General features: G+C 49.8%; 3 protein-coding genes across 3 annotated transcripts in view; 2 read left to right on the top strand and 1 right to left on the bottom strand.

Moving 5' to 3' along the window:
- The window catches only part of HDHD5 (haloacid dehalogenase like hydrolase domain containing 5), an 8,392-nt gene extending 2,932 nt beyond the window's left edge, over nucleotides 1-5,460 (top strand). The window contains exons 6-8 of the mRNA XM_064155716.1: nucleotides 134-308; nucleotides 1,079-1,267; nucleotides 1,795-5,460. Coding sequence (XP_064011786.1) covers nucleotides 134-308; nucleotides 1,079-1,267; nucleotides 1,795-2,152 — 722 coding nt within the window. The 3' untranslated portion in view covers nucleotides 2,153-5,460. The remainder of the gene's footprint in view (nucleotides 1-133; nucleotides 309-1,078; nucleotides 1,268-1,794) is intronic.
- An 8,383-nt stretch (nucleotides 5,461-13,843) lies between these two features.
- TMEM121B (transmembrane protein 121B) lies at nucleotides 13,844-15,508 on the top strand. The gene has a single exon (XM_064155715.1). It carries the CDS (start codon nucleotides 13,887-13,889, stop codon nucleotides 15,405-15,407), a length of 1,521 nt encoding a protein of 506 aa, XP_064011785.1. The 5' UTR covers nucleotides 13,844-13,886; the 3' UTR covers nucleotides 15,408-15,508.
- Nucleotides 15,509-22,859: 7,351 nt separating this feature from the next.
- IL17RA (interleukin 17 receptor A) lies at nucleotides 22,860-44,521 on the bottom strand. The gene is made up of 11 exons (XM_064155717.1): nucleotides 44,384-44,521; nucleotides 42,304-42,428; nucleotides 41,002-41,128; nucleotides 37,300-37,347; nucleotides 37,041-37,198; nucleotides 35,586-35,663; nucleotides 34,193-34,268; nucleotides 34,094-34,108; nucleotides 30,443-30,544; nucleotides 29,383-29,424; nucleotides 22,860-26,970 (listed from the first exon to the last, which is right to left on the bottom strand). Exons 1-11 carry the CDS (start codon nucleotides 44,514-44,516, stop codon nucleotides 25,478-25,480), a joined length of 2,397 nt encoding a protein of 798 aa, XP_064011787.1. The 5' UTR covers nucleotides 44,517-44,521; the 3' UTR covers nucleotides 22,860-25,477.
- Nucleotides 44,522-70,044: the final 25,523 nt, after the last annotated feature.

Raw genomic sequence — 70,044 nt, 5'->3', positions numbered from 1 at the left:
GGTGGCTGCATTAGCCAGGCATCCTAGCAGAGTGGTGGGTTTGCTAGTGGGTGGCTTTTGCTGGTGGGTCTTGTGCTGTGCTGTCTTATACTTTGATCTTACGAGTTTCTAAGCATCTCTTGGACTCTTCCAGGGGTGATTCTCTTTGGTGAGCCAGTGAGGTGGGAAACAAGCTTGCAGCTTATTATTGATGTACTCCTGAGTAATGGGAACCCTGGAGCAGAGCTGCAAGACATACCATACCCCCATCTGCCTGTCCTTGCCTGTAACATGGATCTCCTGTGGATGGCTGAAGCAAAGATGCCCAGGTGAAGAGCATGTGTGGTGTCTGTTTTAGGCTACTTCATATACAGCTCTCCTGCAGATGATGTCTTCTTGCTACATTTTTAGTGTTAAGAGTTTGACTGTATGGCACAATTGGCACAGTAGCACAGTTTACATATCTGTATATGTAAACTGCATGGCTAAACTTGGAAGAAGACTAAAGACTGCAAGACAAAAACTTGGAAGAAGCAAAACCCAGACCGCTGCCTGTGGGTGGGTAGATACTGTGGGTGGGTAGATACTGTGGGTAGATCACCCTCACAGTAAAAAAGTTTCTCCTCGTGTTGAAGTGGAACCTCCAGTGTTCTAGCTTATATCCACTATTCCATCTGGGTGCCACTGAAAAGAGCCTCTCCCCTTCCTCTTAACACTCACCTCTTAGATATTTGTAGACATTACAGACTCCTTTCAGCCTTCTCCAGACTGAACAGCCCCAGGGCTCTCAGTCTTTCTTCATAGCAGAGATCACAGTATCATCAAGGTTGGAATGTTCAAGTCCCTTAGTTATCCACATAGCTCTTCATTGGACTCTCTCTAGTAGATCTCTGTAGATCCTAAGAAAAATTGGAGAGCTCAAAACTGGATGCAGTATTCCAATGTGCCACAGATAAAAGCTGGCTACCACACATACCAGCTCCATGATGTGTTTGATCTAGGTAGTACCCTGGTTACAGCAGGTGGTCCTCCTCACTGAGGAGTGTTTGCTACTTAAGAGGTGTGTTTGGGGGTACTAATGACCTCTTTCCTGGAGCAGGTTTGGCCATGGCACTTTCCTTCTGTGCTTGGAAAGCATCTACAAGAAAGTGACAGGCCGGGAGCTGAAGTATGAGGCTTTGGTTGGCAAACCCAGCACAGTCACCTACCGCTATGCTGAGTACTTGATAAAAGAGCAAGCCCAGAAACAGGGCTGGGATGTTCCCATCCGCCGCCTCTATGCTGTTGGGTAAGAAGCTCTTTCCTGCTGATTTCCTTAAGACAAGTCAGTCTGCAACTCCTTAAGCATTTGGGTGGAGTGTTTCTAGAATGAGTACTGAAATCCCCATAGCATCTCTGGAGCTTCACATGTTGCGACAGAGGTTTACCAGATTTTTGCACCTTGCCCTTTTATTACTCTGAAAGGCCCTATCAAGCCTAGCAGAGCTGTTACTGTAGGATGCAGAGTGCATGTAGCATGTCTGGGTTAAAGAAATGTTAAGAGATCCAGATGCAGTGCCATCAACCCAGCTACACCAAACACTTGGGGGTTGTAGGGAATGCATTCACAGTAACGTTCTAAACTGCTTTAGCCGCTTTGAATCTTGTCCCCTTTAAAACCTGTGAGGCAGACAACTGAACAGGACACACCTGTCTTAGTCTGGGTGTTAGCAAATATCTTTCACCCCTTCCTCCCTTAAATCTCAGTCTGCCAGAGGCAGAAGCTGCTGCACAGGCTAGTTCCTCATGTCTGTCTCATGCTGTGCCCTTATGCAGGGATAACCCTATGTCTGATGTCTATGGGGCAAACCTCTACAACAGCTACCTCAGGTCAGCTCAGCAGAAGCAGGTGGAGGCTGGGATGAAGAGGAACCCACCGGCAGCCGGTCCCCAGAGTGAGCTGAGGGAGAACTGCGAGGGTTCAGTGGAGAGCTGCGAGTCTATCCTGGTCTGCACTGGGGTGTACCGCCACGCCGCAGCCGCTCCCGGCGCGCAGCAGGGGCACGCAGCAGGGACGGTGTTCCACGGCCATCGGGACTGCGGCTGGGAGCCCAGCCTCGGGGAGGCGGCTTACATAGTGCCGGACGTGAACGATGCTGTGCAGCTTGCTTTCAAGAAGGAGGGCTGGAGCTAGGGCTAAGACAGGTGTGCCTAAAGTTCTGCCATCAGGGATTCTATGGACTGGAAAGGGAGGAAGGAAAGAACAGAGAGAGACCTGGAGCGATCTTCTGATCTCGCCAGCGCAGCCTCGGCACTGGAGCCCCTTGCTTTGGTACTCCTCTGCAATCTTGGCGACTGCCAGCAGGCTTTCAACTGTGAGCACACACTGCTGCCATCAATAACTGAGCCACAATGAAAACAGGGTATAAGGAGGAGGCCTGTCCCAGCAATCCTAGTTTTGTTCAGACATCAGAGTTCTTTCTTCTCCACCTTTCATGCATGAAGATTAGGAAAATCCACCCTCCAGATCCTCACAATGTCCTAGAGGGTGAAGCTCTTCCCTGCACAAGGAGCCCCTGTCAGCCAGTGCACCATTCATACACTGAACTATTTGTCCAGTCTGTGATGGGAGCGCACCAGAAGCTGTGTTCTCAGGTGGTGCTGTGCTAAAGGATGGCTTTAAGTCTTAACATGCTCCTTAAGAAGAGTAAGTGCCTATAGAATGCAACAAAGTCTGTTTGTTTGGTGGTTTGCCACTGTGTCATCGTTACTCTGAAACAAAGTCCCATTTTGCAGTCCTCCAGCAGCTATGGAGAGGGAGTGCCCCTCAAAGGAAGCTGCAGTAGCCAGAGCCATTAGCTACAGGGCCAAGGGGAAAGTGACATTATTCCCTGCCCCCCTAGTTAGCATTCTGAGAGTGCCTCTGCCTTTTCACATCCCACTAGGGAGCCAGCAGCCTGATCTCAGTTGCAGAGGAAACCATGACTGAGTCTGAATTTCTATAGCTGGCTTTACCCAAACAAAAATGCTGCAGCAAGAGGCTGTTTCAGCACACAGTCTGAACCCAAACGTTTGAAAGGAACATCCTCCTGCTTCAGATGGTGCAGGTTTCAAAGAAGGACTCTGCTTTGGAACAAGGACCAACTAGGAGGAATCATGGCCCTTTGCTCCTTCCTTCCTTGCAGGCAGGATTGAAAGAGTTCATCAAGCCAGGATGAAACCTGAGCCCCAAATCCTCAATTTCATCTTTTAAGAATGCAAACTTATCCATCCTTCACTTCCTTGGGTTTTTTTATTCTCTTGTGTGATTTGCAGCTCAGGGATATCCTATATGTTCTCATCCCTGTTCTCTCCTCTTCCTTTGCTGTGCTGGCAGAGTCTTGCCTGCCCAGGAACATTTCTGTGTCCCTAATGACATGTCTTCTGTTGCCTCTGTTCTCCTAGTTTGGTCTATCCAGAGAGACTGAGACCTGTGTCTCCTCAGGCAGCCCAAAGCAGCTAAGCAAGCACTGCCTGAGAAACACCACGTGAAAGACTGGCTCAAATTGTGTCTTATTCTAGAGAAGCACTGTGATTTTAGAAGCATAAACCAGTCTGTGATGAAAAGCCTTTGGAGCCAACACAACTGAGCTGGTGTTCCTAGTTAGCTCACACTGCAGTGAGGGATCAGAAATAGGTCTGCTCTGCCTGCCTCTTCCTTCCTGCTTTACCAGGCAGCTTCATATACAGGGTACAGACAAGATGTTCTGCACAGAAGTTTGAGCTGTTCTTAATTCAAATCTCAGCATCCATGTGCACTGGCATTCTGCTTCAGGAGCTCTGCCATCTTCTCCATACTGATGGGAGGTACTTACTGGCAGAAGTACTAAGGTCTGTCCATCTGTGTGTGCAGCAACCTCTGGCAGAGCTCTTTCTCATGGAGGCTGTGATGCCAGTTACTGAAAGACAAGGTGCTGCTGAACCAGTGTTCCCTGAGGGGTGCAGTGCTGCTGAATCAGGGCTCCCAAAGGGAGCCAGGTGCACTGCCTGCTGCTCTGATGATGGCAGTGGCTTTGTGGAAGGAAGAGGCAGGGGAATTTTGAGACATCACAAGTGGTTTGTAATTTCCTATCAGCATGCATGGCACATCTTGGCCAGGAGCGAGGGAGGTAGCAAGGCAAAGGAGGTAGCACCTCCTTCAAGAGAGGAAGAGGTTTGCATTTGCATGAAGGGTGAGCCAAGCATCTCTGTCTTTGGAATAGCAGTGGAGGTGAGCTGACTGATGTGAATCTCCTCAGAGTCCAATCCTGCCTTTAGCTCCAGATTTGGTTTTTTCCATGTTAGTGCTGAAACAGTGCTCTGGGAGTCTTAAAAATGTGTAGGAGGAACTTCAGTGATAAGGAATTTAAGAAATCCTTTGCTTGTGAGTTGAAATTGGACAGAAGGGAGGAGAAAATCTAGAATAGTCTTGAACCTTCTCCCCAGTTCTTGCCAAGTAAGGTTGCATAAAAGGCTCTGCTTGTTGGTCTGTGCGTTAATGAGTCAGGCTGTCCTTCATCTGAACAACAGAGACCTTTCCTGTCTTCCCCTGCTCAGCTTTTTGATACAGTCCACTTTGTCCAAGTCACTGCCTAGGAACTGCATAGACACAGCAGACAGAATAGGAATTCTTGGCTCTCCAGCAGCTGCTGGGCACTGACTTGATTCTGGAAGGTTTCTACAGACAAAAGTGTTTGCCAGGTCTCCACAAGTTGGGTGCTAGAGTGCTGTGTGGGCTTCTAGCTCATCTGCAGCTCGTTTGTGGACATCTGTCAGTGCTAGAATTCAGTGAAAGCCTTTTTCCTTGTAATTGCAGCTTCCTGGAATAAGTTTCAAGTGTGACTGTAACAAAACTTCATCTCATGTATTACACAGAAGTGGTATTTCTGAAGCCCTATTTCTCCCATTTGCAGCAAGCATCGTTCTGGGCAGATTATGGGACCAGGCAGGAGAAGGACTTCACTTGATGAGCCAATACCTTACTATTGGTATGGTGCACTGCCCTACACAGCAAACATGGGGAAGACCTGATCCTAACAAAGCCATCCTTCATATGTTGTGTTTCAGTCAAGCCTCAGGGGAGTATGCAGTGAGCCCAGGCAACTGAGAAGAGCAGGGAGGAACCAGAGGAGGGATGGACCTGGTTTGGATTTGAAGCAGAGAGCCTTTATGTCATGCAATAACATAGTGAAGAGAGAGTTTCTTTATTCCATATGACATGCAACTACTAGCCTGGCATTCAGGGATTCATGCAACACTACTGTCTCCTTTCTTCCAGTCTTAATCCCAGGGTGTCTTTTTTCCTCCAGTAAATGAGTAATGTTTCAGCTGTGCCCTGTAGCAGAGTGATTCTATATTCGACAGAGGAATCAGGAGCTGTGATTGTTGTGGATTTCATACTGATTTCAGCCCAGTTCTGGAGCTGATCCTTTGATCTAGCACATATATAAAATAATAAAAGATGTTTACTTTGAATAAATTTAACCTTGATGTGTCTTGAGTATTATCCTGGGCTCTTTCTCATCTCTACCCTAGAAGATTATCAGGACAGATTCTGTCTTCTTTTCTGTTTGTCAAGCTGTTCTCAGGTTTTTCTTGAAGGAATCACCCTGACAGATGCCCTTCCAGCAAATTCTTTTGACAGGGCCAAACTGTGATTCCTTGTAAGCTCTGCATCTGCTGTAGATGATGAGATGAGATGATGAGATGAGATGATGAGATGAGATGAGATGAGATGAGTGCAGTTTTGACTCTTCCTGCTCTCTAGTAGGGAAGAGCCCCATCACAAGCTGTGACTGGATAAGGATTCCCATTCTCAAGCAGACAGAGGAATTGAACTGTATTCTACATCCTGAAGAAATGACCTATGGCCACAGCTTCTAACAGTAATAATAAGTGGGTTGGGAACTTCCCCTTCCCCCCAGCTGAAATTTAGCAGACCAGCTCAGAAGGCATCAGAAGTAAGCTACAGCTCTATTCACAGCAAAGCTGCATTCACAAGCATATCTACACACCACGTGTAGATGTATTTACAGTTATATGCAATCTAGAAAGAATACAGAAATCCAAACTACCCCTGGACAAAGAAGGCCCAGAAGGGGCCTTTTTTTCCCCAGCAAGAGTGGTCAGGCATTGGAATGTGCTGTCCAGGGAGCTGGTTGAGTCTCCAACCCTGCATGTACCTAAAAGTCATTTGGATGTGGTGCTTGGGGAAATGGTTTAACTTTGTGGTGTAGGGATAATGGTTGGACTTGATGATCCTGAGGGTCTTCTGTGATACTCCAATGAGCCCTAAACCACTACAGCAACTTTCTGCTCTTACCCAGTTCTCCAGTAGTCAGAACAATTGCCCAGGATAAAATGTATCAAAGTTTAGGTAGGCAGAAAAAGGTCAAAGCCTCTTTGATGAATGGTTTTAATAACTTGCCAAAGCAAAAGGGCAGCCTAGGGTTGAGATGTCCCACAGAGGAGACAGCCCTAGCTGGAAGCTGGCTTACCATAGAAATTCTTAACCAACACGAGGAGCAGAGTTAAACACTGGCATGAGGAAACACTGAAGAAGGGACAACTTGAACAAGAGGGACTTCAGAGCCCTCTTCGAGTTGGAGTTTGCTCCCAGGTGGATGCAGTGAGAAATGCCTGCCAAGTGAAGCGCTGTGAAGTGCTCATCTGTGGATTCTGGTGTGCCTTGGACACAAGTTAAGCAGTTCCCTGCTCGCCCAGGTATAGCCTGTGGCCCTTCAGGGGCACACTCAAACTCTTCCTTTACCAAATCTACATAACCTCATTCACAAAAGCACAATTCTTCCTGGAGTTTTGCAGCCCCGTGGTCAAGCTGATGGAAATTGGGCAGTTAAAAACCTTTGCTGATCCAGTTTGCAACACTTTAAACCCCCATCCTGGCAAGGCAGCTACATCTTTATTGATGACCTGGACGAGGGGATTGAGTCCAGCATCAGTAAGTTTGCAGATGACACCAAGCTAGGAGCAGGTGTTGATCTGTTGGAAGGTAGGAGAGCCCTGCAGAGGGAGCTGGCCAGGCTGGATGGGTGGGCAGAGGCCAATGGGATGAGATTGAACAAGGCCAAGAGCAGGGTTCTGCACTTGGGCCACAACAACCCCAAGCAGTGCTATAGGCTGGGGACTGAGTGGCTGGAGAGCAGCCAGGAGGAAAAGGACCTGGGGGTACTGATAGACAGTAAGCTGAAGATGAGCCAGCAGTGTGCCCAGGTGGCCAAGAGAGCCAATGGCATCCTGGCCTGCATCAGGAGCAGTGTGGCCAGCAGGACAAGGGAGGTTATTCTGCCCCTGTACTCAGCACTGGTCAGGCCACACCTTGAGTGCTGTGTCCAGTTCTGGGCTCCTCAATTCAAGAAGGATGTTGAGGTGCTGGAACATGTCCAGAGAAGGGCAACAAAGCTGGTGAGGGGCCTGGAACACAAATCCTATGAGGAGAGGTTGAGGGAGCTGGGCCTGTTTAGCCTGGAGAAGAGGAGGCTCAGGGGTGATCTTATTACTGTCTACAACTACCTGAAGGGGCATTGTAGCCAGGTGGGGGTGGCCTCTTCTCCCAGGCAACCAGCAATAGAAGAAGGGGACACAGTCTCAAGTTGTGCCAGGGTAGGTCTAGGCTGGATATTAGGAAGAAGTTCTTCACAGAGAGAGTGATTGGCATTGGAATGGGCTGCCCAGGGAGGTGGTGGAGGCACCATCCCTGGGGGTCTTCAAGCAAAGCCTGGATGAGGCACTTAGTGCCATGGTCTGGTTGATTGGATAGGGCTGGGTGCTAGGTTGGACTGGATGAGCTTGGAGGTCTCTTCCAACCTGGTTGATTCTATGATTCTATCTCTAGGTACCAAACTACATCTTCCCTAGGAACCAAACCATTCCATCAAGAAAGCCCTTTCCTCTAACCCACTGTGATCAACCTGCTCTTCCCTTTCAGTGAGTTGAGCTAAGAGCTTTCACTTTCCCCTCCAAGTCAGCTGCCATACACACTAAAACCAAGTACAAAAGACTAAGAGCAATTGCCACATCCTCTTCATACTCCAAATCTGTGCTCCACTGCAAGCATTGGGAAAAAAAACACCACATTTGATGTTGTTACTGAAATTCTTTGAACTGAAATGTAAGAGCAAGCCATAGATTGACAGTTCTGTACCCTCTGAAAAGTATCTGTATTCCCCAAAGCCTAATCCTGGATTGGCAGTTCAGTTACAAGGTCTGCATCCAAAGGTGAACAAACCCAGGCACCTCTGAATGTTGGTGCTGCTCAGGTGAAACCCTTGCATGCTTGTCTGGAACTTCAACCCTGTCTGTCTGAAGGGGTTAGATAAGTGCAATGCAAAGCATGTGCCAGAAAATGCTGAAGGGAGCAGAACATCTTCCTTACCAGGAGAGCCTGAGGGAGCTGGGGCTTGGAGAGGAGCCTGAGAGGTGACCTCAGTCATGGTTATCAATAAGTAAAGGCTGAGTTCTGAGAGGCTGGAGCCAGGCTCTGCTCAATGATGCCCAATGACAGCACAAGGGGCACTGGTGGAAGCTGAAGCACAGGAAGTTCCATGGAAACATGAGGAAGAATTTTTTACCCTGTGAGGGTGATGGAGCACTGGAAGAGGCTGCCCAGGGTGCTTGTGGACTCTCCCTCTCTGGAGATGTTCAAGACCTGCCTGGATGTGATTTGTTGTAGGTGATCCTGCTCTGGCAGGCCCCCAACCTTCTGTGATTCTGTGAATCCCAGAACCTTCCTTGCCCACACAAAAAGCATTTCAAGTATGGTTAGAACAGATTATGCTCAAACTCATTGAGCTCAGCTTAGCCTCTTTTCCTCCCACTGCTGCCAGTTTCTGACAGCTTACTGCAAGGTATAATTAGGAATTTCATTTCTGGTCTTTATTTCAGGCATATATTTACCTTTTTTTTTCCCCCCCCACAAGAAATGGAGTCATTATTTTGTTTCTTTTTAAGTTCTGCCCTTAAGAAAGTTTTGTCTTTCCCCCAGCAGGGGTATTTTTGAGGGCATACTACTTGTTTCCTCCAGTAAACTAGAAGTGGCAGCTACTGAGTATGACTGTTTCACCAAACCCAGTTGTCTGCTGCTTGCCTTTAAAGCTATGTAATATACACACATAGAGATGTATACACTTAAGTACAGAAAGAAGCCAGAAATAGAGCTTTTGAGCTGCTGAAGAGTAGAAGCTATTTATAGTTTAGCCTTTTAATGTTTTAACAGTAATGGTTAAGCACCAACACTTGCAAGGGCTGCACACTGCATTGACTAACTGGATCACAGGGGAAGCAGCAGCTTGTCATAGCTCATCCTACACTCTGCTACAAAAAGCTCCTCAGTGCTTTCCCCAGTCAAAGGCATTTCTCCACTCACTCCCACACAGGCACAATTCCTGCCTCCTTCCCAACAAACAAGCTCTTTGCTTATTCTCACCTGTTAGGCTGGGTTGTGTTTGCTCTGCTGAAGCCTGTGCCCAGCCCGAGGAAACCCTTTGAGCTCCCACCCTCCTTCCCTGCTCACTCATCCCTGCTCTTGGCTCTACTGTAGCTTCAGGCTCACTTCCACCTGCCTACCTTGGAAGCAGAGATCTTCCCAGCCCCACCAGGTGTTCTTTGGTCTCTGGATAACATTCTCACTCATCCCTGCTCTTAGCTCCCCTTGCCCTCTAGCTGCAGGCTCATTTCCACCTGCCTACCTTGGAAGCAGAGATCTTCCCAGCCCCACCAGGTGTTCTTTGGTCTCTGGATAACATTCCCACTCATCCCTGCTCTTAGCTCCCCTTGCCCTCTAGCTGCAGGCTCATTTCCACCTGCCTACCTTGGAAGCAGAGATCTTCCCAGCCCCACCAGGTGTTCTTTGGTCTCTGGATAACGTTTCCATAAGGTTCCTCCTGCTTGCTAGGCAGCTCTAGCCTAGCAGAACTGTGCTCCCCAGAGTACAAGAGGTGCAAGCCCAGGCAGGCCCACTTAGCACCCAGCCCCCCCAGGTGCTTCACTTCTCCATTCCCCTGAGCTGAGCTTACCACACCACAGCCCATTCCCACAGGCCATGCTGGTCACAGCCATTCCCTCTCAAAGCTCAGGAATGCTCATCCAATTGCACTTACTCCAGCAGGTGGGACAGACACCAGTCCAGCAAGAAATGCACCCAAACCTTTGTGAAATGAGCCTGTGGACCAAAAGTAGAAGAGACTTGAGTGCCTGTGGGCACACTGCCAGAGCAGCTAAGTGAGCACACCCAGCCTGTGGCACCATGAAAGTTAATGAGGCAGAGCTGTCACTGTCTGCTGCACAGGTAGGGCAGGAGCAGCCCTGTCTGGGTGAGGGCTTTTGCCTTGAGCAGCCCAGGTGCATGCTTCGTTTTCACACCATGTACTCTTGTAGAAGTGGAAACGTTTTATTTCAGTGCAGCAGGCAAATGTAGTAGGAGCAAGACCAACTCAGCTAAGCCTCAAGACTGACCACACATTAGTCATAGCAGTGACTTACCCTGAGGAGGATCAGGTGAGTGTACCCATCTTAAATAAAGGACAGGATCCAGGACATAAGCATGTGGTTTTACCCTCCACCTCTGACCACACATGCTGTCATCTAACCCAGCCTTTCAGTGGAAACTAAATTCAGAGACACAGATGGTGTCATTCCAAAAACCAGATCTCATGCTACTGCCCTGACCCTGAACAGGGCAACCTCAGCACTGAGCCCTGCTTTGACTTAATGCTGGCAAAGCCAACACTGACAGCAAACACTGTCCTTGCCCATGGCCTCAAGCCTCATGCTTGAGATGATCCAACAGAGCCCTAAGCAAGGTGTTATGAGGCTGCACACAAATTGTAGTTACAGTAATTGTTTGGCTGTGGCTTATTTTTCTTTGGCAGGCAAATCTGTCAAAGCCAGAAAGCGCTGCCAGTGAAAGCAACAGAGAGCTCAGTGGCAGAGCTCAGGTGCAGCACTTCCATCTCTGACAAAATCCACACACCTCAAGAGGCTGGAGAGCAAAGTGAGCATGATGGGCACATGCTTGGGCAAGGAATGGAGAGGTGACTTGCTGCTCACTGCCTTGCATCTTGAATGACCTCAGACTAAGCTGAGAGTGGTGCTGCGTTGCCTTTGTCACACAGAAGCTTGCCATTTTCCCATGCTGGTTGGCTGTGGGCCAGCAGTGCAGAGCAAAGTGTCCCCTGAACCACTGCAGAGGCAGCAATGTGTGGAGGCAGTGCTCCGAGGCACTAACATGGGATGGAGGTTGTGAGGAGCAGTCCCAATGGAAGGGCAGCTCGGTGGCTTCATGTATCACAGTATCACAGTATCACAGTATCATCAGGGTTGGAAGAGACCTCACAGATCATCAAGTCCAACCCTTTACCACAGAGCTCAAGGTTAGACCACGGCACCAAGTGCCACGTCCAACCTTGCCTTGAAGTGCCCCAGGGACGGCGACTCCACCACATCCCTGGGCAGCCCATTCCAGTGTCCAATGACTCTCTCAGTGAAGAAGGGGATGCTAGAGCTGCAGTGCCTGGGCCAAGTGCCTCAGCAGAGGCCCACAAGCTGCTCAGACTAAACACAGGCAGCACTGCACAGGGCTGTTAGGAACCCACAATGGGAGGTCCTCAGTCTCAGGCTGCCATGCAGCCCATTCACTGCCCCCCAGGCTGGGCTGTTCTTCTGAACACTCACATTTCTTGCTATAATAACTGACCTTCTTAAAATGACATCAGGAGGGCACTGTGCACATTCAGCCTCATTTGATGCTGTATAACATAACAAAGTGAGTTAGAGGAAGGCAATGAACACAAGGAGCACTGACACAAAACTGAATGGTGGCAAATGTATCCTAGCACTGAAAACACATTGTAAGTGCAGTAGAAAACAGGTGCAGTAGAGACAGGTGTCTCTCCCCTTAGCTGTGACCCAGCCATGCAGGTAACAACAGCAACATGGACTTTAAAGCAGGATAGCAACCAGCGTGGGAGACCACGGGAATGCCTGCACAGTGCTAGCCCACCTTAGAGGTTGTGCCAGTTCAGTTCTGTGCTGCCCAAGTATGTACACCAAAGCCTGCATAGCCTCCAGTGATTCCCTTCCACTCTCTGTTTGGATCATGCTTTAAGAAAATTAATTCACCTGTGCCCCCTCACTCCAAGTTGCCACTGGCAGCAACGCTTTGCTGTGATTCTTCTTCCTACACTCTTCCTCTTCATTAGTGCTATGTGTGTAAAGAAGGCTTCATGGTGATCTACCTCAAGTTCTGCCCTTCCCTTTCACAATTAGTTCATTGTTTCACATTTAAGCATGAATTCTCCTAGTAGCCCAGCCCAATTTCTCCTTGTAGTCAAGAACAGCCAGTGAGATTTACTGGAGCTGGGCCCCTAGGGAGCCTGCACCAACATATATTATGGCTGTCATTTGGTCCCTGATGTCCCTTCCCAGTACTAAGCCTTTGGGCTTCATTCAACCCCATGCATTGATTAGCAACCCCCCCCCCCCCCAGAAGTCAAAGCTATTTGGAACCTGTCACAAAGTGCAGCTAACACAGCTGTTTGTGGGTACAACTAACTCAGAATGCTTCACACTACTGACAGGCAGCACTCGGCTCATCACCCGTGGGCACTGGCAGTGATGGTGATGCCAAGCACCAAGCTACTTTGAAACATGATGTGCCAAGCCATCAGTGTGGGTGCTGTGATGCATCCAACCAGTCCAGCTCAATTCAAGGCCATTATTAGTGAGTCAATGAAGGTCCTGATTGGTGCTTTCAGTAGAGGCCTTTACATAGAGGCCGTTACATAGAATCAACCAGGTTGGAAGAGACCTCCAAGATCATCCAGTCCAACCTAGCACCCAGCCCTAGCCAATCAACTAGACCATGGCACTAAGTGCCTCATCCAGGCTTTGCTTGAAGACCCCCAGGGACGGTGCCTCCACCACCTCCCTGGGCAGCCCATTCCAATGCCAATCACTCTCTCTGTGAAGAACTTCTTCCTAATATCCAGCCTAGACCTACCCTGGCACAACTTGAGACTGTGTCCCCTTGTTCTATTGCTGGTTGCCTGGGAGAAGAGGCCACCCCCCACCTGGCTACAATGCCCCTTCAGGTAGTTGTAGACAGTAATAAGATCACCCCTGAGCCTCCTCTTCTCCAGGCTAAACAGGCCCAGCTCCCAAGTAGAAATTGGAACTTTAGAGCTATTCCCTTCAATTTAAAACCACCATCCCATCAAGGCAGGGCTCTCACCATATGCCCCGGCTCAGCTCAGGAAACTGGTCAGAGAGAAGCCACTTGCTTAAATGTACTTAAGAACAGCCTGAAGATACAGGCAGCCCAATGCTCAGTGCCAGATGGGGAACCATAAGTGAGTGCTTGGTTGCAAGCTCTGCAACAGGCCAGTGGCCTTTGTCTTGGTCAGCCCGGAGAGACCAGGGGAGGCAGAAGTACTTCTGCTTTTCTGGAGTGAGTGCCGAAGTGATGCAGCATGTCCGTGGGTCAGTCGCCCCAGCCGGACCGGCTCCATTCACGGGATCTTAGGGGGCAGGAGGTAGCCAGGTCGTGCTCCCCGAGATGTGGCTCTAGTGCAGCGCAGGGGGCAGGGAGAGGATCGCCTTCCTCCCCACCCCTTCTCACCCTCCTCCTCCTCCCCCCCCGGCAGCACAGTCGCTCTCTGCTCTCCCACCCCCAGCCCACCCACCGCTGCCAGCGGAGAAGCCCGCCCCAGCTCCGGCAGCTGCTGCGGTTGCGGCTCAGCGCCGCCCCCGGCCTCCCCCCGCCGGCTCCTGCCGCTCGGGCTCTCCGCACCGCTGCCGCTGCCGGTGCGGCGGCACGGGGGGCGGGCAGGGGGCGGGCCGGGGGCCGCGGCGCGGCCGTCGGGCCCGGCGCGCCGGCTCGGGGGCCGGGGAGGACCATGCACCGCGCTGTCTCCAACCAGCGCTCGGTCTCCTCCTCCTCGGGTTCCTTCCAGCCGCCGCCGCCGCCGCCGCTGCCGCACGCCGCCGACCGACAGCCCCTCTTCCCGGGGGGCTTCAGCAGCGGCGGCAGCCGGCGGGGCTCGGGGTCGAGCTCGGGCTCGGCGCGGGCCCACCACCCCCGAAGCAGCACCGAAGAGGAGGAGGAGGAAGAGGAGGAGGAGGACAGCATCAGCATAAGCAAGCCCCTGGTGCCGCCGCCTGCCGCTCCGCTGCCGGCCGCCGCCTCGCCGCTCCCGAGCAGCAGCAGCAGCAGCAGCGGCAGCGGCAGCAGCGGCGGCGGCGGCGGGAGCCTGGGCCGCAGCATGACGGCGGCAGAGCTGTACGGGGCGGTGGCGGCCGGCGGCGGGGCGGCGGCCGGCGGGGCGGCGGCGGGGGCACTGCTCGGGCCCGGCGGGGCAGGGGGCGGGCGGCGCTGGGGCTTCCAGGCGCTGTCCCTGGTGCTGCTGCTGGGGCAAGGTGCTCTGCTGGACCTCTACCTGATCGCCGTAACAGACCTGTACTGGTGCAGCTGGATCGCCACCGACCTGGTGCTGGCGGCCGGCTGGGGCATCTTCTTCTGCCGCAACAGCCGGGCGCGCCGCCGGGAGCGGCCCCCGCCGCCCCCCGGGCCGCCGCCGCCGCACCCGCTGCTGCTGCACGGCCCCCCTGGCGGCCGCGGGGCCGGGGGCCGCGGGGCCGGGGCCCCCCCTCGCGGCGGCGACTTCGCCTACGCGCACCTCGCCTGGCTCATCTACTCCATCGCCTTCACGCCCAAAGCGGCGCTGATCCTGGGCACCTCCATCCTGGAGCTGATCGAGCTGCGCCTGCCGCTGGGCACCACCGGATTTCGCATCACGCTGGCGCTCTCCGCCCCGCTGCTGTACTGCCTGCTAAGGGCCATCGGCACCGAGGGCACGGGACAGCTGCTCCTGCCGCCGCAGCCGCCGCCGCAGCACCGCGCCGCCGCCGCCTTCCTCGCCACCTGCCTCGACCTGCTCGACAGCTTTTCCCTGCTGGAGCTGGTGCTGCAGCCCGGGCGGCCGGCGCCGCTGCCCGCCCCGCTGCGCTACCTACTCATCGCCGTTTACTTCCTCTGCCTGGCCTCGCCGGTGCTGTGGCTCTACGAGCTCAGCGCCGCCCGACCCCCCGGCGCTGCCCGCCTGGCCCTCCACCTCTTGCTGCCCGCCGGGCTGCTAGACGCGCCGCTCCTGGCGCTCCGCTGCCTGCTGCTCCTGCGCTACCAGCAGCCGCTCTCCCTCTTCATGCTGAAGAACCTCTTCTTCCTGACCTGCCGCGGCCTGGAGGCTCTGGAGACCTGCTGCCTCCTCCGCCCCGTCGCCTCCCCGCCGCCTGCCAAATACGGCCCCTCCGCCGCCGCCCCCCCCGCCGCCGCCGCCCCGCTGGCCCACGGTCTCTCCGACGCCGACGTGGGCCCCCACGGGTACGTGAACGCCTTGGCGGTAACCGCCCAGGGCTGAGCCAGTTGTCCGCGGCCGCCTTTCCCGGAGGGGCTCTCGCCGCCTCCAGCTCCGCTCCCGGCAGAGTTTCTCTGCATTTCTGCTCAGGTTCCCGCTGCCGCGGCCGAGCAGGGAAACGGGGACGTGGGCTCCCCGGCCAGACTCTCGCTCTCCTCCTCCCTTTCCCGCGAACAAGAGTCCATCAGCGGCAGCTCAGCGCAATGCCCACCAGCTTCTGGAGGCTTCGGCCGACGCTTGTCCCCGGGAAACGCACCTGCCCTTCGGGGTGGGTCAGCCTCTACTCCTTCTGTCTCTCCGCTTGTTTGGAGGGTCCCACTCTTCTCTTCCTGCTCCCGGCCAGAACATGGTGTTGCTTTGTGCCCATAAAGGTTTAGTCCCTCCTTTTCTCCTTCAACAGCAGGGGCCGGTGGGTTTTGTCCCCTCGTTTAAAGGACTCGTTTAAAGACCACAAGGACGAGATGTGAGGGGGTTTGACCAGCAGAGACGTGCCTTTGGGGCGTGGGCGGGACAAAAAAGAAGCACGTTTTGGTTTTGCTAGGGTCGTGCGAAGCTGCCGCCTCTGTTCCCAGCGGCAGAGCTGCAGCGGGCTTTTGTGTACCGCTTGGAGAACGTCTGGGAGCAAGCTGGCCGTCTGGTCGCTGCGAGCCTAGGAGCCACTTTCTCCAAGCCAAAAATGTCTACCTCTGTGCTTCGGTATTTTGCATCTTCCGTTGACTTCAGACGCTGAAGAAACACACGAATCTGGCATGGACATCATCTAGGGGTTGAGACCCCATTTTACTACCCCCAAGACATTTCTTTCCGGTGAGAACAGGGTTTACAGCAGCCTACTGCTTGCTTCAGACAGCAGCACCCAGGTGCTGGGGCTCTCATTTCTCTGTGAATATGCATGTTTATGGGATCAGTGTTGGTTTTCTTTTGTGCCCAGTGTAGGGTCTCCTTTTGCATAGGCTGGGAAGAGTTGCTCAGGGCCCCTTCCACATCCACTTGTGAGAGCAGAGATGGGGCCAGGCCTGTAAACTGCCCCCTCTGAAACAGTGGAGCAGAGGACGTTTGCACTGCTCAGGGTGGGCCCTGTGCTCAGTGCACCTCACTTTCCAGCACAGAAAGCCAAGTGCTGCAGGAGCCTTTAAGGTAGAGGTGCTCTGAGTGTTGGTGAAAGCTCTTGTAGCAGCATCCAGTCCTCCACCTGCATGTGGTTAAGGGTAAATGGGGGGAAAGTGAATTGTTAGCAAGCTCCCACAGAAACCCACTTATCTTTGCTTTTAAGCTCCATGAGTGTTCAGTAGGTTAAAGACCTGCTCCTCTGCCTGACTCCAGCTGCTCCTGAAATCAGCCCAATGGAACTAGGAGCACAGAAGCCATGTTTGGAGAAGGGACTTTGCCCCCTGACAGGCTTATATTTTGTTGTCTGGGCAAGACTGCATTCAGTGGAAAAATGCCAGTTTCCTGTCCCAAGCCTTCCTCTAAGCTGTCCTGATGTGAAGGGAAAATGAAGCACAAGCAGCTGCTACCCAGAGCCAAGCGCAGGACTGCAGGCACAGCCCAGACTTCTGCACAGGTATCCATTCTCTTCTTTGGGGCTCGGGCCTCAGTGGCACCCAGCCTCTCTCCCACCTCCCTTTTCACAGAGTAAGATCAACTGCCTGCTCCAGTGGACTGCTACAACAAAATGTTTACAGTCTGGTAACTTCCAGCTCCCACAGGCAGAAGTGGGGGGGTGCCACAGAGGCTTCCCTCCCCCAGCTCTTGGGTAGCTGATGGGTTTCAAGCAGCTAGAAGAGCCCCTAGAAAGCATGAGTCAATAGCACTGTCCTGTTCAGAGCTGCAGCTAGGATGGGTGACTTGCTGCTCTCTCCATGCCCAAAGGAGAGCCAGCAAATGCTAAGCTTAACTTTCCCACCAGTGCTTTATTTTTAACCTGAGCCCTTGCTTGGGCAGTGGTGTGAATTTTGGCCAGTGGCCTTTCTTCTTTGGTAACTTATTTCTGTCTGGACAATCTTGGTGCTGTGAGTGACTGTGATTGTAAAACTTGGTACTGTGAACTTTTCCTGTGTGACGTGCGACGTGTCGAGGGGATGCTAAGTTTCTAGCCAAAGGAGGTGTAACTGCAGGTGTGTGATGCTTGCTACAGACATTTATTTCCTTACACCTTCCCTTTTTAAGAGAAATGAGGTGATACCTGTATGTAGGAGTACCCCATGCTTCAGTCAAACAGCTGAAGGAAGAAAAACAGCAAACAAAACAGCTTCACCAAAAACAAGGTGGAGGAAAGAAAGCTATTTCACCCTCAGATGTGTTTTGCTGCTGCTATGGCTGAGTCCACGCTAACACTAAAGTACACAGACCATCCCTACCACACTGAATTGTATGCAGAGTTGAGACACTAAAGGAATACAGCAGAAATCTTAGCAAGTCTGACTTCAGTACCCCTTCATAGCACATAACAAAGTTGCTGTTTCGACAGTGAGTGCCTTTTTCCATTTCAGACACGACTGAGAAAATGGCATTACTTGAAATTTCTCTCACCCTGGCATATTTAAATCATTTGATAGTCATAGAGTCACAGAATCATAGAGTGTCAGGGGCTGGAAGGGACCTGAAAAGATTGTCTGGTCCAGCTGCCCTGCCAGAGCAGGATCACCTAATGAAATCATGAACCCACAGGTCCAGTTTGACCCTGGATGCAAAGTCTGGGACAGATGACCCTGCAAAACGATCACAGAATGTCAGGGGCTGGAAGGGACCTCGAAAGCTCATCCAGTCCAACCCCCCTGCTAGAGCAGGGTCACCTAGAGCAGATCACACAGGAATGCATGCACGTGGGTTTGGAATGTCTCCAGAGAGGGAGACTCCACAACCTGACTGCTGCATAGAATTCCTTTGCAGAGAAGGGGTTCTCGGTGGTGCCATGGTTGCTAGGTTGTTAGCAAACATGCCATAGGGAGATCATAAAGCCCTTGTAGTAGCTGGCTGTGCAGAAGCCTCCTTGCACCTAAAAGGGCAGCTCTGCTGCCTTCCAATGACTTACTATAGGGAGAGCCTTAAATCTCTTCAAGGTCTTGCTGAGAAGCCTGCTCCTCCATTTGAACTCCCTTCTCTTTGGTAATTGAGCTCTCCCTTCCAGTTAAAGCCCTCTGCTGCATAATAGATTCGTTTGCAGAAGACAGAGAGGGTTTGCAGCATTAAAGTGCAAGCAATAGCTCATCACCTTAGGCACCTTGCACACCTACTGCATGTTCTGCCACCATTAAATTCCTGCTCCAGGTCAGCAACACTTTGCTAGATGAAGTTGTGCCATGTGAAGACCTCCATCCCTTGGGTTTCTGTCACAAGGTCTTCTAACACAACCCAGCTATTTAGTATTTCATTGCTCTCTCGCTCTGCTCTCCTGACAAGTGAGGTGACTACTCCCAGGAGGGGAAACTGAAGTGAGAAATGAGGCCCGTGGCCAACGGACACTTGGCATCCCCCTGGCATTAATTAGAACTTGTATTTTTTAAAGGCAAGATTGTTAAAATAAAACTAGAAACTCGTGACTGATTTTGCTCTTTCTTCCCCACCTTGAGTCTTGCTGGGCTACTCAGTGCAGATGCAGTGATTTCCTCATGTTGGATGGCTAAAATCCAGTAAAGGGCTAGGGCAGCAAAGTCCCTCCTGCTGTAGAAGATCAGGCTTGTGACCACCTGAGGAACCTGAACATACAGAAGGACCTGACAGGATGCATCCCAGAGGAAATTGGCTGATAGGCTGAGGGAGCTGGGATTGGTTAGCCTGGAGAAGAGGAGGCTCAGGGGAGATCTCATTGCTGTCTACAACTACCTGAGGGGTGGTTGTGGCCAGGAGGAGGTTGCTCTCTCCTCTCAGGTGGCCAGCACCAGAACAAGAGGACACAGCCTCAAGCTGTGCCAGGGGAAATTTAGGCTGGAGGTGAGGAGAAAGTTCTTCACTGAGAGAGTCATTGGACACTGGAATGGGCTGCCCGGGGAGGTGGTGGAGTCACCGTCCCTGGGGCTGTTCAAGGCAGGACTGGACGTGGCACTTGGTGCCATGGTCTGGCCTTGAGCTCTGTGGTAAAGGGTTGGACTTGATGATCTATGAGGTCTCTTCCAACCTTGGTGATACTGTGATAGTGTTGTCAAGCCACTGTCCATGAGATTTGAAGGGTCCTGGCAGCCAGGTGAAGAAAGCTGGAAGAAAGCAAACATTGCACCCATTTTTAAAAGGGTGGAAAGGAGAATCTCTGGGAACTACTGAGCTGTCAGCCTCACCCCTGTGCTTGGGAAAAGCATGGAACAGATCCTTCTAGGAATTATGCACATGGAAGACAGGAAGGTGATTTGAGACAGCCAGCATGGCTTCAAGTGCAGGTCCTGCCTGGCCAACCTAGAGGCCTTCTCTGAGGGAGTGGCTACATCAGTAGCCAAGGGATGAGCTACACTGTCTATCAGGACTTTTGTAAGGCCTTTGATGAGCCCCCCCCAACACCTTTCTAATTTAGAGAGATGGATTTGATGGGTAGACTGCTCACTGGATGAGGAATTGGTTGCATGGTCACATCCAGAGGGCTCCATTTCCAGATGGAGCTCAGTGAGAAGGCTGTTCCTCAGGGACAGTGCCCTTCACTGCTTTCATCAATAACCTAATGGCATCAAGTGCACCCCTGGCAAGGGTGCAGAGACATCAAGCTGAGTGGTGCAGGTGGCACACTGGAGGGACAGGACAGCATTCAGAGGGATAGAACACCATTTAGAGGGACCCAGACAAGACTGAGAAGTGGACCTGTGTGAACCTCAAAGTTCAACAAGGGCAAGTGTAAGGTTCTGTGCCTGGGTCAGGGCAGTCCTTGGCATCAATACAGGTCAGGGGACTAAGGAACTCAGAGCAGCCCTGTGAAAGAGGAGTTGGGGATACTGGTGGGTGAGAGGCTGGACAGGAGCCAGTAATGTGTGCTTACAGTCCAGAAAGACAACTGCATCCTGGCTTGCACCAAAAGAACTGTACCCAGCAGCTCAAGGGAGGTGATCCTGCCCGACCACTCCATGCTGGTGACAGTCCACCTGGAGTGCTGTGTGCAGCTCTGGAGCCCTCAGCACAAGACATGGATCTGCTGGAGGGGTTCAGAGAAGCCCCACAAAAATCAGAGAGCCAGAGCACCTCTCCTGTGAAGGCAGACCTAAAGGGTTGGGGGTGTGCAGCCTGGAGAGGGCTCCAGGGAGACCTTATTGTGGCCTTTCAACACTTAAAGAAGGTCTATAGAAAGATGGAGACAGTCTTTTTAGCAGGGTCAGTTGTGACAGGACAAGAGGGAATGGTTTTAAACTAAAAGAAGGCAAACTCTTTTACAGTGAGGGTGGTGAAACACTGGCCCAGGTTGCCCAGAGAGGTGGTAGATGCCCCAGCCCTGGAAACACTCAAGGTTGGGTTGGACAGGGCTTTGAGAAGCTAGATCCAGTTAAAGATGTCCCTGTTTACTGCAGAGAGTGTGTGTGGGCAGAACTAGACCTTTAAAGCTCCTCTTCCAACCCAAACCATTCTATGATAGTAGTGTCAGGATTTTTTTCCCCTTCAAACTTACTGTGAAAGCAAATTCTAAAAGCTGTAATGCCAAGGGAGCTTGAGAAAGGAATGACTACAGCATGAGAATCCAGATGACACTTCTGAGCTTCCTACTGGAATGATTCACAAGAATTCATACCACTTGAAAAAGGCTCATGGGGGGAAAAATAAAGCAATTTCCATGTTAATTGCTGCAAGAGAAAAGAAACTTTAAGTGGGATCACCAAGCTGACAAGTACTCACATCATGTGAGAAATGGGTTCTCACTGGAAAAGCAGAGATCGTAGAATCAAGCAGGTGGGAAGAGACCTCCAAGATCATCCAGTCCAACCTAGCACCCAGGCCTAGCCAGTCAACCAGACCATGGCATTAAGTGCCTCATCCAGGCTTTGCTTCAACACCTTCAGAGATGGTGACTCCACCACCTCCCTGGGCAGCACATTCCAATGCCAATCACTCTCTCTGCCAACAACTTCCTCCTGACATCCAGCCTAGACCTCCCCTGGCACAGCTTGAGACTGTCCCCTTGTTCTATTGCTGCTTGCCTGGGAGAAGAGACCAACCCCCACCTGGCTACAACCTCCCTTCAGGTAGCTGTAGACAGCAATGAGGTCACCCCTGAGCCTCCTCTTCTCCAGGCTACACAACTCCAGCTCCCTCAGCTTCTCATAGGGCTACAGTGGTAGGATGTAGAAATTAGTAGACAGTATTAAAATAATCAAACCTAAACCCAACCTTTAATTCATTTAAAAGGATCTGCTGCTGGCTTAGGTGCTGTACAGACAGGAAGTGAAGGTGGCACCCAGGCTCAAGTTTGCATCTCTGCAGGGAGTGTTCCTTTGGTAGCCCTCCTAAGCATCTGGCAGTGGAAAAAGCAAGCTAAGCTGGCTTAACAGTCCTGCCTCACTGAGAAGCAGTTACAAAGAGGTCTTTTCTTTGACACCCGTTTTGAAGGACTTCACAGAATCACCAAATGGTAGAGGTTAGAAAGGATCTGCAGAGATCATCGAGTCCAACCCCCCCCCCTGCCTAAAGCAGGATCATCCAGGGTAGTTTGCACAGGAATGCACCCAGGTGGGTTTTGAAAGCCGAGTGATTTGCCATTGGAATGGGCTGCCCAGGGAGGTGGTGGAGTCACCGTTCCTGGAAGTGTTCAAGCAAAGCCTGGATGAAGCACTTAGTGCCATGGTCTGGTTGACTGGATAGGGCTGGCTGCTAGGTTGGACTGGTTGATCTTGGAGGTCTCTTCCAACCTGGTTGATTCTATGATTCCAGAGAAGGAGACTCCACAATCTCTCTGGGCAGTCTGTTGCAGTGTTGTGTCACTCTCACTGTGAAGAAGTTTCTGCTCATGCTGAGGTGAAACCTTCTGTGTTCCAGTTTGTAGCCATTACTCCTTGGCTTGTTGCTGCAGACCACTGAAAAGTGCTTGGCCCCCTCCACTTGACACCCACCCCTCAGGTATTTATGGACATTGATCAGATCCCCTCTCAGCCTTCTCCACACTACCCAGCCCCAGGGCTCTCAGTCTCTGTTCGTAGGGGAGATGCTCAATTCCCCCAGTCATCCTCGTGGCTCTCTGCTGGACTCTCTTCAGCAGGTCCCTGCCTCTCTTGAACTAGAGATCCCCAAACTGGACACAGTATTCCAGGTGTGGTCTCACCAGGCTAGAAGGGGAGAAGAACTTCCCTAGACCTGCTCACACATGTGAGGGCCTCAGCTGTAAGCAGCTCACTAGGGTACATCTGCAACCCCTTGCAGGAACGTTCTGGCATTTATCAGTCAGTTTAGTAGTGGTTCTCAGCCCTCCCTCCAAGAAACACTAACAGAAGGGGTCAGGCAGGAGGAGTAAGGGCCTAAAAGTATTTAAACAAAGATATGCAAAAAGTATTCTTGTTTTTTAATTTAAGGAAGAAAATACAAGTCACAAACCAATGCAGTTTGAAAATCCAGAGAAGGCAATTAGCAGCTGCAAGACAAAAGAACACATTATCTTCTGAGAGGTCAGGTTTCCAAAGCTGCAAGGAAAGTAAACTGACAAGTAAACTGAGGACAGTAAGGTGACAAAGGGCTGGGTGTATTTACATCTCATAGGCTGTCATCCAGTGGGCTGGACTGCAGAAGCAGCAAGAGCAAACGGGGTCAACAGCAGGCTCAGCAGGTCTGCTACCCAGCCAGTGCTCCATGGGCCAACAGGCAGCCACTCCAGACAGCAGTTTTTAATGGTGCTCAGTTTTGAACCAAGCTCAGTTTTAAAAAACCCTGGACTTCACAGGATCACAGGATCAGAGGATGTTAGGGGTTGGAAGGGACCCAAGGAGATCATCGAGTCAAACCTCCTGCCAGAGCAGGACAATCCTATCTAACACAGATCACAGAGGAACACATCCAGACAGGCCTTGGAAGGCTCCAGTGGAGGAGACCCCACAACCTCTCTGGGCAGCCTGTGCCAGTGCTCTGTGACCCTTACAGTAAAGAAGTTTCCCCTTGTGCTGAGGCAGAACCTCTTTTGCTGCAATCTACACCCATTGCTCCTTGTCTTATCCCAGGGAGCAGTGAGCAGAACCTGTCCCCCCACTTCTGGCCAGCCCTCAGATTCTTATAAACACTTATCAAATCCTCTCTAAGTCTTCTTTTCTCCAGACTAAACAGCCCCAGGTCCCTCAGCCTCTCCTCATAAGCCCTCCTGTCCCCTAATCATCCTCATAGCCCTCCACTGGACTCTCTCCAGCAGATCCCTGTCCCTCTTAAACTGGGGAGCCCAAAACTGAACACAGTTGGTAAATTGATACAGTTACCATCACTGCTCCTGGAAGAAGTTCAACACTAATCTCTTAAGTATTGCACAAGGATTAACCTGAACTACCTCAGCCTGAGTTCACACCCACAGAGTAACAGCTCACACTCACTAGTCAGCTCAGCCTCCCCCAGTGCAGTTATAACCTTCGTTTGCGGAAGCTACACTTCTTGACCCTCCAAAATAGCCTTTGATTTCCTTACTTGTGTCACTACCTGCATCTTCAGTTCAAGTCTTCCTGGTGCTGAGATGGCCCAAAGCAAATGGCACTGCAGCAGTGCATTACAGAACAGACATTTCCTTGATTCAGTAACTCTGGCTTCAGCTCCAGATTCATATAATTGTAAGCCACCCATTTTTTGGTCCATTACCCCCATTTCTCTTTTCCTTCTACTGCAGGTTTCCAAGCACCTACCTCCCAGGAGGTGTTTGCTCCCAGCAGGGAGGTATGGAAAATTATGGAGACTCCCAATAAAAAAATATCCCACTTAATGTTCAGTTAATTCCACTTGACTTCCAAATGGCCATGGACCACAGGATGTGAGGGGGTTGGAAGGGACCTCTGGAGATCTTCCAGTCCAACCACCCTGCCAGAGCAGGACCAGAGAATCTGGCACAGGAACACATCTGGCTGGAAAGGCTCCAGGGAAGGAGACTCCACAACTTCTCTGGGCAGCCTGTGCCAGGGCTCTGAGACACTTCCAGCCCAGAGGTTCTTCCTCATGGTGAGGTAGAACCTCCTGTGCTGAAGTTTCCATACATTGCCCCTTGTCCTGTGCCAGGACACAAGTGAGCAGAGGCTGTCCCTGTCCTTTGCTTCCTGAGCCCTCAGCTATTTATAGACATTGCTCAGATCCTCTCTCAGCCTTCTCCTCTCCAGACTGATCAGCCACAGGGCTCTCAGCCTCTCCTCATCAGGCAGTGCTGCAGTCCCTTCAGCATCCTTGTAGCCCTCCTTTGGTCTCTCTCCAGAGTCCCTCTGGAACTGGGGAGCCCAAAACTGGATGCAGTATTCCCAGTGAGGTCTCACCAGGGTGGAGTAGAGGAGGAGGAGAACCATCTTTGATTTGATGGACACACTCTTTGTAATGCATCAAGATCCCATTGGCCTTCTAGGCCACAAGGGCACATTGCTGTCACATGCAGAACTTGATGTCCACCAGAACTCCCAGGTCTGTGGAAACGCAGCTGTCAATGAGCAAGCAGCCAACCAAAAAACCTCCAGACACATGTATCAACCACCCAGAGACAACCCCAGCCTAGCTGAAGTTCCAGGCACACATCTTTACCAAAGTATTTACAACAGAAGGACGTAAAATGTGTCCTCAAATGGCAGTGCACATTCTGCCATGTTGCCTAAACCTGTTCTATGCCCCTGGCCATGACTTTCACCCAGTGCAACACAATCAGTACAGCTGGAGGGGCTTTTGAAGGCACGAGTGAGTGAGCCAGAAGAATTTTTCTGCCACCCATCAATGAGGATTCAATGTAACACTTCTCCCCCAGGAACAGAAGCACTGCCTACTCTCTCACAGGGGTGGCCAACAGCTCTTGCTTCTCTCTGTAGAGATGGGAAGCAGTGGCAGCAGTCTGTTGGGTAATCCTCCCTTCCAGCAGACAGTAAGCCATTTGTAATGCAAGGCCAGGGATGGAGTTGTAAAAGCTGTTTCAGCACTGTGCATGTATTTCAAATGGTGCAGGTCCCACATGGGGCCTAACAGTCCTCCCAAGACTGGCCAATGTCCACCATCTCAGCAGGACACCCCCAGTCAGAGCTCCGCTGAACGTCCTGGAGAAACAGCCACTGCTGGAGGCTCTTTAGACTGTTCATGACCTCTGGAGAGAGTTCAGGATTTTCCCGATTCTCTTCCCCCTCTTCCTCCTCCACGAGGTCATCAGGAGGCAGAGGAGAACATCTAGAGATGTAGCCTTGGTCTGACTGCACCGACTGTCTTTGGTCTTTGTGTTGGTCATCAAAGACCAACTGCTGTTGCTCGTCAGCCTTCTCTTGGCAAAGAGACGGCTCCGGAGGAGTGACACTCTGCTGATAAAGAGAGTGCATCAGTCCGTTCAGCTGCTGCCTCAGTTCTCCTGAAAGGCTTGCAGGACTCTGGTCATCTATTGCTGAAGGTTCAGAGTCACTGGGGAGGACAATGTTATTCCTCATTGGAAAGCTTGTCTCCAGAAGAGGAACTTCTTCCACACAGTCCTCGTTACTCAGCACGTGATGACTAAGTACACTTCTGTCTTCCACAGAGGAGATTGGCTCCACTACCTGAACTAAGGGAGCCTCATCCGCGGAAAGGACCACAGTCTGAGCAGTCTGATCCCCACACGGATTCAGTTCAGGTTGCAGTTTACCACCTCTGTTTTCACCTTCATGCATGTGGAGATCAAGCACGTAACAGCAGTCGGGGCGAGGCTCCCGCAGGTGCAGCTGGTGTTTCACAATCCCACCTGGCTCACTTTGCAGCGACCCCTCCTGGCTCTCTCTGCTTAGGGACTGCAGCTCTTCGTCGTTATCCAAGCAGACGGTTTCGTTCTCAAACCAGTCTGGGTGCTCCATCTGCCAGTTCTTGAACTTTTCCACTGCCTCTTTCAGCTTCCTCCCACTGGGAGTATCAGTGTAACTCTCAGCTGTGATTTCACGGATCCGATGGATGCGCCCAGGTTCAAACTTCTCCAGGTCCTGAATCCGAAAATAGATATCCTCAAACTTGTCCATCAGTTGGTACCTGGATGTGACATGGAACAGGTCAGGGATATCTTTCTCGCTGCTTATCCCCTCGAAATAGCACACTATGTACATCCCAAAACAGGCTGGCTTCTTAAAGTCTGGCAGGATCAAATTCAAGGCTGGAGTGAAGAGGTCTCCCATGGGCTTCTGCTGATCTTGCTTGAGACGCACGGGCTCACTGCCCAGCATGGCCTGCCACTTGGCCTGGGTACCCCGCGAGCACAGGATGATGATCTTTGAAGAGAGGTCTTCCATCTCCTTCTTCTGTCGAGTCAGCCAAGGTAGCGGCCCCAGCTCCGAGATCTGCTGATCTTCCAGCAGGTCCAGGGCTACAGCAGTGCCGCAGACTGTCATCAGGAACTCGGCAAACCTCAGCACCACCTCCACGTACAGCAGGTGATCGGCAGAGTACACAACCCACACCTTGCGCGGCTTCAGGGGCGGCAGAGGAAGGTCTGTGTACGGCGCTGCTGAAAGACAGGAAAACAGTCGTCTTGGCTGTGGCCCTGACGGTGCAAGCCAGAAGCCAGGTACAGCCAGGGAGGGGGCGGAGGCCCTCTCTCCGGTGGTGCTGGACCCCTGCGAATGCATGAGAATACACAGGAAGATGCCCTGGGGAGCTGCAGCCGGACACTAAGCAGAAAACTGTATAAAAGGCAGGAGGAATGCCTGCCAAAGGGTGGCACTCCCAGCAGACCACCAGTGGCACCTCCACCGGACCACCGAGGGCAGACCACCACCACAGCTGCACACCACCCGAAGAACCTCTGACAGATTCCACAGAAGATCATCCCTGGGCCACGCACCTGTCTCTCTCTCTCTCCCCTCCATCTGCGACTGAGGGTAATATGAGCACAGCTTTTTTCCTTCCCTGCTCCTCCTTCTCTTCTCCATTGTTCTCTTTATCTTACTCTCTCCCCCTTCTCCCCTCTCTCCCTCTGTTTTGCCCAACCTTATCCTTTAATAAATAGTTTCGTGGTGATCCATGGTCTCGCTTGCACCTTAATTTCACAACATGGAAATCCATAAGAACTGGTCTTGCTCCTCTGGACAGAGATACTGTTCATCTCTGTTCTCCAGATCTTGACAAGGTCCTAGCAACTACCAGTTTTGAAGCTGTTTGGGCAACGTCTGCAAACACCACCCAACTGTTTAAAGGCTGTGTGAAGGTGCAGAGAGCGGAGCTGTGATTTCTAACAGAGCCTGGGTGCTCCACGGAACTCGCCACACCACTGACACATCAGCTGCAGGAGGGCTGCAAACCTATCTACAGTCTTGTGGTCAATGTACTGCCTGTGGTCAACAGAATCATAGAATCAAGCAGGTTGGAAGAGACCTCCAAGATCATCCAATCCAACCTAGCGCCCAGCCCTATCCAGTCAACCAGACCATGGCACTAAATGCTGACTGCACAAACAATCTCCTACTACCACAGAATCTTTAAGGTTGGAGAAGACCAATACATTCATCAACTATCAAATCAACACCACTGTGCCCATTAAACCTTGTCCCCAAGTACCATGTCTACATGGTTTTTGATCCCACCACTTCCCTGGGCAGCTTGTTCTAAATGTATGCATAAGGACAAAGATGGGTTGATTCTCACAGGCAATTAGTGATAGAACAAGAGGGAATGGCCTCAAGCTGTGACTGGGTGGGTTTAGACTGGACATTAGTAAACTTTTTTTTCCCAGCAAGAGTGGTCAGGCACGGGAGTGTGCTGCCCAGGGAGGTGGGGGAGTCACCAACCCTGGATGTGTTTAATAGCTGTTTGGATGTGGTGCTTGGGGATATGGTTTAAGAGTGAAGTTTGTAGAGTAGGGATAACGGTTGGAATTGGTGACCCTGAGGGGCTTTTCCAAGTGGAATGGTTCTGTGATGCAAGCACTACTGTTCATGTTGTCTAAATCACAGAATCAATCAGGTTGGAAGAGATCTCCAAGACCATCCAGTCCAACCTAGCACCCAGCCCTATCCAGTCAACTAGACCATAGCACTAAGTGCCTCAACCAGGCTTTGCTTGAACACCTCAAGGGACGGTGCCTCCACCACCTCCCTGGACAGCCCATTCCAATGGGAAATCACTCTCTCTGTGAAGAACTTCCTCCTAACATCCAGCCTATACCTCCCCTGGCACAACTTGAGACTGTGTCCCCTTGTTCTATTGCTGGTTGCCTGGGAGAAGAGCCCAACCCTACCTGGCTACCACCTCCCTTCAGGTAGTTGTAGACATCAATCCTACAGTACTGTTTCTCCCACTTGCTAAAACTGCATGAGGGAGTTTACAGAGTGGCATAAACAACAAACTCTTGCCTGGATTTTATAGAAGGGACACAAAAAGACAACCAGGGATGGGAAGTGGGAAGTCAAGCTAATAGCTTGCAGCAATCAACCCCTACAGCTTCAAAGGGGTCTGGAATGCCCTAGCTCCTTCTCAACCAGGGTAGCCATGCATGTTTTCTGGAAGCATGCTCTACTTCTCATTGCTGCTTTTGCCTCTGTACCACATGCAGTACTTTACATGCCCTGGAAATTTGCTTGGCTTGGTGACTCTAGATGACAGAGATGCTTTGGCTCAGGTTCTCAGGAGAGTGAGGTTATTGTCAATGTGAATTTCTCTGACAGAATCACAGTGATTAGCAAAGGTTCTCCTACCAGTATAGCTTCAGCTGGGTCAAAAGCCTCACCATTTTGCCAAGCAGTTATCTTCCACCTGGCAGATATGGCATTCCAAATTCCATGTACATTTTTTAGCTAAATAGGAAGATCCTAAGGCTGGTTTTTAATTTTTAGGAGCACCTACAAGAGAGTGTGCTGGCCCCTTCTAGACTTGCTGAATGCATTCCACAGGCCTGTGATAAAACACAGGCAAGACATCTTACCAGTCTGCAAATCACTGTGGCTGCATTTTCCTCGCCGGTGTGCTGGAAGAGAGAGAAAATCACTGTCAGCTCTGAAAACAGGAAGGAAGATTAAACCCTTACAATGACAACACCTTCTAAAGACTAGGATCAAAAATAACTCCAAATCTTCAACTGTGCAGGGATGGAAGCATGGGCAGGGAGAAGCCTAACAAAACAATTCAATCTACTGAATGAATAAAGATTCCTCTGCAGGCAATTTTGCTGTGGACTTTGCTACAGCTTTCTTTTGAGAGAATGAATGTACCCAGATCAAATTTTCTCCACCTTCCTCAGATCTGGCCAGCCTCAAGACATACAGAACCCCCAAACTGTTCTACTGCCTGCCTTTAATGAGAGGAGACATTGTAAAATACAGGTTTTCCTTAAAAGGCTTCCCTGAAGAGGCAACTATCACAGCTTTCAGCTAAGTTTGATGTTAAGAAATTCTCTTTCCCATTACTCCTTTCAGATGAAAACCCAGCGAGCTGCACAGCTTGTCCCCCCCTCTAACAACTGTCTCATGGTTGCAGCACAAAGGGCTAGGAACTAGTCCTCATGTACTCAGTTTTCCAACCTGATCAATGCCAACCTTTGTGCCCTGCTTTTCTTCCATCTAATAGGAAAAACATGATTTAAGCTCAGGCTAGCATGAAAATGATTTTTTGCAGAGACTTTGGAGGACAGTGGAAAGACAAAGAGGAAGCTTCTGTTCTGCAAAACTTATGCAATGCAGGAGCAAAACAAATGGGAAAAGTATCTGTAGCAATCTGCAGGGAACACAGAGCTGAACTACCAAGTTCTTTTTTCCCTTTATGGGACCTGAAGCACTATGAATATGGAATATCAATCAACACAACCCTTAGAAGGCTCTATTTAAGTATTAGGATATTACAAATCCTACAATATAAACCAGAGTGTGTTTGCAAGTGGCAAGACATCAGAACAGCAAGGAAGAAACAACAACAGGAGTAGGTAGAGAAGTGGGGAAAATACAATGTTACCACTAATTTTTTTTCTTCCTAGCTGGTATGAGTCTTACCTGCTCGTTTTTTGGTCATACAAATCACACCTGCTATGACTGATCCCACCAGGAACACACAGATCCCAGTGATACACCAGTAGAGCCATATAATCATATCACCTGTGGTACAGAAACAGTGCTCAGATACTGCTTTACACAAACAGAAGAACAGAAGCTGCTCAAGCACTGGTTTGGGTTACAACACAACTAATCCTGCTGGGTGATTTTACTTCTCAGCTCAGTTTCTTCTAAGCACCTGCACTTCCTGAAGATAGTGGCATGCTTTCACAGTGTCTGCTTCTCAAGCACTGCTACAAGGACAGGCTGAGGGAGATGGGGTTGTTCAGTCTGGAGAAAAGGAGGCTATGGGGAGACCTAATAGCAGCCTGCCAGTATCACAGTCTCATAGAATCAACCAGGCTGGAAGAGACCTCCAAGCTCATCCAGCCCAACCTAGCACCCAGCCCTAAACAATCACCTAGACCATGGCTCTCAGTGCCTTATCTGGTCTTTTCCTGACCACCTCCAGGGACAGCAACTCCACCACCTCCCTGGGCAGCCCATTCCTGAAGGGGGATACAAGAAGGCAGCAGAGGGACTGCTTGCAAAGCCTGCAGGGACAGGACAAGGCCAATGGCTTCAGAGTAGAGCAGAGCAGATTGAGATTGGATGTTAGGAACAAGTTCTGCACCATGAGGGTGATGGAACACTGGAACAGGTTGCCTAGGGAGATGGTTGGGTCCCCATCCCTGGAGATACTGAAGGTGAGGCTGGACAGGGCTGTGGGCAACCTGATCTAGTTGAGGATGTCCCTGCTGAGTGCAGAGGTGGTTGGACTGGATGAGCTTTGGAGGTCCCTTCCAACCCAGACCATTCTATGATTGGTGTGCAGGCCAAGGTCACTGCTAAGCCTTGTGAGCTACACTGGGCATGCAGAGTAAAAGACTGCACCTGCAGCGAGGAGCAGACAGGACAGGAGATCCTAAACTGCCTCTGAACTGACCACTAAGGTATCCCAAACCAAAGGTCTTGTTCAGTGGAAAGCTGAGGGATCACGAGGGTCAAGCTTTCTTCTTCAATGGCTGGTGTCCAAGGAGGACTCTGTCTGTTCTCCCTTCCATCCTGATCCATGAGTTGCCAAATCCAGTTCCCATCTGCCACAGAGTCCAGTTTGGGCCTTCTGCCACAGTATCAGTGATGTCATTATTATTGTCATGTAATCATTATCAGGGGGGAAGTGGATTTGCTGCTAGGTTTGTTTATATCTGTGTATATTTAATTTTGCTGTTATTGATTTGATTAAAATACTTGTAGTTTTCTTTTCCAATCCCTAAGTCTCTCCTTTAATCTCTTTCCCCTTGGGAAGGGAGAGGGCTTAATAGAGAGAGTCTGTCACTCCTTTAGATGCCAGCCCAGTTCTAACCCCTGACAAGGAGTCAAGAAAGGGTAACCCTGGTGTGCTAGTTTGAGCCTAGCTGGGATATTTTGGTGAGAAGAATTAGATGCTAGGCTGTGAAAAGGAAACAATGGTGATGGCTGCTTCATTCATAGGCTTGCTGAGATGGATAAGAACAAGAACACAAACAGAGATAATGCAGTTGTTTGCTCTCTGTCTTTGGGGCTGCACTTCTCTCTAACCTAACCTGCTGTCTGTCTGACTAATCCATCTGCTTCCTAACCCCCTTGGCCAACCCTCCAAACTCACCTTGAGCATAAGGCAAGGTCTGGGGTAAGGTATAGGGGTGGGAGAAGGTGGAGGGTGGTTGGGAGCCCCTCCTGGGGACTCTGGTTTCTGGGAGGGCTGTTGTCTTTCTATATTACCTTTTAAACTTGTGTATTTCTGTCTGTAGCTGTATAGATTGTAACTATCTGCTTGTATATTGTGATAAGCTGTAAATACAAAGCTTCATTCAATTTTCCAGAGCTGCTGAGTCCAGTCTGGGTGACTTTCCTAAGGGGGGGGAGGCAGGTAATCATAGAATGGTCTAGGTTGGAAGGGACCTCAAGGATCATCCAGCTCTAACCCCCCCGATGTAGGCAGGGACACCTCCCACTAGAGCAGGTTGCTCAAGGCCTCATCCAACCTGGCCTTAAACATCTCCAGGGAGGAAGCAGCCACAACCTCGCTGGGCAACCAACCTGTTCCAGTGTCTCACCACCCCATTGTAAAGAACTTCCTCCTAACATCTAGTCTAAATCTCCCCTCTGCCAGTTTAAACCCATTAGTCCTTGTCCTGTCATTACAAGACCTTGTAAATAGTCTCTCCCCAGCCTTCCTGTAGGCCCCCTTCTGATACTGGAAGGCCACCTATAAGGTCTCTTTGAATCCTTCTCTTCTCCAGACTGAAGAGCCTCAAAACCCAAACCATCACACCTGGCTCTGCCCAAACCCAGAACTTCCTCCTTACAACATACCACAGCCACTAGACAAAAACATATTCCTGCTTTTAGGGTGATGTTCATAGAATCATAGAATCAACCAGGTGGGAAGAGACCTCCAAGCTCATCCAGTCCAACCTAGCACCCAGCCCTAGCCAATCAACCAGACCATGGCACTAAGTGCCTCATCCAGGCTTTGCTTGAACACCTCCAGGGATGGTGACTCCACCACCTCTCTGGGCAGCCCATTCAAATGCCAATCTCTCTGTGAAGAACTTCCTCCTAACATCCAGGCTATACTTCCTCCAGCACAACTTGAGGCTGTGTCCCCTTGTTCTAGTGCTGGTTGCCTGGGAGAAGAGCCCAACTCCACCTGGCTACAGCCTCCCTTCAGGTAGTTGTAGACAGCAATGAGGTCACCCCGAGCCTCCTCTTCTGCAGACTGCACACCCCCAGCTCTCTCAGCCTCTCCTTATAGGGTTTGTGCTCCAGGCCCCTCACCAGCTTCGTTGCCCTTCTCTGGACATCTTCCAGAACCTCAACACCTCTCTTGAATTGAGGAGCCTAGAACTGGACACAGCACTCAAGGTGTGGCCTGACCAGTTCTACACTATAAACTTGTTCCACAAAAGAACCATACACTGAAAACATGCATCCATGTCCTTCCTCTGAAGTGCAATGCTTATCAAGCTTTACCAGACTACCCAGGTCCTGCTTGTTATGTAACCTATCTTACAAACAGACAAATCACCACTTTGGGTGAGGTTTGTTCAGGTTTTTTGGTTGCTTGCTTTGTGCTTTGGTTTTCTTCCCCCTCCCCCCTTTTCATTCGTGGGAAAATTGGCTCCTCACAGGTGCTGCTGCATCTCTCCTCCCACCCCCCCAAAAAAAAAGGATGTCAAATCATCTGCACATGATTTCTCCTGACATTCACAAAGATGAATATATGCAAGCTATTGTCTCCAAAAGCTGCTTTCTACTATGCAAATTATCTAACACTGAGCAAAGTGACAGAAAGTGGTTTATATTAAGGCTCTTCTTGTCAAAACTGCTCCTCAAAGAACTTTATGCAAGTGAAGTATCTCTAGAAGAATTCCTTTTTTTAAGGCTCACACTGCATACAAATACTTGCCTGGTTTAAGCATGGTGGAATAACTCTCAACACAATTCATTCTGAACTCAAGGGTTACAAAAGGATATTTCCTGCCCATCCTCATGGTTTTATTCTGTACGACAGGAAAAAGAGCAGCAAAACAAGAAAGGTTTCAGGGTAGTGGAAGAACTTCTTACCTGACGTGCCTGTACCTGCAAAAGACAAAAGTTAGGTTAAAAATTCAGCTCTCATCTGTAAGACAATGGGAAGCTGATTTACACAACAGCAGTTCTCACTTGGAGATGGAGAGCACGGGATGAAAGCAGAATGCCTCAGACAGTCTGTGCCACAGTTCACAAAGAAGGGCTGAATCTGCGGGTGAAAACAAACGAATGGGATAACAAGAAGCTATTCTTAAGAGCAATTGTCCCCATCTCAACATTCCCCGTACAGAAGCACAGCATTAATCAAGGATTCTTATACTGTACACTAAGAAGGGAATCACAGAATCATAGAATCAATCAGGGTTGGAAGGGGCCACAAGGATCATCTAGTTCCAACCCACCTGCCATGGGCAGGGAAACCCTACCCTAGGTCAGGTTGGCCACAGCCTCATCCAGCCTGGCCTTAAACACCTCCAGGGATGGGGCCTCAACCACCTCCCTGGGCAACCCATTCCAGCCTCTCACCACTCTCATGCTCAACAACTTCCTCCTCACGTCCAGGCTGAACCTCCCCACCTCCAGCTTTGCTCCATTCCCCCCAGTCCTGTCACTCCCTGACAGCCTAAAAAGTCCCTCCCCAGATCTTTTGTAGGCTCCCTTCAGACCCTGGAAGGCCACAAAAAGGTCACCTGGGAGCCTCTTCTCCAGACTCAACAGCCCCAACTCTTTCAGTCTGTCCTCATAGCAGTGCTGCTTCATCCCTCTGAGCATCCTCCTGGCCCTTATTTGGATATGCTCCAGCAGCTCCACATGCCCCTTGTAATGGGGGCTCCAGAACTGGATGCAGTACTCCAGGTGGCATCTGACCAGAGCAGAGTAGAGGGAGAGAATCACCTCCCTGCTGGTCACACTTCTGATGCAGCCCAGGATCTGGTTGGCTTTCTGGGCTGCAAGTGCACACTGCTGGCTCATATTGAGCTTCTCATCCACCAGGACCCTCAAGTCTCTCTCCTCAGGGCTGCTCTCTGGCCACTTACTGCCCAGCCTGGATTTGTGCTTGGGATTGCCTCGACCCAGACGCAGGACCTTGAACTTGGTCTTGTTGAACCTCCTGAGGTTGGCTTGTGCCCACCTCTGCAGCCTGTCCAGGTCCCTCTGGATGGATCCCTGCCCTCCAGCCTGTCTGCTGCACCACACAGCTTGGTGTCATCAACAAACTTGCCGAGGGTGCACTCAATGCCTCTGCTCATGAGGACAGAATGACCTCCTGAGGTTGCACACTTGCCACTCCCAGTCCTTAATCTCTGACTTGGCAATCCTAAACTAAAGCAAAGCCACAGTTTACAGAGGACATTATACACTCCCACACCCCAAATGTTCACCATCATCATTATTTCCCTGACAGAGAGAATTAAGGATTAGCTAATCTCAGAACCTAACACTATGCAAACTCCCCCTAATACTCCTAAATTGCTCATTGCATTGTTGATGAAGGAAGGACAGAGGGACATTAGTGAGATTCTACCTGTATTTCATAGCTGCAGCAAGCTCTTATGTTCCTTTCTATTCTGATTGTGATGTTTACTTGCTGTTGTTGTCCACCCTGCAGAAATCAGATGCACATCATGAGGGAAGGAAGAAAACAGAATGAAAGCAGGGAAAACAGCAAAAGGAGTTGACATGGAGTGGTCCAAAGAAGCATGAAGGTCTTCTAATGTTTTTTTTAACAAGCAGTCTGCAAGAGCAAAATGGATGAATGGTCTGGTCACCATCACTGGGGGTGTCCTAGGTGACAGGCATGGTAATATAGTTAAGACAGCAGGCTAAGGCTGTACAAGGAACAGGAAGCATTTGAGGATGCACACTGTCTAAGTCTACATGAGGATGCCCCTGCTGACAGCAAAGGGGGTTGGACTGGATGACTTTTGGAGGTCCCTTCCAACCCAGACCACTCTATGATTCTAAGTGTGTTACCTTTTAATTGCTTAATGTAAATTACTTCAGCTATTTCATCTGTAGCCATCAACAAGTGCCCTTAGCTCATTAAAACCAGCTGTCAGCACTGCTGCTTCTGACACTACAACAAAATCAGCCTTCTGTGATTCTTACCTGCTGTGTACCACTGAGAGCATGACAATCTAAACATTCTGCACAGTGCCTGGTAGGTCCATACCTCAAAAGGAGTTAAATTCCCCTCTAACAGGGGAACTTGCACCCAGCTGTACCAGCTGTGTCAGCAAGAATCATATAGAATCATAGAATCAACCAGGTTTGAAGACACCTCCAAGATCATCCAGTCCAACCTATCATCCAGCCCTGTCCAATCAACTAGACCACGGCACTAAGTGCCTCATCCAGTCTGTTTTTGAACACCTCCAGGGATGGCAACTCCACCACCTCACTGGGCAGCCCACTCCAATGCCAATCACTGCACACAGGGAACAGAAACATTGTACAATCTGAATGCCAACTTATCTGCTCTCCCCCAAGGAAGGGTCTGGACTGATACCAATTATAGTCAGCATTTCTCCTCCCTCAGATGCCTGAAGGAGAACACTTACATCAGAAGACACTTTAGATCTACTTTGAGCTTCTCCACAACACTGCCTAGAAAACCTCCAGGAATCAAATCTGTTTAAGTGAAACTTTGTGCCTCAGTTTTGGCTTAGTCTTATCCCCCAGCTACTGGCTTGACAAAGGCAAAGCCCAGACAACCAAATACTAAATTTTGAGTTTCTCTGTAGATGGTTACAGATTTGTCCATGTATTATAAAACCTCTTTTTGACCTAGGAAATTCCTGGCATACAAATCCTCTTTCCAAAGGTTGATTAAAACCCAGTGCAAAGAAGTCCTTGAAACCTGTGGTGCTAGCGCGTTCGTTACATCTCCTCCATCGTGGCTCCCAGTCCTTGCTCAGCAGCCACTGAAGAGATGTTTGCCTACCTTACCACAGAGGGCACCACTCAGGGATGCCATTACCTGGGTGAAATCACGTGTGACCACCTTGCACCTGGTCTCATTCAGGAAACTGGCCACGTGAATTTTGTATCGAGTCGGTTCCATCCACGGGTTAAAACTCACGAGCAGGGTTGTATCATCTAGGCTTTCACCTTGGATCCTGGGCTCCCACAAGCTGCCTGCAAGTGATGCAGAGAGTGAAAAATTGCTCAACTCTCAGAAAGCTTTCAACAGAGTTCCTATGTCTACGTGACTCAAACATTTTGGGGTTTCTTTTTACCTGTGTTTATGCAGGGGGTGGTTTTTTTCATCAGAGAGTCCTTGCAGTCTGCAAGAAAAGACCATCACAGAATCATTGAGGCTGGAAAAGGACCTCTGAAATCATCAAAGTCCAGCCTATAACCTAACACCACCACACTGGCTAAACCAAGCCACCAAGTGCCACATCCAATCTTTTCTTAGAGACCTCCAGGGATGGCAACTCCACCACCTCCCTGGGCAGTCCATTTCAGCGCCTAATTGCCTTTCCCTGAGGAAATGCTTCTTAATATCCAACCTAACCCTCCCCTGGCACAGCTTCAGGCCATGCCCTCTTGACCTGTCACAAGTTATCTGGGAGCAGAGCCTAACCCCCCCTTACTACAACTTCTTTCAGGTACTTGTGGAGTGATAAGATCCCTTCTAAGTCTCTTCTTCTCCAGGCTCTTCACCATCAGTAACTAGCAGAAACACTAATTCCATTGAGGAAGAACATCCATTTCCTTATCAGAAGTCAGATAACTAACCAAGCCCTCCTTATTGAGCAAAGATCTTTGTTCCAAAGGTCTTAAAGTTCTGCAGCACAATAGCATCGATTTCCAGTGTATAAACCACCTCTGCCACTGATGTTATGGCTTTGCTGCTTTGTTCTGGGTTTCTGCTCTTGGTTTGTTGGTTTGGTTTCTTTTTTCAGAACAGAGATAAATCATGAGGCTGAAAATGTACAACATTTATTAGAACAGTAATATTTGACAATTTTTGATAATGTATGGAGAGAGTCATAGCGGAATTAGAACTTTATGTTGATCTCTAGAACCTTGAGAGCCCCACAGCAACAGATTCCCCCCTGAAGCACTCTGTCTGCCCCAGCAATGTGCTCTGGTGGCCAAGAAGGCCAATGCCATTCTGGAGTGTGTTATAAGAGTTGTGGTTTGTAAGGCAAGAGAGGCTCTCTTGCCCCTCTACTCTGCCCTGGTGAGGCCACATCTGGAATGCTGTGTCCAGTTCTGGGCCCCTCAGTTCAAGGACCTCAGGGAACTGCTTGAAAGAGCCCAGCCCAGAGCCACAAAGATAATGAAGGGAGTGGAACCTCTCCTTATGAGGAGAGCCTGAGCAAGCTGAGGCTTGGAGCTTGGAGAAGAGGAGCCTGAGAGGTGACCTCAGTCATGGTTATCAATATGGAAAGGCTGAGTGCCAAGAGGCTGGAGCCAGGCTCTGCTGGGTGATGCCAAATGACAGGACAAAGGGCAATGGTGGAAGCAGAGGGATAAGAAGTTCCATGGAAACATGAGGAATTTTTTTTTCCTTGTGAGGGTAATGGAGCACTGGCACAGGCTGCCCAGGGGGGTTGTGGATTCTCCCTCTCTGGAGATATTCAAGACCTGCCTGGATGTGTTCCTGTGCGATCTGCTCTAGGTGACGCTGCTCTGGCAGAGGGGTTGGATGAGCTTTCAGGATCCTTTCCAGCTCCTGACTTCTGTGGAAAGTTAAGAGGCTGGAATCTTGGAAGAGAGAACACTCTTCCACGTTTGTAATTCTCTTTATTACATTTAGCAAGCTGGCCCTGATCTCTGGTAGCTTTCTGTAATGTCAAATCCATAGCTACATATTCAGCATTTAGCAATGTGAGATTCACAAGTCTCAGCCTGAATTATTTCTTTTCTCTAGGGTTTGGATAAAGGAAAATAAAACTTCCCAGCTTAAATAGCTGAAATAAAACATTGCCTATCTTAAATTTCCAGATTTCCAAGTTGGAAAATTTACAGTGCCACTGTAATGTGAGCTGTAACCAACAAAGCTCCCTGAAACTCCTGAGCTTCGTGCAGTGCATTACATTTCTGAACAGCAGTGGAGGATAAAAGCCAGGAAGTTTTCAAGAGTCACAAGGTACAGGAAAGGGTAAGAGGACTGAAAAGAGAATCACAGAAAACATCTGCTTAGAAGAGACTTCCAAGCTCATCCAGTCCAGCCTTCAACCCAGCACTAAAGCATGTCCTGAGAGCCAGCTCCACAGGCCACTTAAATACCTGCAGGGATGGGGACTCCAACTCTGCCCTAGGCAGAACAGAAGGCCTGAGAACTCTCTCTGGGAAGAAATATTCCCTAGCATCCAGCCTGAACCTCCCCAGGGCCACCTTGGAACCATTTCCTCTGCTCCTGTCCCTTGCCACCAAGGAGCAGAAGCTGCCCCCTCCTCACTCCAATCTCCTGTCAGGAAGCTGTAGAGAGTGATGAGGTCTCCCTCCTCAGCCTCCTCTTCTCCAGACTGAACAGTCCAAGAGTCTCCTCTCCTTTTCCAGCACACCAATTGGCACACCAGATACTTTGCCATCTCATAACCAAAAAGTCACATTGACAACTGTAAGCTAGTAAAGAAAATTCTGAATCAGTTTTCAGGCTGTGTATTGGGTACCAAATATTTATAAACTGAACATCTGCAGCCAGAGGGCACTGCAGATGTTCAGTATCTTCAGGAAGAACAATAAAAACTCTTTTTAGTTACAGGAAAAAACTCACATCCATAAGCAAGGGTCAGGCACTCAGCTCCATCAAGTTTCTTGCCTAATTATATCTGCTCAGGCCTTTGAAATCAAAGTTGGCACACACCAAGATCTAATCCTAGAAGTCAAACTTTACTCCATCCAGTTTGGAAATTCTGTCCTGTACTTCCATCTTTCAAAGCTGCTCTTCTGCTTGTGGAAGATTCCAAAAGCTGCAGTAATAGTCTACAGGTAGCCTGAAGATTACTCTGCAGTCCCATTCAGGTAGATGAAAAAATCTTTGTGCCCTCTGACTGAATGAACATTTCAGCAGCAAAATCCAGGATATACATAACTAGAACAAGGGGACACAGTCTCAAGTTGTGCTGGGGGAGGTATAGGCTGGATGTTAGGAGGAAGTTCTTCACAGAGAGAGTGATTTCCCATTGGAATGGGCTGCCCAGGGAGGTGCTGGAGGCACCATCCCTTGAGGTCTTCAAGAAAAGACTGGATGAGGCACTCGGTGCCATGGTCTGGTTGACTGGCTAGGGCTGGGTGCTAGGTTGGACTGGATGATCTTGGAGGTCTCTTCCAACCTGGTTGATTCTATGATTCTATACCACAGGGGTACTGCAGGTAAGGCTACCACTGGGGACTTTCTAAACAACAACTTGCAGGAAAGAAAACAGGTCACAGGCTCACAGAATGTTAGGGGTTGGAAGTGACCTCTGGAGATCTTTCAGTTCAACCCCCCCCGGCCAGAGAAGGACCAGAGAATCTAGCGCAGGTCGCACAGGAACACATCCAGACAGGGCTGGAAAGGCTCCACAGAAGGAGACTCCATAACCTCTCTGGGCAGCCTGTGCCAGGGCTCTGAGACCCTTAGAGTCAAGAAGTTCTTCTTCATGGTGAGGTGCAACTTCCTGTGCTGCAGTTTCCATCCTTTGCCCCTTGTCCTGTGCCAGGACACAGGTGAGCAGAGGCTGTCCCTGTCCCTTCCTCCCTGACCCCCAGCCCTCAGCTACTGACAGACATTGCTCAGATCTCCTCTCAGCCTTCCCCTCTCCAGACTGAACAGCTCCAGGGCTCTCAGCCTTTCCTCTTAAGGCAGGTTTTGATAATAGTGCCACCCTATTGCCAAACTTGTTGATGGATCTGGTCTGGATAAAGTCCCCCAGCTCACATGAGCACAAACCAGCATGGTCCTAAGGTCGAGGCCCTGAGCAAAATACGTCATCTCTTACCAGGCATTGTGAAGGACTTGGACTTGCAGTTGTAGTCTCCCTCTACACTCAGTTTGGGCAGGTGGTAGACAGTCACTTGATATGTCTGGCCAGGTTCCACTTCAAAACGGTCAAAAGTAAAACTCCACTGAAAACAAAATGCAATTATGAGGACTTAAACCATGCATTAAGAGCTGCTGTGGCCCTGTTCCACTGTGTTCCCTCGCCCCCTACGGCCCTTCTTCTGAAGCATGACTGTGACACACCAACAAAAAGGAACTGAGATGTATTAAGTGCACCAGTCCCCAAATTCTTCTATCTGAAATGAGACAGTACAGTTGTTTCTTGGGAATTTTGACCAACCAATTGTGGCGATTTGCTACTGAATCCCATTCTGAACTGGAAATAGATTAGGCTAAAATACACAGTTTTGAGATTGAAATTTTACTGTAGTAGGAAACTACAAGTGCTGGATGTTAGGAGGAAGTTCTTGGCCAGAGAGAGTGATTTGCCATTGGAATGGGCTGCCCAGGGAAGTGGTGGAGTCACTGTCCCTGGAGGTGTTCAAGAAAAGACTGGATGAGGCATTTAGTGCCATGGTTTAGTTGACTGGCTAGGGCTGGGTGCTAGGTTGGCCTGGATGATCTTGGAGGTCTCTTCCAACCTGGCTGATTCTGTGATTCTAAGTGTTAAACAGCTTGAAGTGCACTTATACAGTTCTGTATCTGGCCATTCCACACATTTTCTTTCATCTCTACTGTTTTCCAGATCAGCAGTGCTGTGCAGATGCTAGGAGAAGCACTGGCTTCAGATGTAAGCTAACTGTGGCTAAATTCTGCATGCTAAGCAATGAACTCCAGATTCCTGCTGTTCATAAAGGCAGCTGTAGATGGCTCAGCACTTTCCTACCAAGTTTCCAAGTCTGTAAACTGAAGGAGTATGCCCAAGTTTGGTGCTTTTCTCCACGGCAAGGAAGTGGAAGTAAAAGGAAGGATTGAGGCCTTCAGTGTCACAGCTGTCAAGCAGAATGCAAAGCCTCCTGCAGTAATGTGCTTGAAGCAGCATTCAGAACAATTACCTGTTAGAGGCATGGAAAGCTACAATTCTTAAAACCTGAAGGATGGGAGGAGTGAAACAGAAGCCAAATTAAGCAGCTTACTCACAAACTGGAAACAGCAGCATGTGTCAAGCCAAATATCTTGACAGTTTTATCAACTCTCTTAATCAGTTTGTACTTTCTAACTGTTAACCTTGCTATAAGACCATGAAAGCAGAAACAAACCCACGGGCTACAGGGAGCAGTTCAGAGCCCTTTGCACTCACCCGGCCTCCATCTGGACGAACCTGAAGTGGCAAGTTGTTCTGAAAGGCAAACTGGGCACAGACCTGCTGGTTGTTGTTCACCTGCATCACAGCCAGCTCTGCTCCTTCCAGGTACCGGACGCTAGCTGTCGACACAGAGGAGATTGAGAGCAGCCTCACTAAGAGTTGGGGCTGTTCGGTTTGGAGAAGAGGAGGCTCTGAGGTCACCTTATTGTGGCCTTCAAGGATCTGAAGGGAGCCTACAAAAAGCTGGGGAAGGAGTTTTTAAGCTATCAGGGTATGACAGGACTAAGGGGAATGGAGCAAAGCTGGAAGTGGGGAGATTCAGAGTGGGTGTGAGAAGGAAGTTGGTCAGCATGAGAGTGGTGAGAGCCTGGAGTGGGTTGCCCAGGGAGGTGGTTGAGGCCCTGTCTCTGGAGGTGTTTAAGGCCAGGCTGGATGAGGCTGTGGCCAGCCTGATCTAGAGTAGGGTGTCCCTGACCACAGCAGGGAGGTTGGAATTAGATGATCCTTGTGGTCCCTTCCAATCCTGACTGATTCTGTGACTCTAAGTCTGCAGACAACACCAAGTTCGGGGGCACTGCTGATGTGCTGGAGGGCAAGGAGGGTCTGCAGAGGCACTTGGACAGGCTGAGGCCAGTCATACAGGCTTCAACAAATGCTGAGTCCTGCACCGGCGTCACAACAACCTCATGCAGCACTACAGGCTTGGGGCTGAGTGGCTGGAAGGCTGCTTGGCAGAAAGGGACCTGAGACTGTGTTATGAATTATGCCAAATTAATAATCTCTATTAATGTTGATACTCAGGTGAAGATTGTTAATAAGTATGAAAATTGTTTATTAACATTAAATCTTGCCAGAAAACTTATTTACCATGTTCAAAACACACAGTTTGGATACTTATACAGTGCTGGCTGACAGTTGGCTGGACATAAGCCAGCAGTGTGCCTGGGGGGCCAAGAAGGCCAATGCAGGCTGGCCTGGATCAGGAATAGTGTGGCCAGCAGGACTAGACAGGTGATTGTCCTGCTGTACTCAGCACTGGGTAGGCCACATTTTGAGTGCTGTGCTCAGTTTTGAGCACTGCAGTGTAACAGAGACATTGAGGTACTGGAGCCTGCCCAGAGATGGGCAACAAAGCTGGTGAAGGGTTTTGAGAATAAGTCTTGTGAGGAGCAGCTGAGAAAGTTGGGGTTGTTTAGTCTGAAGAAAAGGAGACTGAGAGGAGACCTTACCACTCTCTACAACTACCTAAAAGGAGGTTGTAGAGAGGTGGGTCCTGGTCTCTTCTTACAAGTCACAAGTGATAGGAGAAGAGGAAATGGAATTAAGTTAACATTAGAGGAGGTTTAGGTTAGGACATTAGGAAAAACTTCTATTTTCAAAGGGTAATCAAAGACTGGAACAGGCAGCCCAGGGAAGTGGTTGAATCACCTTCCCTGGATGTATCTAAAAGCCATCTAGATATGGTGCTCAAGGATACAGTGCAATTAATGGCCCTGGCAGAGTCAGCTAATAGTTGGACTTGATGACCTTGAAGGTCTTTTCCAACCATAGTGGATCTGTGATTTACCAAGACACAGGTGTCTATAGGTCACCTAAGGACTAGATTACCTGAAATGAGAGGAACTTGCCCTGGTTTAACAGTGCACAGCTCATTTGTGCTCTCTCAAGTTGGTTCTCATTTGTTTGGTTTGTTGATATGATTCCCCTGGGCGAGACTTCTGCAGCCATTATTACACCTTGAAAAGGCAATCCTCACATTTGTCTCCTCACTTCTGGTGTAAAGGTGTGTGGGCCACTCAGTTCCATTTTCATCTGCTTTTCCCATTTTAAATGTCATTACCTCATACTAGTGGACACATTTTAAGTTGTGATACCCAAAGCCCTGATTCAGTCAAGAAAAAATCAAAACATCCCCCCCCAAAGCAAAGGAAGAGCAGCTGCCAAACCTCCAGGTTTCAAAGGTCTGCTTCCATGACTGGATCAGTAAAAAGCTTCAAGTTGTAAATCTCTTCCCTGTCCTTACTAGAACAGACCTAATTCCTCTGTTCTGTGTTCACACTGAACAACCACCTACCATCAGTGGCCACCTTCCACTCTATCCGAAGTACAGGCAGCAGCTTTCCATCCATCTGATGGAAAACATCAGAAGAAACATGAAGACTGCTTGGAGCAGAAGGAGTGAGGTCAGGCTTCCAGTTTGCCTCCATGCAGGTACCTGTGCAGCAAACAAAAAGTATTATTTGGGGTGTGGGGAAGGCAAGGAAGCTCTGCCTAATTGTAATGATGGTCTGCTCTTTGGGTCAGGGTTACTGATGTCCAGTTCAGAAAGGCTGCTTTCAGCAGGCAAGAACTGTACAAAATCATTTCCTGAAATATTCTGAACTCATTCATTCCACTAATTTGCAAGTTGTCTTTTCCTTACAATCCATTAGTAATTATCACCATCTATGTTGTCAGGCTAAACAGGGCATTCAAAGTGAGGCTGGACAGGGATCTGGGCAGCCTCATCTAGTTGAGGATGCCTCTGCTGACTGCAGAGTGGGTTGGACTGGATGAGATTTGGAGATCACTTCCAAGCCAGACCATTCTATGATTCATACTGTGATAATCAAGCTGTGTGGTGCAGCAGACAGGCTGGAGGGCAGGGATACCATCCAGAGTGACCTGGACAAGATGGAGAGGTGGGCACAAGCCAACCTCAGGAGGTTCAACAAGACCAAGTTCAAGGTCCTGCAACTGGGTCAAGGCAATCCCAAGCAGAAATCTAGGCTGGGCAGTGAGTGGCTGGAGAGCAGCCCTGAGGAGAGAGACTTGAGGGTCCTGGTGGATGAGAAGCTCAACATGAGCCAGCAGTGTGCACTTGCAGCCTGGAGGGCCAAGCAGAGCCTGGGCTGCAGCAGGAGAAGTGTGGCCAGCAGGTCGAGGGAGATGATTCTCCCCCTCTGCTCTGCTTTGGTGAGACCCCAACTGGAGTACTGCATCCAGTTCTGGAGCCTCCATTACAAGAAGGATGTGGACGTGCTGGAATATGTCCAGAGCAGGGCCAGGAGGATGCTCAGAGGGCTGCAGCAGCTCTGCTGTGAGCATAGTCTGAAAGAGTTGGGGCTGTTCAGCCTGGAGAAGAGGAGGCTCCCAGGTGACCTTGTGGCCTTCCAGGATCTGAAGGGGCCTACAACAATGCTGGGGAAGGACTTTTCAGGATATCAGGGGGGGACAGACTAGAGGGAATGGAGGGAAGATGGAGGTGGGGAGATTCAGACTGGGTATGAGGAGGAAGTTGTTGAGCATGAGAGTGGTGAGAGCCTGGAGTGGGTTGCCCAGGGAGGTGGTTGAGGCCCCATGTCTGGAAGCGTTTAAGGCCAGGCTGGATGAGGCTGTGTGCAGCCTGATCTAGGGTAGGGTGTCCCTGCCCATGGCAGGGAGGTTGGAACTGGCTGATCCTTGTGGTCCCTTCCAACCCTGACTGATTCTATGATTCCAGGTAATGAGTATCTCCTACAGCAAGTCCATTTCTTGCTGCTGAGGCAGACCTCTTAGAAGACTCATACTAATTTCCAACCTTGCAGTGATAAAGAAGCCTTTCAGGTACCAAGGGAAGTTGTTCCAATAGTTAATTACTTTCTGTTTAAAACCTGCCTTATTTCTAATTTGAATGTACATATGAATTTAGCTTCCAGCTGCTGCTTGTTATGCCTTACCTAAATGAATGATTTCTGTGGACAGAAAGATAAATGATGCTGGTCAATAGTGTCAGGGAAAACTGGTTATGCAGTCTCATCAGAAAATGAAATCAGGTATGAGAGGCATTAAAGAGACATGGTCTGCTTAGACTGTTATCAGACAGTTGAATTAGCAGAGCATACTGAAAATAGCATGGTCAGCCACCTCAAAATACACTTTCAGTCTCTTTTGTTTTGGCTGGGTCAATAATGGGAACAGTGGAAACCAGGCACTGACCCTTCTTGTAACAGCACCATTTTAGGAAGCAATCAGACAATCTTCAGATGCTCATTCTACCAAAAAATACCTACAGAAAACCTGGTGAGATTAAAGTCCTTTCAGAAAAGAGTGCACTAAGCACTAAAAATCCCTAAACAGCCTCCCCCAACCCAACCAACCAAAGAAAACCTTCCCCTAGAGCAGAAAAAAGGTAACAAGCACCACAATGCAGAATTTAAGCCAACTGTTCAGACAAGGCAGCGTTTGAACAGAGGAGCTGCCCTGTGCCTTAGCCATCTTGTCAAGTGGTATTCCAGTGGCCATCTGCCAGTGGCAAATGCGATCCAAACCAATCCCACCTGTGCTAGTTTGAAGCTAGCTAGAATGTTCTGGTGAGAAGAACTAGATTATGGGCTGTGAAAAGGAAACAGTGGTGATGGCTACTTCACTCAGAGGCTTGCTGAGATGGATAAGAACAAGAACACAAACATAGATAACAGAGTCTCTCTTTGGGCTGAACTTCTCTCTCTAACCTAACCTGCTGTCTGTGTGACTAATCCATCTGCTTCCTCACTACCCTGGCCAACCCTCAAAACTACAAAGGCAAGCTCTAGAGTAATGTAAAGTGGTAAGAGGAAGGTGAAAGGGTGATTGGGAGGCTGTCCTGGGGACTCAGGTTTCTGGGAGGGCTGTTGTGTTTCTGTATTACTTTTTAACTTGTCTACTTCTGTCTATAGCTGTATAGATTGTAAATATCTGCTTGTATATTGTGCTAAGGTTGGACTGGATCATCTCGGAGGTCTCTTCCAATCTGGTTGATTCTATGATTCTAAGCTGTAAAATAAAAGCTTCATTCAATTTTCCAGAGCTGCTGAGTCTAGTCTGGGTGATTTTCCAAAGCGTGGGAGGGTAGGTAACACCCAAACCATCACACCACCCAACCTTCCTTCCTGCCAAAACAACAAAGCTTTAAATCTGGTTGTTTTCAGCAGTCACCTCCCTGACCTGGCATCCCAAGCATGACTACAAGGGTTGAGCACTGAGGCAGAAATGAGCCTGCTCAGAGCAAGGCCTGCAAAGCAAGGCTATGGGGTACTGTAGTGCTGCCCAGGCACCCCTGTGCATCAGGCACACACTCCACATTCTCCTTTTCCCAACTACATTACCCACGATTACACTAAAGTGGTCTAGGTTCTAAACAGAAAGGGATCTGGGGGTGCTGATCGATACCCGCCTGAACATGAGCCAGCAGTGTGCCCAGGTGGCCAAGAGAGCCAGTGGCATCCTGGCCTGCATCAGGAATGGTGTGGCCAGCAGGAGCAGGGAGGTCATTCTGCCCCTGTACTCTGCACTGCTTAGACCACACCTTGAGTTCTGTGTTCAGTTCTGGGCCCCCCAGTTTAGGAGGGACATTGAGATGCTTGAATGTGTCCAGAGAAGGGCAACGAGGCTGGGGAGAGGCCTTGAGCACAGCCCTACGAGGAGAGGCTGAGGGAGCTGGGATTGGTTAGCCTGGAGAAGAGGAGGCTCAGGGGAGACCTTATTGCTGTCTACAACTACCTGAGGGGTGGTTGTGGCCAGGAGGAGGTTGCTCTCTTCTCTCAGGTGGCCAGCACCAGAACAAGAGGACACAGCCTCAGGCTGCACCAGGGGAGATTTAGGCTGGAGGTGAGGAGAAAGTTCTTCCCTGAGAGAGTCATTGGACACTGGAATGGGCTGCCTGGAGAGGTGGTGGAGTCGCCGTCCCTGGAGCTGTTCAAGGCAGGACTGGATGTGGCACTTGGTGCCATGGTCTGGCCTTGAGCTCTGTGGTAAAGGGTTGGACTTGATCTATGAGGTCTCTTCCAACCTTGGTGATACTGTGATACTTGTTCAGTGGGGACTTCCAGTAACTCCAATTTCCTTTTCCTAATCTTAGAAACATTTAGAGGAAAAAAAACCCAACACAAAAAAAACCCTTTTAAGACTGACTTAATGCATTGGATTTTATGGTGAGTAATTCACATTAACTGCTTTCCCTTGCTGCCCTTTATGCCCCTTTTAAAATTCTAGCTTATACATTATTTTTTCACCAAGGACTATCATAGAATCAACCAGTTTGGAAGAGACCTCCGAGATCATCCAGTCCAACCGTAACAGCTTGTAATGAACAGTTACTGGCAAACTTGGCCTAAAATTCCCATTTCTTTAGTTAGAAACAAGACAAGCTGGCTTGTGTTCCACTCCACTGCCCAGCCCAAAAACTCTGTTGTGAAAGAGACTGAATTTCCTACTCCTCTGTTAGCTGGCTCTGTTTATGGATCAACCTCAAAACTCCCACAGCAAGACATGGTAGCAGTGTTTTGCTTTACATCTCTCCAATTCTAGCAAGAACAAATTGATATATGAACCCAGTTAAAAATACCCCCCAAAAGCAGCATTATTTGATGAGAAAACTGCAATGAAGAAAAAAAAAAAATATTACTTACTATTTTTTACAAGGCAGTTTAAATCCTGTGGGGGGGAAAGAAACAAGAGGTTACTCTCAGAACACAAACTGCATTGACAGTAATTTGCTTCTACTTGGTGTCAGGAGAGAGTCAGGAGCTGGGATTGGTTAGCCTGGAGAAGAGGAGGCTCAGGGGTGACCTTATTGCTGTCTACAACTACCTGAGGGGTGGTTGTGGCCAGGAGGAGGTTGCTCTCTTCTCTCAGGTGGCCAGCACCAGAACGAGAGGACACAGCCTCAAGCTATGCCAGGGGAAATTTAGGCTGGAGGTGAGGAGAAAGTTCTTCACTGAGAGAGTCATTGGACACTGGAATGGGCTGCCCGGGGAGGTGGTGGAGTCGCCGTCCCTGGAGCTGTTCAAGGCAGGACTGGACGTGGCACTTGGTGCCATGGTCTAGCCTTGAGCTCTGTGGTAAAGGGTTGGACTTGATGATCTGTGAGCTCTCTTCCAACCCTGATGATACTGTGATACTGTGAAAACAGTCCAGTGAGTAGTGATGTATGATGTTAGGAACAAGTTCTTTACCGTGAGAGCAGTGGAACACTGGAATGGGTTGCCTGGGGAGGAGGTTGGGGCCCCATCCCTGGAGGCTCGACAGAGCTCTGGGTGACCTAATCTAGTTGAGCATGTCCCTGCTGACTACAGGAGGGGTTGGACTAGATGAGCTTTGGAGATCCCTTCCAACCCAGAACATTTTATGACTCAATGATACCCACTGAAAGGATTCACCATCAGGAAACATTGTGCCAAACTGTTAATCAGAAAACCAAGGGACACAGGGCATGAAACCTCTCTACACATCTGGCAGTAGCAGTTACAATCGTGGAAAGAAATTGGCCAGGCAAAAATGCAAAAGGAAAAAACCTCCCAAAAGGCAGGGCTGTGAAAATGGAAACCAGTGTGACTGAAAGACTGCTTGAAGTAGAGAGGTAAGGGTTTTACACAGCTCTCAGTTACCCAGCACTCATCTTGTTGGTAGGTCTTGAAAGGTCTGAGCCTGACTGGAAGCATGAGTTGCCTGCAGCCAGGCTCACCACCAAAGCACTGGTTTATGTGCTGCCCACTGCAAGGCACCCCCTTCTCCTTACATCTGAGTTCAAAATCACTATACAATGACACTCTAAAAACTGAACCTTGATAAGCTGCTAGCACACAGTGATTGCAAATGAAGTGCAGGCCAAACCTCAGGCTTCCCAAAGCAGAGAATCAGGCACACAATCTGATGAAACAGAACAGCTTAATAGAGTGGTACAGCTGCAGTCAGCTTGAGCTGGGTGCTGGGTGTGGAGGGAGGATCCTTCCCCACTTGTAAACCTACTGAATTCTTGACTCACCAGTGGCAGCTTAAAGCTCTCCAACATATGCACATAGTGAAAGAGGTTGCTGTCACAGCAGGTAAGCAGGACAGTACTGGCAGGGTAGGGAAAAACCATACCTAGGTAGCCCCTTGGGAATCCTGAATGGGTTTGGGGAGCAGAGACACATCAGGAAAGCTGCTGCTCTTTGTGCTCACAACCCACTTTGGAAAGGTAAGAGAGACATCTTTGTTCTCAGGTTTCAGTTCTGAACCCTCACTAACCAGCTAACTGATGGCTCCTGATTAAGCTCTTGGCTTTTTAATCAATGCCAGAGAGGACAGAGCTCAGCCATGCTGGGAGCATCATTGCAAACACTTTGCCTGAGACAATGAAGCCTGTTAAAGAAGTGCAGGCCAAGCCCCAGGCTTCCCAGAGCAGAGTCTCGGGCACAGAATCTCATACAAAGGAATGAGTTAATAGAATGGTACAGCTGCAGAGTCAGCTCGAGCTGGCTGCCTCCAGAGAGGGACACGATTTGCTGATGCCTCATAAGAAGCAGGGAAGGAAAATGACATTTAGTAAGTGTCAGACTTCTAAGTAGGATGTGTTCAGAGAATCACGGAATGTTATGGGTTGGAAGGGACCTTAAAGGATCATCGAGTCCAATCCCACTGCCAGAGCAGGATCACATGGAGCAGGTCATACAGGAACACATCCAGATGGATTTTAAGTATCTCCAGAGAAGGAGACTCCACAACCCCCCTGGGCAGCCTGTTACAGTGCTCTGTCACCTTCACAGGGAAAATTCTTTCCTTGTGTTGCCATGGAACTTCCTATGCCTCAACTTCCACCATTGCCCTTTGTCCTGTCCTTTGGCATCACCCAGCAGAGCCTGGCTCCAGCCTCTTGGCACTCACCTTTACATATTGATAACCATGAATGAGGTCACTTTCAGACTCCTCCTCTTCAAGCTGCAGAGTTCCAGCTCCCTCAGGCTCTCCTGATAAGGAAGATGTTCCACTCCCTTCATCATCTTTGTGGCTCTGGGCTCTGACTCTTTCAAGCACTCCCTGAATTCCTTCTTGAACTGAGGGCCCCAGAACTGGACACAATATTCCAGATGTGGCCTCAGCAGGGCAGAGTAGAGATGCAGGAGAACCTCTCTTGACCTACTACCCACAGCCCTTCTAACACACCCCAGAATGGCATTGGCCTTCTTGGCCACCAGACCCCATTGCTGGCTCATGGGCATCCTTCCATCCACTAGGACCCCCAGGGCCTTTTTCCTTTCACTGATTTCCAGCAGGTCATTCCCCAATCTTTACTGATTCATGAGGTTGCTCTTTCCCAGATGCAAGACTCTACCCATGTCCTTGCCAAACTTCGTTCAATTTCTCCCTGCCAAACTCTCCAGCCTATTTGTTTTTTTTACTCTCTAGAAATGAGAAGGGACTCATGAAGAAAAAAAAAATCAGAATTAGACTCTTCCATATTAAGGATAAAGATGTTCTGAACATAAAAAAGCAAAAAGAAGTTCTGTGGGTTCTGCCTGGTTTCTCCCAAGTACGTTTGGTTTACCCTGCCAGACCCCGCAGTCGCCAGCAGCAAGCATGTAAGGTTACTTTTGGTTAATGTGATGCAATAAGGAAGTCTGAAATGTTCACTAACTTCATAAATGAAGACAAGGTTTAGCTTCCCCAAGCCTTGACATACAAAGCTGGATGTTATTGTCAGACTGTTGCCACAATATAATTGATTCCAGCAGAGAAGGAAAGGCAGCGGTGTTTTAACTTCACAATCTCAAGTGTACTTGAGGCTTAGCTTATTAATGTGGTGGAGCTGTGGCTCTCCAAGCTTCTACCCACATCTTAAGTGATGGGTGCTTAAAGAGCCAGCTGGGCTTTTGCAGCAGCAAACACGGGAGCAAAAGCTTGACAGGCTCTGAGTTGGCATTGGACAGCATCTCTGCCATGGGCACAGCCATGAACCTCCCTTCACTTATACCCCAGCACTGCAGCCTGGTCTGTGCTGGCACAAATGTGTGTGACCATGCAGGCATCTGTCTACAGCCAAAGGCTGACTTCAGGTGAGGAAGGGAGGTGTCTGCTCTGAACCACATCATCTGCCCAGTTCTGGGCTCCTCAATTCAAGAGAGATGTTGAGATACTGGAACGTGTCCAGAGAAGGGCGACAAAGCTGGCAAGGGGCCTGGAGCACAGCCCTGTGAGGAGAGGCTGGGGGTGTGAAGCCTGGAGAAGAGGAGGCTCAACTACACTCACTAGGAGGAAAAATGCTTTTCCAGTATGGAACAAAATTTACTCATAACACTTAAAATACTTAATCAAACTTTCTCAGGTGAATTAATTGGCCTGAGCACACCCCTTGTATACACGCAGAGAATGTTAGGGGTTGGAAGGAACCTCAAAGGGTGACCCAGTCCAATCCCCCCCGCCAGAATCACCCAAAGCAGATCACATAGGAACACATCCAGATGGCTTCTGAATGTCTGCAGTGATGGAGACTCCACAACCCCTTTGGGCAGCCTCATCCAGTGCATAAACAAGTGCACTGATTTGGCTGGGAGGGAGTTGATTTTCTTCACTGCAGCTGATGTGGTGCAGTGGTTTGGATTTGTGACCAGAACAGTTTTGATAACACAGGCATGTTCTAGTTATTGCTAAACAGTGCTTGCACAGCATCAAGGCTTTTATATTTGTTACATTGCTCATCCTAAGCAGGTAGGCTATGGGTGCACAAGAATCTGGGAAGGGACACAACCAGGACCACTCAGCCAAGTTGACTAAAGGAGTACCCCAGGCTATGTGACAATAAAAGCTGGAGGGAGGGCCAATATTTGGAGTTAGGGCATTTGTACTCCCAAGTAAGCATTAAGCATGAGTGACCTCTGCTTCCCTGGGAATGGCTAAACAGGTGCCTGGTGATGAATAAATTCCTCATTTCACTTTGCCTGCACACAGCTTTTGCTGACCCTTTAAACTGCCTTTATCTCAATCCACAAGTCTTCTTGCTTTTGCCCTTCTAATTCTCTCCCTAATCCACTGAGGGAGAGAGTGAGCAGCTGTGGGGAGCTGAGCTGCTGGCTGGAGTGAACCCACAACAGCCAAGAAAAATAGTTGGCTGCTAACTATGTTATTTTGTCTGTCATGTAATGGCTCCTGTTAAAGCCTGTTAATATTCAGTAATCTTGTCCTTGTTCTACTGCAGTTATCAGTAATTATTATAAACTACACCACAATAAACTCCTTATAAATTCTAAGCCTTTATTTGCCTGAAGAGCAGTAACATCTGCTTTCCTCTCAGTGCTAGGGTTTCTGTTTATTACCAGATAAGACATGGGTTAAATGAGGCAGTGTTGATTTTCCCCTTCTTTGTTTTAGGGTCAGAATGAATACTGAACCAGCACAGCATATAAATGGCATCTGCCTTCCTTCAGGTTGTTCAGAGATACTAGTTATTTAGCTTAAGTTTTAGACAGAATGAACCTGATCTAGTTGAGGTTGCCCCTGCTTGCTGAGGGGTTTGGGCTAGATGACCAGTAGAGGCCATAGAATCAACCAGGTTGGAAGAGACCTCCAAGCTCATCCAGTCCAATTTGTCACCCAGCCCTGTCCAATCAGCTAGACCATGGTCCTTTCCAACCAAGAACTGTCTGAATCACTGAGAGTTACAAGGTTCTGGGAGTTACTAGGCTGTTTGCTTAACTTTATTTACAACAACCTCCTTCTTGCAGGTAGCTCCAGAGAGCAGTGAGGTCTGCCCTCAGCTTCCCTGTCTCCTGACCAAACGACCCCTCCCCAGTTGCCTCAGCCACTGGAAGGAAGTATCGCAAAAAGCTTTCTTGCACACCTGCAGGGATGGTGACTGCCACCTCCCCAGGCAGCCTGTTCCAATACCTGACCACTCTTTCAGTGGTCCAACCTAAACCTCCCCTGGCACAATTTCTGGCCATTTTCACTTGCTCCACCACCCAACACTAGGGAGGAGAGACTGTCCCCAACCCCACTCCAACAGCCTCCTCTGGAGGTAGCTCCAGAGAGCAATGAGATCTTTCCTCAGCTCTCCTATCCCCAGACAATCCCAGTTCCCTCAGCCACTCCTCATACTTCACTGCAAGGAAGTGTCACAGAAGGATTGGTCAGGGATTTGGGGTTTGAAGCTACTGCCCTAAGGATCTGCAGTGCAAAGGTATTTCCAACAGACACTTTCCTCCCATTGGAGAGAAGAGTGATGCCTTCTGAGCTGTGGGTCAAGAGAGCCCCAGGTGGGAGGTGCAAATGTCCTGTTTAGCTTAAGTAAGTTTTGAGGAAAGCAAATCACTGTGAGATTTAGCTTTGTGTGTTTGCTCAGCTTTACTTGGCATGAGTAGCTTCAGTGCAGCCTCAGGCCACAAGCTGTAAACATCCAGCTGGATGGGCTGTGCTTGTGCCTGTGCAGGTACAAGAGCCAGCACTGAAGAGAAGCTAAGGAGGCTACAGCATCAGTGGCAGCTGTAGGCTGACAGCCTGCCTGAAGATGGTGATGTAGCCTGATGAGGGCTCTCTGAAGGCGTCAGATGCTCTCAGGCCAGAAGCAGCCTTGGCCCAGAGGGCACCACGTAAAGATGCCATGAAGGCAGGGTGTGTGGTCTGAAAGGGTGGAAGTGCCCAGGGATTTCTTTGCCCAGGGTCCCTCTCTGGAGGCAGCCAGCTCGAGCTGACTCTGCAGCTGTACCATTCTATTAACTCATTCCTTTGGATGAGATTCTGTGCCCGAGACTCTGCTCTGGGAAGCCTGGGGCTTGGCCTGCACTTCTTTAACAGGCTTCATTGTCCCGGGCAAAGTGTTTGCAATGATGCTCCCAGCATGGCTGAGCTCTGTCCTCTCTGGCATTGATTAAAAAGCCAAGAGCTTAATCAGGAGCCATTAGTTAGCTGGTTAGTGAGGGTTCAGAACTGAAACCTGAGAACAAAGATGTCTCTCTTACCTTTCCAAAGTGGGTTTCTGTGAGCACAAACAGCAGCAGCTTTCCTGATGTGTCTCTGCTCCCCAAACCCATTCAGGATTCCCAAGGGGCTGCCTATGTATGGTGTTTCCCTACCCTGACAGTACTGTCCTGCTTACCTGCTGTGACAGCAACCTCCTCTTTTACTATGTGCTGATGTTGGAGAGCTTTAAGCTGCCACTGGTGAGTCAAGAATTCAGTAGGTTTACAAGTGGGGAAGGATCCTCCCTCCACACACAGTACCCAGCTCAAGCTGACTGCAGCTGTACCACTCTATTAAGCTGTTCTGTTTCATCAGATTGTGTGCCTGATTCTCTGCTTTGGGAAGCCTGAGGTTTGACCTGCACTTCATTAGCAAGCACTGTGTGCTAGCAGTTTATCAAGGTTCAGTCTTTAGAGTGTTGATATATAGTGATTTTGAACTCAAATGGAAGGTGAATCTGAATTCTGTAGGTTTACAAAGGGGGAAGGATTCTCCCTCCCTCCACGCAGCAGCCTGCACAAACTCAATTGCTGGTCCATTCCTTTTCCAGTCCCCAAATCACTATGAGGATGACCTAACAGCAGAAAATGCCCAGAACATCAATTCATCTAGCCTGGAAGTCCTTGCTACTGGAATAAAGAAGTAAAAATAATAGAAGATAAAGCCATAATCAGGTAGAGATATAATCTTGGATGATCCCTGAAGTGTCTTCTGGCCCTGACAATTCTATGATTCTATTCCAAAGCAGTTACACCATGACAATCTTCATCTCCTGTTTGGATACTGCTCAGGTGAACTGGGCTGGGCTGCTGCAGCTGAGGGCACACATTTATACCAAGAAAGTGTAACTTTAGAGAATGACATCTAAAAGCCAGGAAGCAACTAAAGAAAAGGATAAATCAGTTTTGCAGTAAAATGTTGGCTGCTTGCAGATTTGCACTGGCTATCTCCTCAGCAGTAGAGGGAATATTTACTGGTTTTCACTTGCAAAGGTTTAGCCAGTGCCAACCCTTATCTGACTGATGCACATGAGTGCATTAGCAAGCCTGTGGTCAATAGAAGTATTCTTAAGCTACTTGAGCAAGCACAAACTCAATTGCTGATTGTTTCTGATTGCCTGTAAAGCTGTGTCCCGGGTTAGGGTGGATCCCTCTCCTGGTAGAATAAGCTCTCTGCAACACGGACTTCTGGAAAGTCAGGGGAAAATGAAACTGTATTTCTTATAGTTTAAATATAACAGTATAAGGAGAATAAACTACTACAGAAATAGAATGACCTTAATGAAGATGGGGAAGGGGTCAAGTGGCAGCAAAGCAGCAAAAGCAGCAGCAGGCAAAAACAGCGGCAGGGGGAGATAGCAGTGGGGGCAGCAGCATCAGCAAGAGGCAGGTGCAATCTGTGCTTCCAGACTGTATAGGGTTAACACTCCTGGGGGAGTGACCCTGAACCTGACCCTAGGGGTCTTGGCCCCTCCTCAGGGGTGGGCCACACTCCAGGTGATGGTTAGCCCACTCCTCCCACTTCCTGTGGTATAAAAGACAGGAGTTCTCCTGTCTCTTCCTCTTTTTCGCCCTCTTGCTCACTACCTGCGTTCATGACCGCACACACACACTGATACTGTATACCAGCCACGAGGCAGAGACACCATCACACTACTCGGGTTGTATCCATCCCTGTTTTGTATTTTGCTGTTTTCCCTTCCTCATCCTTTGTAAACTCCCCTACCTCCAACCCCTTTTTTTTCTAAGTTATTGTTAAACTTTTCCTTTTTAACTTCCAAATCGAGTGAGATTGATTTATTGGGGTGTCCCTACCTTTTATCTCTCTCCCTGTCTTTTGGGGAAAGGAGGGGGAGGAGGGGAGGGCACTCTATAAACTCTATAAATTCTATAAATTGTCATTGGGTCTACCAAATTTATAAGAGTCTCTGGGAACTTGCATTTGAACCCAAGACAATTTATTTGGCGCCCAACGTGGGGCTAGGTAGAAAGAATTCTTTCAGAGAAGATTTGGAAGTTAAAAAATGGATATTCTGAAAGTCTTAATCATTAACGCTTTTGCATGGCTGTTGTGGGGCTGGCTGTTAAAGTTTATAAGTTACCATGTCTTCTGGATTGTCATTGATATGCTCTGGGAATATTCTAAGCATTTGCCTGCCCGAGTCTATGCCTATTTCCTGAATTCTGTTAGTAATATCACTGTGTTTAGAAATGTTTCTGGAACATGGAATCAATCTGAGTATATGCATTGGAGCACAGAAGCTCCAGATATTTTGGGGGAAAAATGGTACTGGATAGCTGTTATTTCACTGTGTGTAAATTTGGGTTTGGGAATTAATAAGATAGCGGTGAACTGGGACACGTGGAAATATCGAGTGGGCGCCGCCATTAGGGTGCTTAGGGGGAGGGGTGGTCCTCACTGCCCCAGCTGCAACTGCGGGGGATGGGCGACAGGTCAGACCGCCCCTAGCGCGGCTCCGCCCCGAACTCCGCCTCCGGTCCCGCCCAGGGCAGCCCCCCGGACCCTGCCCCCTCAGCCCAGCCCCCTTCACCTAGCGCCAATAACCACGCGGCCAGCAAGATCAAATCAAAACCCTCCCGCAGATGCCGATCCAGGGCAAGGGACCTCTTCGGGAACCAGCACCCCCCAGCAACAGCAACCAGCTGGAAATGGACCTGATAATGGAGTGATCCTTATCAGCTCCACGCCCAGAAAGGAAATCAGGCACATAAGGCAGGAGTATGCAAGGGCAAACGGACAGTCCCTTTTAGCCTGGCTTTTGAAATGCTGGGATGCAGGAGCAGAAACAGTGGACCTAGATCACAGGGAGGCGAAACAGCTGGGATCCTTGTCGAGGGATGGAGGTGTGGATAAGGAGCTGGGAAGGCTCGATGGTACCCACTCACTTTGGGCCAGGCTTCTGATAGCTGTGAGGTACAGGTACCCGACTAAGGATGACATGATTTTCCATCCCCTTAGATGGACAGATATGGAACAGGGGATCTCATACCTGAGGCAAATGGCGGTTCAAGAGATAATTTATGGAGCCGACCAGAGGCCCTCGGACCCTGATGATGTCCGCATGAAGCCAGCCCTCTTAAAGAAACTGACTCAGTGTGCCCCTTCCACATATGCCCCCACATTGGGAGCACTGCTGCTGGGCAGAGACCCCAACAACCTTCCCACAATCAGGGAGTTTGTGAATGACCTGAGACAGTTTGAAGACAGTTTGTCGAGGAAAACCTTAATTGCCACTGTAGAGACCCTCACCCAAGAAATGAACGAGCTGAAAGCCTCTTTCTCTGAAATGCAGAAGGCAGAGGATGACTGCTCTTCACCTTCAGAATGGGTGCAAGTCTCAGCTATAAGGAACACACACCGCCGTGATCCTCCTCCTCCCCGCAGGAGATCAGCCCAGAGCAGACAGGGTACACACAGGGGGTCACTCTGGAGAACACTGTGTGACCATGGGGAAAACATGGATAGATGGCATGGCCAGCCCACCTCAGCTCTATGGGCCAGGGTAAGGGAACTGCAGGGGACAAACACAGGGAATAACTCCTCCAGAAGAGGGGTTGCCCCAGTGTCCCGCAGGCAGCGCTCTCGCTCAAGGGGTGGTGAAGCCAGTAACTCAGGTCCATGTGCCTCATGCAGTCACACTGCTCAGAATTAGAGGTGCCCTGTCTCCAGCCAGGCGGAGGCCAGGGATAACAGAGTATATTGGGACGTGTTTGTGAAATGGCCTGGCACTTCTGAAGCCGAGAAGTACAGAGCGTTGGTAGACACCGGTGCCCAATGCACTCTGATCCCCTCCAGCCACAGGGGGACAGATACTGTTACAATTGCAGGAGTCACAGGGGGGTCTCAGGAGTTGACTGTGCTGCAGGCTGAGATAAGCCTCACCGGGAATGTGTGGGAGAAGCACTCCATAGTAACTGGCCCTGATGCACCTTGCATCCTGGGGATTGACTTTCTCCGGGAAGGGTACTTTAAAGATCCGAAGGGGAACAAGTGGGCTTTTGGCATAGCAGCTGTAGAGACTGCAGACAAAGAGCAGCTGTCTATCATGCCTGGCTTGTCAGATGACCCTTCCGTGGTTGGTACCCACAAGGTGGAAGATGTCAAGTTACCTATTGCTTCTCGTGTAGTTCATCGCAGGCAATACCGCACCAACAGAGACTCCCTGCTACCCATACAGCAGCTGATTCGCCGCCTGGAGCAGCAGCTTGTCATCAGCAAGAGCCACTCGCCCTTCAACAGCCCGATATGGCCAGTGCGAAAGGAGACGGGGGAGTGGAGACTCACGGTGGATTTCCGAGGCCTGAATGAAGTGACTCCTCCAATCAGCGCAGCCGTGCCTGACATGTTGGAGCTGCAGTATGAACTGGAAACAAAGGAGGCCAAATGGTATGCCACAATTGACATTGCTAATGCTTTCTTCTCCATCCCCATTGCAGAAGAATGTAGGCCGCAGTTTGCCTTCACCGGGAGAGGAGTCCAGTACCACTGGAACAGACTGCCTCAAGGGTGGAAGCACAGCCCTACAATCTGCCACAGCATCATCCAGACTGCACTGGAGAAGGGTGGAGCTCCGGAACATCTGCAGTACATCGATGACATCATTGTATGGGGTGAGACAGCAGAGGAGGTCTTCCAGAAGGGTGAGAAGATCATTAATATCCTGTTGGATGCTGGTTTTGCCATTAAGAGAAGCAAAGTGAAAGGGCCTGCCAGAGAGATCCAGTTCCTGGGAGTTCGATGGCAGGATGGCCGACGCCACATCCCTATGGATGTGGTGAATAAAGTGGCCACTATGGTGGAACCCACTAACCGGAAGGAGACACAATCCTTCCTGGGGTTTGTGGGCTTTTGGAAGATGCACATTCCCGGGTACAGTCAAATTGTGAAACCCCTTTTTGACGTTACAAGAAAGAGGAATAACTTTGGGTGGGGACCTGAGCAGCAGGTGGCATTTGACCAGATCAAACGAGAGGTGGTCCATGCCATGGCCTTGGGACCAGTCCGAACCGGCCCAGAGATTAAGAACATTCTCTACACAGCAGCCGGTGAGAATGGTCCTAGCTGGAGCCTATGGCAGAAAGCTCCTGATGAGACAAGAGGCCGCCCACTCGGGTTCTGGAGCAAGGCGTACAAAGGCTCAGAGACCAAGTATACCCCCACAGAGAAAGAAATCCTAGCTGCCTATGAGGGAGTCAGAGCTGCCTCTGAGGTGATTGGGACGGAGTCACCACTCCTTTTAGCTCCAAGGCTTCCAGTCCTGACTTGGATGTTTAAAGGGAAGGGTTCGACTCCGCACCATGCCACAGATGCCACTTGGAGTAAGTGGATGGCTCTGATAACTCAGAGGGCTAGGATGGGGACTCTCGAACGTCCAGGCATTGTGGAGGTCATCACCAACTGGCCAGAGGGCACTGACTTTGGAAAGCCAGCAGAAGAGAAGGCAGTGACCCGTGCCGAGGAAGCCCCCCCATACAGTGACCTTCCTGAGGAGGAAAAGGCATATGCTCTCTTCACAGATGGATCCTGCCGCCTGGTAGGCAGCAAGCGGAGATGGAAGGCTGCCGTCTGGAACCCTACACGCAGGGTTGCAGAGGCAAGAGATGGAGAAGGCGAATCCAGCCAGTATGCTGAGGTGAAAGCCATCCAGCTGGCCCTGGACATTGCAGAACGAGAGCAGTGGCCAATGCTATACATCTACACTGACTCATGGATGGTAGCAAATGCCTTATGGGGGTGGCTGAAGGAGTGGAAGAGAAATGATTGGCAGAGAAAAGGGAAGCCTATTTGGGCTGCTGATCTCTGGCAAGACATTTCTGCACGCCTGGACAAACTGCCAGTTAAAATCCGACACATCAGTGCTCACATCCCAAAGAGCAGAGCCACTGAAGAGCAGCAGCATAACCACCAAGCTGACCAGGCTGCCCACATCTGCCAGATTGACCTGGACTGGAAGCACAAAGGTGAACTGTTCTTAGCTCGGTGGGCACATGACTCTTCTGGTCACCAAGGAAGAGATGCCACATACCAATGGGCCCGAGACAGATCCGTGGACATATCCATGGAGGCCATAACTCAGGTTATCCATGAATGTGACATCTGTGCCACCATAAAGCAAGCTAAGCGCATGAAGCCTTTGTGGTATGGGGGAAGGTGGTCAAAGTACAGGTATGGGGATGCCTGGCAGATTGATTACATCACTCTGCCTCGGTCTCGTAGTGGCAAGCAGTATGTGTTAACCATGGTGGAGGGAAGCACGGGGTGGCTGGAAACCTACCCAGTACCTCATGCTACTGCCCGTAACACCATTCTGGGTCTGCAGAGCCACATCCTGTGGAGACACGGTACCCCAGAGAGAATTGAGTCAGACAATGGGACCCATTTCAAGAACCACCTTGTAAGCAACTGGGCAAAAGAGCATGGGATAGAATGGGTTTACCACATCCCATACTACCCACAGGCTGCAGGAAAGATTGAGCGACACAATGGTCTGCTGAAAACCACCCTGAAGGCTATGGGAGGTGGAACTCTCAGAAACTGGGAGAAGCACCTTGCAGAAGCCACTTGGCTGGTGAACAGCAGGGGATCAGTTAACAGAGCTGGTCCTGCTCAGTCTGCCCTACTGCCCATAGTTGAGGGAGATGGAGTTCCTGTAGTCTGTGAAAGGAATCTACTGGGAAAGACTGTGTGGGTTGCTCCTGCCTCTGGTGGGGGAAAACCTATCAAAGGGGTGGTATCTGCAGAGGGTCCTGGTCACACATACTGGGTGATGATGGAAACTGGTGTTATCGAGTGTGTCCCTCAGAGAAATCTCTCTTTAGCTGAAAAGGTTTTGAAATCTCAGAGTTGATTCCATGTGTTCCAGATACTTTCAGGTTATCTTGTATAATAGTTGTATCATAGTTGTGCAATACTTGTATCATAGTTGTGCAATACTTGTATTATAGTTCATAAGGGGTTACAAGTTGTTTTTGTAGTTATACCCTCACCACTACACGGCGTCCAACAGAACCTACATCACAGCAGCAGCTATCCAGAGTCCTACAACATCGCATCACACCACGGCGTCCAACCAGAACCCTGCATCTGATTCGTCACTGATGCCCTGCAGTGAGAGACTGTTCCTGACTTCCCTCCAGAGGATGTCTACAGCCATCTCATCTACACCTGTTCCCCTGATGCCAGACACCAAGAGAGACTGTTCCTGATGTTTTCTTCACAGAGGGAAAAGACTTTCCTGAGTTCCAACAAGAACTGTTCCTGTTTCACTGACTTTTCTTCCGTTCCTGCCCTGCTCACATCTCAGCAACCTGCACCGGGCCAGAGGAGCACATCGCCTTGAGATACAGCCGGGGACCAAGAAGGACTTCACGAACTCTTAACCCATGGACACTTTTCCCATCTTTGGAGAAGAAGACTGTTCTTAGGAAGGTGGAAGTGGTCTAACCAAGGGGTGGAATGTATAGGGTTAACACTCCTGGGGGAGTGACCCTGAACCTGACCCTAGGGGTCTTGGCCCCTCCTCAGGGGTGGGCCACACTCCAGGTGATGGTTAGCCCACTCCTCCCACTTCCTGTGGTATAAAAGACAGGAGTTCTCCTGTCTCTTCCTCTTTTTCGCCCTCTTGCTCACTACCTGCGTTCATGACCGCACACACACACTGATACTGTATACCAGCCACGAGGCAGAGACACCATCACACTACTCGGGTTGTATCCATCCCTGTTTTGTATTTTGCTGTTTTCCCTTCCTCATCCTTTGTAAACTCCCCTACCTCCAACCCCTTTTTTTTCTAAGTTATTGTTAAACTTTTCCTTTTTAACTTCCAAATCGAGTGAGATTGATTTATTGGGGTGTCCCTACCTTTTATCTCTCTCCCTGTCTTTTGGGGAAAGGAGGGGGAGGAGGGGAGGGCACTCTATAAACTCTATAAATTCTATAAATTGTCATTGGGTCTACCAAATTTATAAGAGTCTCTGGGAACTTGCATTTGAACCCAAGACACAGACATAAAGCTCTTGATGCTCCAATGAAATGATATTAACTTATCCATTGTTGCCATTCGAAGGCCTATCCCTAGAATGTTCATCTCTCCACTCAGAGCTTCTACTTCTAAGTTTCTCTGTTCTGTATATTTCATGTCTGAGCTAAAAATCCATCTCAAACAGCCACAAGCTGGATGCATGTAGGAAGCACTGCAAGCACCGAGATGTGTGTCAGGCTGCATGCAACAGGCAAGGAGATGAATGAGAAGGAACACAAATGAAGAGGTCTGCAGGGAAGTTGGAGTCCACAGGCAGGCAACAGGCTTTGCAAATCACTATAGAAGGGCTGAAGCTGAGATGCTGTCACCAGCTTCCTGTAGCCTTTTGGGCCCAACAAAGCAGACATGGTAGGCATAAATATGAGAACAAGATGACTGCAAGGTGGTGCCTGAAATTATTATCAGCAGAAAAGGACAAACAAAGTCAGCTCTTTGGGTTTACTGGCTATATTTTCACAGAAGCTAAGCAACTGTTTCTTTCACTTCCCTCCCCCTCCCAATATTTGTCTTGCTTTTGACATAAAGAAAGCCCAAACCAAACAGCCAAAACCGCAACAAAACAAAAACCACAACAGCCCATATGTCATGAAGAATCATATCAATTATAAGGACAGGCTGAGAGAGTTGGGGACTTGATGATCTGTGAGGTCTCTTCCAACCTTGGTGATACTGTGTGTGTGTGTGTGTGTGATCTTACTACAGTATTTGAAGGGGGCCCACAGGAAATGTGGTGAGGGACTTTTTAGGGTGTCAGGCAGATAGGACTGGGGGAATGGAACCAAGCCAGAGGAGTGGAGAGTTAGGTTAAACATTAGGAAGATGTTCTTCAGTATGAGAGTGGTGTGAAACACTGGCACAGGTTGCCTAGGGGGGTGGTAGAAGCCCCATCCCTGGAAATTTTAAGGTCTGGCTGGATGTGGCTCTGGGCAATCTGATCTAGTGTGAGATGTTCTTGCCCATGGCAGCGGGGTTGGAACCAGATGATCCTTGGGGTCCCTTCCAACCCTGACAATTCTGTGAATCAAAAGAAACACCCCAAAAAAACCCCCCACCAACCCAAAACAACAGCAGCAAAACCCCAGGGAGAGTGATTAAGGGCACCATGTCAAACAATTCAATTAAATTAATAGCAGGCCAATATCTCCTAGCAGGATGCTGTGGTAGATAGCAAGAAAGTGTGGTGAACTGGGCCAGCATCCAGTTTTCCTCTAGAGAGCAGCTGCTGAACAGGAAGGGCTCCAGTTTTCTAATATTACCTCTCACCTGTAATATGTAACTACCAAGACCTGGACAACTGGAAATTAACTGCACCTTCCCACTCCTAATTCCTTACTTAAAAGAAGCAAACATGAACACATTACAGGAATAATTGCTGAAGGATTATTTGTTTAGTAGGAAGCAATTATTTTAAAGCATTTCTCTCATAGAATCAAGCAGGTTGGAAGAGACCTCCAAGATCATCCAGTCCAACCTAGCACCCAGCCCTAGCCAGTCAACCAGACCATGGCACTAAATGCCTCATCCAGGGTTTTCTTCAGCACCTCCAGGCACAGTGACTCCACCACCTCCCTGGGCAGCCCATTCCAATGCCAATCACTCTCTCTGCCAGGAACTTCCTCCTAACATCCAGCCTAGACCTCCCCTGCCACAACTTGAGGCTGTGTCCCCTTCTTCTGTTGCTGCTTGCCTGGCAGAAAAGCCCAACCCCACCTGGCTACAGCCTCCCTTCAGGTAGTTGTAAACAGTAATTAAGTCCCCCCTGAGCCTCCTCTTCTCAAGACTAAACAACCCCAGCTCCCTCAGCCTCTCCTCATAAGGTTTGTGTTCCAGGCCTTCTCTATAGTTTCTAAGTTTGTTTTTCTCTTACCCTCATACAAGTTCTCATCAAACTCAAATCTAAAGTCAAAAATTGAAGCTTCCTCATAGAAATAAGATTTAAAGCTTTCTTTATGGTATTTTGGTAGTTTTGCTCACTAATTCTTTTCATGCCCAGGAAGTCCAGAAATACTTCAGCAGCATGAAACATGACTATGGTTTATGGCAGCACCCTACCCAGAAAAAAGATGCCACAGAGGGGAATGAAAAATGTCAGTCAATAGCAGATGCAAAACATACATATTTGTAAAGGAGGACCAGGAGAATTCTTCCTCACAGGCATCACCATCACTCATCCTCATCAATTCTCCAGAGAACAGTGAATAACCATTAAGCTGGCAAGATAGATTTCAAAGATCAAACTCTGTACACCTACCCAGCCCCTTAAAGGCAGCAGGGTTATGAACACTGCACTCCTTCAGGTTATCAAGCATGCCATGCTGTGAAACAATTACAGCCCAGAGACTCAACAGTCATTGAATACTTGATGGCAAACAATCACATAAGGATTTGACAGGCTGCAGATCTAGGTCCAAGTCCATCTCATGAGGTTCAACAAGACCAAGTGCAACATCCTACACCTGAGTTAGGGCAATATCAAGCACTGATGAAGGATGGGCAGCGACTGGCTTGAGAGTAGCCCTGAAGAAAAGGACTTGGGGTGGATGAGAAGCTCAACATGAGCCAGCAGTGTGCACTTGCAGCCCAGAGAGGAACCTGGGCTGCAGCAAGAGAAGGGTGTGCAGCAGGGTGAGAGAGGAGATTCTGCTCCTGTGCTGAGACCCCCACCTGGAGCACTGTGTCTAGTTCTGGAGCCCCTGGTACAGGAAAGATCTGGAGGTGCTGGAATGTGTCCAGACAAGGGCCACAAGGCTGAGCAGAGGGCTGGAGCTGCTCTGTTACAAAGACAGACTGAGAGCATCGGGGCTGTTCAGCTTGGAGAAGTCTCTGAGAAGACCTTATTGTGGCCTTTCAGTATCTGAAGAGGGCCTAATGAAAAGCTGAGGAGGGACTTTTTAGGGTGTTGGGTAATGATAGGACTGGGGGTAAAAGAGCAAAACTAGAAGTGGGGAGATTCAGACTGGACATTAGGAAGAAGTTCTTCACCATGAGGCTGGTGAGAGACTGGCAAAGGTTACCCAGAGAGATGGTAGAAGCCTCATCCCTGGAAGTTTTTAAGGCCAGGCTGGATGTAGCTTTGGGCAACCTGATCTAGTGCGAGGTGTTCCTGCCCACGGCAGGAGGGTTGGAACTGGATGATCCTTGAGCTCCCTTCCAGCTCTGACAATTCTAGTTTTAGGATGCTTTCACCTGTGCATATTAAAACAACAAACAAACAAAGAAATCTGAATCCTACCTCCCTGCAGATGGCAATCACATGTAGTTACTAGCAGGAACTGGATTTGAAGCTGTGCTATTCAAGCCTTACAACTGAGCAAGTCTGATGGTGTGGCAGTGAATGAGGTGCATTTATTGCAATTTAGTGAGTTGTTAATGAGCCTTGAGTTTTATTTTTGCAACTTACAGGGGTCTGCTACTGATGAGATACTTTCTCCCCCCTCCACCACCCCATCTCCTAAGCAGTCTCTGGGAAAAGGAAAACTGCTGTTGCTTGCTCTGACCTACTTTAAAGTTCAGCAACATCTGCTTGAGCATAGTGGGTTAGAAAAAGGAAGTAGGTCTCATCAACTCTGCTGAGCAACATCTTCTCTGTTGAACCACACCACAGTTGCTCATCAGAAGGGTTACAGAATCAACCTCCAAAAAACAGTGCAACCAACAGAAGGGGAAATTGTTTTCAACTGTCATAAGTTCAGTTGATGCTACTTTTTCCTCTGTTTGTCAGCAGCTTTGCAACTGCCACCAGAGCAGATGCCTGTGGTCTTAAGCCAGCTCATTTTGCTTAAGTCTGCCTGCATTTCAGAAAGCAGCTTACTGAAAGAAAAGGCCAAAGCAGCAGGCTCACAAATTCACTGATCTGTGAGCGCACCCAGAGCACAGGGCAACAATTTCCCTCGATGAAAGCTGGAGAGATACTGGTGAATGCCTTGCCAAGTTCCTGTGTTCATGCTCCCTAAAAACAAAAGAGCTGCAGCCAGGAATACAAAGTTAAAGCCCAAGCAATCAAGGACTCACAGAAGCTACAGAATGGCAAACATAGCTAAGGATGTTTGGTATACCCATGGTTATCGTTAGATGCCTAAGCAATACTGTAACATCCTCTTCCCCCTTTGATAAGATTTTGCATGTTTATGATTTTGCAATACCCAGCCCAAAGTAAAAGAATGCAGAAATGGTCTATTTTCTTGGGGTATTTTTAATTAGAAGTGAAGGCAGCAGAGCACAGGTCAGGTAAAATAGGGTTAAGTATACAAACATTAGGAAAGGAGGCAGAATAGACAAAGGACAGAGGAGACAGAATAGACAAAGGCTGAGAGGAGACCTCATTGCTATCTGCAACTACCAGAAGGAACACAGTGGAGAGGCTGCTGCTGGTCTCTTCTCACAGGTAGCTGGAGACAGAACAAGGGGGAACAGCCTCAAGCTGAGACTGGGTAGGTGAAGAGTGGACATCAGGAAAGTTTTTCACAGACAGAGTGGTCAGCAACTGGAATGAGCTGCCCAGGGAGGTGGTTGAGTTACCCACTCTGGATATGTTTAAGGTGTTTGGATGTGGTGCTTGGGGATATGGTTTAAGGTGAATCTTGTAGAGTAGGATTATGGGTTGGACTTGGTGATTTTTTTTCCAACTTGGACGTGTCTGTGATTCTGTGAAATGTGTAAAGGAAAAGATTAGGGAAGCTTTCAACCCAAAGGACACACTTTTGGTTTCACATGTGTCTGCAGCGACGTTTGACTAGCTGCCTTCACTAGGCTGCTGAGAGTGCATCATGGCATGTAAAGTTGCCCAGCTTAGAAGTCAGCTGCTCATTGCCCTGTTTGTGTGCACTGCTAGTAACAGAAATAAAAACCAACCCCACATTTCTTCCTCACATACTTTTTACATGTATAATTAGACAAAACCAAAACACGCCCCCCACCCCCACCTCCAGAGAAAGAGCAGCCAAAGTTAGTCGGTGTCAGTTCACTTTTCACATCGACATTGCATCTGCCCCCCTCTAGGTTCCCTCTGGCTTGTTTCACGGGGAGAAAAAGCAACCAAAACCTGCCTTTTCAAAACTTCGAGTACACATAATGTTTACCTACTCCTTCAACAGATTCCTTGCTTCCTCTTTAAAAAAAACCCACAACATTTCAGCTGCAAGGAACAGGTTAAAACAGTTTAGGGCATTAGGCAACCCCGGCTGCTGGAGAAGACGCACATCCTGCTTAGTAACTTCAGGCGGTTGAGGCAAACTTCAGCCCCAGCCACGGCCCCTGACAGTCGTTAGCGACAGGCGTTTCCTGGCAGCCATCGCACGGCCAGCCTAACTCTGCCGTACTCCCAGCTCGGGAAAGCTCTCCGCACAGCTGCTCTGACACGCACAGCCCGCAGCAAGCACAACCAATGCCCCTAAACCAGTACAAAAACAAGTACCGGGGCTAAACCGAGCAACACTGCGGGGCACAAGAACGGGGTCAGCGTCAGGGCCTCGGATGGGGTGAGGGCAACTACTGTCAGCTGCGACGGCTCCGAGGAGCCGCCCGCCCGCCCGCGGACACCGCTTGCGCCGCCATCCGCTGCCCGCCTCGGACAGGCGCTTCACTACGGCAGCTCCCCCGCCCGAGGGCTCTGGCTGCCAAGGCCGCCTGCGGATGCGCGGCCAAGGGTAGGCATAAGGCTCCAAAGAGAGTCATCCCCCGGCCAGGGACATCGCACCCCTCGCCCGACAACCCCCTGCCAAGTCGAATGAGACCACGCTGACCCGTGCATCACTCCAGCCCCTTCAGCGAAGAAGCCGCTCCCTCATCCCAACTTCCTGGCCGCCCTCGGGCCGTCGGCTCCTCGCCACTGTTAGGGTGCCGGGTGGGCCCTGGCACAGTGGCGGTCAGCGGCTGCCGTCGGCGCGAAACCACCGCAGGAAGCGGCAAACCGCCTGCCCGGCCCGCTAGGGGCACAGCGGGGACGCCACCGGCCCCCCGCCCGGCCCCACTGCTTGCCGGCCGGCACCACCGAGCTCTCACCTGGGAGCAGATGAAGGGAGGCTCGGCGCCAAGCAGGAGCCGCAGGGCCCCGCCGGCGGGTGCGATGGGAACGGCGAGGAGGAGGAGCAGCAGAAGCAGTCGCTGCGGCCCCGCACCCGCCATGGCCCTACCGCCAAGACCTCAGAGCTTCCGGGCTCCGACCTGGGCGCGGGGCGGTGCCGGCCCTCACCTGAGGAGGGGCCGCTGCGGCGGGGCGGCGCTAAGGCGGGGGCGCGGAGCCGCTGGGGCGGCTGTTGCGCCTGGGAGGCAGAGACCGAGAGGGCTGGGCGGAGCTGCTCTGGCGACTCACTTTCGGGTCTGGGAGCGGGCGGGCGGCGACCTTCCCGTGTCGCTCCGGTGTGCTGTGTGCCCCTGGTGACTCTTGGCGGGAAGTGCGGCCCCGCCAGAGGCAGCTCTGCGGGCAGAGGTCGGCCCGGGGAGCCAGAACTAGTTCTACCGGGGTTCGGCTTCGCCTTCACTAACCCACGGAGGGGTTCAGAGGTCTGCGCTCCCTTCCTCCGCCTCTAGCGCCGGGATTTGAAATACCGGGGTCCATACCCCTACCTAAGCAGAATTCTGCGGTTGCCCAGCAAAAAGCATTGCGGCCGTATGCGGAATTTCCTCCTGTCCTGGGGCTAAGTTCAGCAGATCGAGAGCTGCGGAAACCTCTCACTTGTTCCCGTGGCTCACAGCCTTTCATCAGTCTCTCCGGTTCCACAGAATCACAGAATTAACCAGCTTGGACGAGACCTCTAAGGTCATCGAGTCCAACCTATCACCTAACCCTTCTAATTAACTAAACCATGGCACTAAGTGCCTCATTCACCCTCCTCTTAAACACCTCCAGGGATGGTGCCTCCGCCACCTCCCCGGGCAGCCCGTTCCCAAGGGCAATTACTCTTGCTGTGAAGAACTTCATTCCTTCTTTCACGCCGTTCCTCGCGTTGCCGCACACCCAAAGC

Source organism: Pogoniulus pusillus, chromosome 15 (assembly GCF_015220805.1).
Source record: "Pogoniulus pusillus isolate bPogPus1 chromosome 15, bPogPus1.pri, whole genome shotgun sequence".
Taxonomy (NCBI): Eukaryota; Metazoa; Chordata; class Aves; order Piciformes; family Lybiidae; genus Pogoniulus; species Pogoniulus pusillus.
The sequence above is the reverse complement of the archived record's forward strand: the minus strand, read 5'-3'. Positions and strand labels throughout refer to the sequence as shown.

Excerpts from the sequence above, each read along its gene's own strand:
- TMEM121B (XM_064155715.1), top strand. The coding sequence starts at position 13,887 with ATGCACCGCGCTGTCTCCAACCAGCGCTCGGTCTCCTCCTCCTCGGGT.
- IL17RA (XM_064155717.1), bottom strand. The coding sequence starts at position 44,516 with ATGGAGGCAAACTGGAAGCCTGACCTCACTCCTTCTGCTCCAAGCAGT. Across the intron at positions 41,129-42,303 it reads TTCGTCCAGATGGAGGCCGG|TGGAGTTTTACTTTTGACCG; the intron begins GTGAGTGCAAAG and ends TTTTGTTTTCAG. Across the intron at positions 37,199-37,299 it reads CACCCCCTGCATAAACACAG|GCAGCTTGTGGGAGCCCAGG; the intron begins GTAAAAAGAAAC and ends CATCACTTGCAG.